The 60948-nt window shown below is 56.3% G+C and overlaps 1 long non-coding RNA gene across 2 annotated transcripts; it reads left to right on the top strand.

The window, feature by feature from the left end:
* The first annotated feature begins 550 nt into the window (after positions 1–550).
* LOC140690140 (uncharacterized) lies at positions 551–42136 on the top strand. 2 transcript variants are annotated; one of them, XR_012065323.1, is made up of 5 exons: positions 551–716; positions 17258–17669; positions 21207–21324; positions 36489–36921; positions 38405–42136. It is a non-coding gene; the product is annotated as an uncharacterized lncRNA (long non-coding RNA). The 2 variants fall into 2 exon arrangements; XR_012065322.1 differs by lacking the exon at positions 38405–42136 and having other exon boundaries at positions 36489–38365.
* Positions 42137–60948: the final 18812 nt, after the last annotated feature.

Genomic DNA, 60948 nt, shown 5'->3' with positions numbered 1-60948 from the left:
TTAAAAAGGCCTCCAACGGCCGTTACTCAGTTAAGAGTTTGCTCAGGACCCACCACCCAGTGAGGGTCTAACGCCCACTGGTTACGTGGGGGATGGACGTGTCCCCGCTCTTTGCTGCTCTCCAAATGCTTACAATCTAACTTTATGGTGCAAACAAAAAAATACCCAGATTTACGGGAGAAAAAATACGGATGAAGAATAGATTGGAAATCGGCAGAGGGACTTTCAGGACAGAGGAACGACGAGTTAAGTCAGAGAATGGGGGTGAGCAGGGACTGTGCAGGGCTGCCAGCATCCTGCGTTGCGGGGGCTCCGGAGTGAAACAAAATACGCTTGGTTTTGAAGAGCCCTGTCGTGGGGCGTGCGCCGTCCGGGCGGCCCGCCTTCCCTCTTCCTCTGTCCTTCCGCTCTTCGTCGGGCGCCGCCCGCCCGGGCGGGAGCCTCGAGGCCCAGCTGGAGCGTGCGCCGCGCGCGCCAGGCCTGCCCGTGGGAGGGAGCGCGGCTCGCTCGGGCCTGCGCCCCGGCGCGCGCTCTCCGAGCTGGTGCGGTGGGGACGCGCGCCCGAGCGCGGGGCCTGCGGCGCACCGGTGCGCTCGCCGAGCCGGGCCCACGCCCGTCCCCGTGGGAGCCCGCAGCCACCCAGGTCCCGGGGCCGAGGCTTCGGCGGGCGCTGCGCAGTCTGCGGGTGCCGTGTCCCGAGGGCCCGAGGCAGGCGGGTAGGAGCGCCAGTCAGAGCGGGGCCCCGGGCGGGAGTGGGGGCCAGAGGCCGGACTGCAGGGCGCGGACTGCGCACGCGCTGCCTCGTGGGTCCAGTCGGCAGGCGCCGCCCGAGTGCCTGCGGTGCTCAGACGACGCGGGCGGCCGGGGCGAGGGGCCCGGGAGCCGCGGCGGGGGGGGGGGGGGTGGCACCGCCGTGGTCAGCGCAGCAGCGGAGTGGGGCCCCAGCCGGGGCTCCGCTCCAGCTGTCGCTCCAGGGGGAGCCGTCAGCGTGGACGTCAGCGGCTTGGGCGGCCCTGGCCGGGAGCGTCATTGGGGTGAAGCTGGTCAGGGTGACTGACCCCACAGGACGTAGACGCTGGCCCAGGGAAGCCGTTTTGGTATCTACTCGGGCTGCCAGCAAGGGCGGACCGAGAGCTGGCCCTGGCCGGGGTCCTCGGGCGCGCGTGACAAGGTTTCCCACCGCTGCCCCGTGTGCTTTTTGTTCGGGTCAGGTTGCCTGCTGAGAAGTTTTGTTTCTTCCAAATAGGGCCGCGCACACAATGAAGCAAATAATTTTGGGTGCGGGAGTAGGAGGACACGTAATTAAATGCAGAAGGAGGACTACTGCATCTGTTAACTTCTGTGGCTTAAGGGGATCTCAAGAAGTAAAAGGGTTTGTTTCATACTATTTTTCCAAGGAAAGAATTTGTAGTAATTTCATGTTCTGAAATGTTCGTTTTAACCCAGTCGTCAGACATCACGCTCATTTTAACAAATCCATTTATTAAACAGTAGTGCGGGTTTCTAAACACCATTCTAGACTTAGAAAATCAAAAGCAAAACATGAGCTCCTTAGAGACCTGGAGAAGTTCCTTTCTCGTGTTTACACACTTCTAAAACCACGTAAGTGTATTTTAAAAACCTAATGCTGTGTGTTACTTGCTTTCCCGTCAGTCCGCATGGGTGGCGTAGGGCCCCCCAGGACGGCGTTGAACCCTCCACACGACTGACACGCAGGCAGCTCGGTTTCTCGTGGTCTCCGTTACTGGCGATGCTGCACAGAGTAACGTGTGTGGCTGTCTGGCTGGGAGAGGCGCTTCTGTGTGAAAGCGCAGGTCCCTTCAGGGTCCGCCTGAGTCCCTGATGACTGAGGGCTTTGGGCCCCCATCGCGGCTGTCACCCCTGTAGGCCTCTCCTGGGGGTTTCCCTGTTTTTTAAATCCTTTGCTGTGTGTCTTTTTTTCATGGTGACTTGTAGGAACTATTAATAAACTCTGGTGTTAATCCGCTGGTTTGACAGCTCTCCTGGGCCATCACTTCCCCCTCCCTCTCTGCTGCTGCTCATTCCCAGCCGCCCAGCATGTTCCCTTCCTTCCGGACCTGACTTGCCCTCCTGTTGCTCAGGCTAGCCCTTCACCCTGAGGATGGGGGCGCAGCAGCAGGGGTCGGGTCCTGTTCGTTCACCACTGGTCATTTGGTCAAAAGTGAAAACTGCGAAAGCAGTTTTGAGATCACAGACAACATGGCCTTTCTGGAAGGAGGAGAGGGCTGTCCTGTGATGGGCAGATAAGGGGTTTTAAATTAATTTTTAGTGACAGGGCCCGTGACACCGAGTCTCCGTCTCTTCAGGTGGTGTCTTTGCCCTTGAATGAAGCCGTGTGCTCCCTCCTGGCAGTCCTCTCTCCGACCCGCTCCGCTGCCCGCCCTGGGCCTCCAGGACCAGGCCCCCTAGTTGGCCTGCTCTCCTTTCTGAGACCTCTGCATCCAGATTCTGATTCTTACTCTCCTGACAAGTGGATGGTCACTGTGACCCGAGGAGTCTAGGAAGACAGCTGTTTTAGGACAGAAGGATGTTAAAAATTGAATTCGCAAAGAGCAAGCACTCTCTCGATGCTGAGTGTCCTGTGAGTGGTCGGTGGGTTTGGACCCCATGGCTGCAGGCCCTGCAGGAAAGTGCCTGCGACCCTAAGGGGTCCTACTTGAGCCCACATCCTCTGTCCTAGATTCAGACTGTGAAGTGGTCTGTAGCCACGCTAGAGAAGTTATGATCCCTCTCTTAATTCCCAGTGTCAGTCTTCAGGACAGCCTTATGACTGGGGCCCATCCTAGACCAAGACCGGGGGTCTGGAAGATGCTGGGGTGTTTGTCTAAATCCGGAAGTATTTTTCACTGTTGTTGGACTGAGACACTCACTGTATCAGAGACTCCCACCCGGGGTCAGTCTTCCTGACATGCTGGCGGCCAGCTGGGGCTTCTGCTGACAACCACGAGCTCCCTGTGTGGCCCTCTCGGGTGCGGGGTTGTGGTTGTGCGGGATTGTGACCCCTTCCTCAATGCCACTGGACATCCCGGCGTTGACCCCCAGGGAGGGGCCGGTGGGAGCTTTAGGCCACCCTCTGGCTGCCTGACCACCTTCCCACCAGCAAATGCTCATTTGCCTGCATTGCTGGGATGACCTTGGCTCTGGCCATCTGGTCTCAACGTGGTGGCTTGGGGAGGTGCTCAGACCTGCCCCTGCGGACGGCGCGCCGGAGGAGAACCAGGAGGTGCCCGCGGCTGGAGTTCCCGGGGGGCTCTGAGCCTCTGACTGTTCTGCTAACGGCTGCAGACAAGCCGGCCTGCGCAGCGACCCCGTGCCGGGAATGTTCTCCCCGCAGCGACGTCAGACCCCGGGGAACACAGGCCCTTCCTGCTTTGGGATGTGCGCTGAGCAAGTTTACATCAAGTCAACACACGTGGAAAGCTCAGGAGTGGTGTCGCTCAGGGAAGTCCTCGTCCTTTTCGGTGTGGCTCTATCGGCCTGCCCTGCTCGGGGAGTCGGCGGCACCGTGACTGGGCGGTCCGCCCTCAGGGACCTGCTTCAGACAAGACCGGGCTCCAAGGGGCTGGGTTTTCTGTCTGTGGGCGCTGGTCTCCTCTTCTCAGCTTTGCCTGTGTTTTCAGAAAGCCTCGAGGTGGTCCTTCAGAGGGAGCTGCCGATGGACGCTCTCACTGGGGAAACTGGGGAGCTCTGCGCTGCTCTGCACAGCGTGCTGCGCTGTTTTTGCCTGGGAGTAGCCGTACGGTTCCAACTCTGCTCCCGTTTGCTGCGGCTCTTAGCCGGGGTGCCCACTGTGGCCGGAGGGCCAGTGACCTCTCGGCCGGTGCCCTGTTCCTGCTGGATGTGGGCAGGGCTGTCAGTCTGGCCGGTGGGGTAGACGGGCCTCTCCCTTGCATGGAGCAGCCCCTCCCGGCCTGGTCTTGGCCCTGCTGTGGTGGGGACTCAGGCCTGGGCTCCATGCGGAGGGCGTGCGTGGCCGGGCTCCGGGGCTGAGGCTCTGCCTGTGGGGCTCTGGTTCCTGCTGAGCAGCCCACGCGTCTGGGCTCAGGTGTCTTCTTTGTGACCCGGAACCTTGCTGGGACCGAGTCCTGTGGGGATGTGCCTGGTCTGGGTGTTCAGGGACCACGGTCTGGCCTGTCACGGGGTGCTGGCCTTGGTGGACAGGCTTGGATGGCCTCAGGCTGGGTGCCACCATCAGCTCGTCCTGCCAGCCGGCCCCACAGGAACGGGCTTGGTCAGGAGGGAGGATGGAGGGGCACGCCTGCTTTCCCGTATCAAGCAGCTGGCCTCCCGGCTTGGAGGGATCAGCAAAGGGGGGTGCCTGCCTCGTTCCAGGAGAGGACGCCCGGTCCAGGCAGACACAGGTGTATGTGGCTGCGGCTGGGGCGTGGCTCTCCTCACTGCTGGAAGACGTGCTCGGGCTCCGCCTGTTACATCTTTGCACACGTGTGAGGACGTCTCCTGCTCTGGGAAGACGTCCTGTGTCTCTGAGCACATGTGTGAATCAGGTACAGACGACTCACACTCACGTGTTTCTGAAGACAGTCTGAAGTGAAGTGGGCTGTGTTTCTGTGAGTGAAGAGCCTTATTTTCTTGGCTGGGGGACGTTCATCATCTACCAGGTGGGTCAGACAAAGCCCTGCACTGACGTCTGACCGCTTCCCGCCAGCCCTGCTGTTGGTCGGGGGTCTGAGACCAGAGTGGGGCTGGGGGTAGGGGGACACCAGCGTGTGCAGCATCCGTCAGTTTCTGCTTCTCATGTGCTTAGGCCCTGACGCTGGGCCTCGGCGGGCTGCCAGCCACGGGAGAGGAGACGACCCTGACCCGCTTGGCTAATGAAGCAGTGAGCGAAGGGGTGGGCCCAGCGGTCAGCCTGACCCCAGGGTCTGAACGTCCCGGGCTGGGTGTGCACTCACCCGGTCCCTTTGCCTGGGCCAGATGACCCCTGGTGTTCACGGGGCCCCCTCGTCCCAGGACGCTCACGGCTGGTGGACCTACTCCTGTCCAGCCCTCCCGCCCTTGTGACCTGACCTGGTTCAGTCATTTGTGCTCTGTCGTCATTTTCCAGTTATTCTTGTGTGAAGCCCCTGTGAGCACTAACGGTCCTCCTTGGTGTATTTCCAGTTTCGACACTCCGCTCTCAGTGTGCAGCGGTATGACACGGTTGGGAGACAGGTGTCTGACCACGTTGTGCAAGTTGGGGCTTTTGCTTTGGGTAAACTGGGGAGGGTTTGTCAGAGGAAAGCCTGTCAATCAATTACGCCTAGTGTGTCTGTTTCATGGCAGTAGCTGGCAGGACTCTGCACCCTGCGCCTTGGGTCAGAGTAAGTTCTCTGCTGTCTGCGACATCCGGAGGGTTGCTCTTTGCACCCAGTTTCCTGATGGGTGGAAACAAGGGCCTCTTCTGTGATCCTGAGGTGCCAGTTTGACCAGGAAGACAAAGAGATGTTTAAATAAAGTCCCTGGACATTTACTTGGCCTCAAAATTGCTTCTCCAAACGTGCACATTGTGCAGCTTTGCAGATCTCCGAGTGTTTCTGTGACCGGCTCCGAGGAGCCTGTGTTGCAACTTCTCTTTTTGTCCTGGGGGGAGGAGGGAAGGAATTAGTTGTCTTTTCCCCCTTCCAGAGAACTGCCAAAAGAATTTCGGCTCTCCCAGATGAAGTCAGTTTTAAATTGTGGTTCTCCCGAGGTTCGTCTGGAAGAAGACACAGCAGTTCTGAGAAGCCAGCAGTGGAGGCTGCCAAGCTGCTCTGTTTCCCTGGCTGCAGCTTCTGCTTCCTCGCGTTGGGGTCAGTGGGAACAAGCCACAGTCTCCCAGGGCTGGGGAGCCCTCCCCACAGTGGTCTTGCCCACCTCTTCGCCTATCCGGTCTTGGCCTCCGTCTTCTGGTTGCAACACGACTCCAGGCTGAGCCTCTGCGGAGCTGGGTTCTCACCGACTCTGTTCTGTCAGGGGCGCAGGTGTCCCTGGGAGTGTAGCGCCCGTCTCTGCTCTGGGGTTTGGGACAGGGGGAGAGGCTGTGGCAGTGCTGTAGGAAGAGTCACCAGGGTCGCGCGCATGGTGGTTCGGGGCCTCGGAGCGGAAGGCGCAGAGGGGGCGGGACAGCCTAAGTGGAGGCCGGCAGTGTGGTCAACGCCCGGACACAGCCGTCGGCCTCACCATGTCCCTCGGGACTGATGGGCGACAGTTGTGGAGAAGTTTCGCTGCTGTTCAGGCAGAAGGCGGAGTGCGGCCCCTGGGGCCTTCCCAGAACCACAGGGTGTGAATATTTCTCCCCAGCATCCGAGGAGCCATCCGGAGAGCCGTCGGACATGGGCTTTTGAAGGCTGTGCCCGCTCTCGTGGGTGCCAGAGTGAGCGCACGGGTCCGCAGCATCTCGTCCAGGCCCTGTGTTGACAGATAAACACACCACAGCCAGGACGGTTAGGTGCTGTGCCCAGCGACATGCAGGGCGGACGGCAGAACCCAGGGCAGACCTGCCTCCTGACCTTCCCGGAGCCCTTCTCCTGTCTCACCCCTGCAGAGCCCATCTCTGGGGAGTCCTCATGAAAGAAATGAAATGTTTGATTAAAAGCTTCTCATGATTGCCTTTTGACATCAAAATAGTTCAAATGTGAGAATGAGCATTCTCTCGCAGGTGAGCCTCTGCGGGCTGGAGGCCACGGGCCATCCCTGTACCCGGGTGGGGGACTGCTGGGAGCAAAGGATGCAGGTCCGGGTCCCCCAGATGCTCCCTGCTTCCTGGGAGGCGGACTGGGCAGCAGATCCTGGAGCCCGGCTTAGATGCTGCGTTATCAAAACGCACTTAAACTGCTTCATTGCCTAACTGTTTAATTTATACTTGCTAATCCGTGTTCTAAATCTCCTTCTTTTTCGTGGGGAGCCTCGAGCAGACAGAAACCATTTGTTCATTTCTGCATCGCTCAACAGAGGGCCCTGTTAGGATCGCAACCTAATTTTTATTCAGATTTGAACGCTCATTTGAGTAAATGCAGTATGTTGATCTCTGAAATGTGCAGTGAAATATCGTGGTCGGTTGGGTAATTTTCTGTGGCTAAAGGGTCTTCTTTTAAGGCTCCACCTAGGTTGCTAATATCGCTATGAAAATGCGTGAGAATTTACTATATAGCTGTTAACTTTTTAATCAGAACACTTTGTTTCTTATTTTGTTATTTAAAATGGAAAAAGCAGTTAGACCCTTTGTGGCATAATTATTTGCCAAATGTAACTTGTTTCCAAACTGCAATGATCTTGGAGCTGAACTACCACAAACAAGAGTTTGGAACCAGTAAGCCATTTGTACTTTTAGCTTTTAAACAGCCGAATAGTTTGCCCTCAGTCTTCCGAGGAGAAAAGTTCCCTCCCGGGCTGAAGCTGTGCACTGAGGCCTTTGTGCACGAGGCTGCCATCCAGGCTCCAGAGCACGGAAACAGAGGTGCCCAGTGATTCAGGCTGAATAACAGTGTCCGTGCCTATGAAATTCCAGCTTCTGAAATTACAACGCAGGAGGTCGTTAGACTAGCCGGGTTCAGTCCCCGCATGAAACCACAGCCCCAGCGCACGGCGGGAAGAGGCCGGCGCGCAGCACCGGGTCAGGGCAGTGCCCGTTAGCTTCGGGTCCAAGCACCCGCTTTTCATGGTGCTGGAGGCCTGGACGTAGACCGACAACGCCGGGGTGGCTTCGGGGCCGCTGGGCAGAGGGGAGCACGTGTCCCGAGCACTGTGGTCGAGACACATCCACGTGTGTCCGTCCTTTGGCCTCTGTGCACTGCGCGGTGCGTGGGGAACGCAGGCTGATGTGTCGGTGACGCGGGAGGCTGAGCTTACGAAAGGGCTGCTGGGACCGAGGAGGGAGCCGGGAACAGCTCGGAGGTCCCACCTCCTCCCTCGCGCTTACTTGTGTAACTTTCCGCTAGTGAAGCCGACAGTCTGTTCAGCTATGTGGGGACACCGGGGCCAGGGCCACCGTGCTGTAGGGATGAAGGGGGGCTGACGTGGGGCGGACGTGGGGGGACGTGGGGGCGACGCGGGGGTGACGTGGGGACGACGTGGGGCGGACGTGGGGGGACGTGGGGGCGACGCGGGGGTGACGTGGGGACGACGTGGGGCGGATGTGGGGGGACGTGGGGGCGACGTGGGGGTGACGTGGGGGCTGATGGGATGATGGGCTGATGTGGGGCTGATGGGGGGTGATGGGATGACGCGGGGATGACGTGGGGTGACGTGGGGGTGACGTGGGGCATGACGTGGGGGCTGATGTGGGGGGTGACGTGGGGGATAACTCAGGGTATAGTGTAGGGGATTAGAACCTGATTTGCATAGTCAAGGGACTGCGTGTGTGCATACATGTGCGTGTGTGCATGCATGTGCGTGTGTGCATGCATGTGCGGGCATGTGGAAATGTGTATGTGTGTGACCACGTGTCTGCGTGTGGACACGAGTGTGCACTTGCACAGGGGCAACATGTGTGTGTGACATAACGTTTGGGCCGTTGCCCAGTCCCTTGCGTGGCTGTGTCCTGAGTAGTAAATGCTCAGCACATTGAAGCTGGAGGGAGGGGAACTCCAGCGCTGAGACACGGCCAATGAGGAGGAAGACGAGGGGTCAGGGATACACACAGACACAAGGGAAGAAAACTCTTGAACTCGTGTGGGAGGAGCCCCGGGCCTCGTCCCAGACCCTCTGGCCCTCACAGCTTCTCTACTCGGCACCGTTACTGGACCCGCGTGTGCAGATCTGTGTGTGTCAAGTGCCTGTGTGCGATTTCCCCAGTGCTTTTCTCTGCCTTGAACTGCTTTAAATCTCACCCTAGTCTAGATTTTTCACAAATGTGTCCACATCTTTCTCTTCAAGTCCTTGAAAACTGGCCATGCGTCTGGAACATCTCTGATGGGCTGTACCCTTTCTGTTCCTTCTTCTGTACAAAGTTATTTCCCGTCACTGTCTGGGAGTTCAGCTTCTGTGAATAAAGGATCTCTCATAGAAAAGCACAAAATTTATCTAAAGAAAAAAATTGGACAAGAGGCGAGGTGGGGGCCTTTTACCGAAGCATCCGTCTTTTATGATGTCTGTGGTCTTATTTTGGAAACGCAAGCTTTGTGCTGTCTTCGAAGCCTCAAAGGAGAGAACAGAATTAGGTTTTGACTTCTGGTTTGTCCCCTGCAAAGCCGGAAACCAAGGCAGACTCCCGAGGACATGGCCGAGGACCTGCGCTCAGAGGCGCGCTCTCCCGGCGCGGCCCCGCTCCCCTCCGGCTGCGCACGGGTTGGTCCCTTGGCTGAGCCCCGGGCCTCAGTCCCCGGTCCCGACCAACCGCGTGCTCTCCTTTCGAAGAACGATGCTGTCACGCTTGGCTCTAAGATCTCGGTGCTGATGTCACAGGCGGTCAGATCCCCGTGCTCAGCACGGAGGGCCGGGGGCATTTCTGCTGCGCTCTTTCCTCTGCCGCAAACTGGACGCGTTCCAAGTCCAGCGTCACCGCCCCTGCCACGCGCTTGAGGTCTGAGGATTTGCCAGAAGTTTTCAACTGCCGCCCTCCTCCCGAGTCAGCGCGTTCCACCGCCTCGTCCCCCTGTTTCTGAGGCTCCCGTCCTGGGCGCCAGCTCTGCGGAGGCACAGAGGAGCCGGCGTGGGTGAGCAGGTGCTCCTGCAGGGCCACCCGCCGACCTTTCCAGGTGACCCCGCAGTGACAGCGAGGTGACACGCCGTACACGACTGTCCACGGCGCTTCAGAGGGTTGTGTGTCTGTTTTTCATTCTCGTCTTAGAAAAAGTCTTGTTTTCCAGGAAGGCCTTGATGTCTCTTACTCTGACTAGATGAGCAAATCAATTTTTGTCTTTTATGCAGAAGACTGTGTGTTTTTAGGTGAAGGCTTTAGCCGGAGCCAGTAGTTTGCCCCTGCTCTGACGTGTGAGCCTTGAGACACATACAGATGGTTTTCAGGGATTCAACCAAGATAAGAAGATGTCAGTTAGGTGCACAATTAATGCTAGGAAATAAATTTTTAAGTTGTTTTTGGTGACATGTATCCAAAGAGCTTTTTTTAGCCTTGACTTATTTTATCACACTTGATTTAATTAAGACTGAAGACTACCCAAAACTTGGGGGGGGGGCACTCTGCAAAGGACATGATGAAGAAAATGAGTTTTTAAAAGTAGGCTTGAAAAAATTGCTTTCATTTTAAGAGAAGTTTTAATGCATAAGAGTTTGGTTTTGCTTTGATCCAAAGATCTACTAACAATTTTTTAAAAATAGAAAGTGGTTATTAAGTCGTATGTCTATAATAAATTCAAAGACTACCAATGAACAGAGAATTAACTAGGCCAAACCAAAGAAGCAGTCACGTGGTTCTGCTGCCGAGATCCAGGAAACCTGAGAGAACCACTTATGACAGCTTTCCATTTTGCGGTCTTTTAACTTGACCTTAAATTACAACTCAGAGTAACATGGAAACTAAGGCTGGAGGCAGGAGGAGGGAGAGGGGAAACCGGGAAGAACAGTGACTGCATTTTTGCATCTTACACTTTTGGAAAGTTTTATCAGCAATCTGGAAATTCAAGATAGAATTTGAAAAGTTCCTTTGAAAAAAACTCTAAAACGTCTATTTACTTTGTAGATGAACGGTTGTGGCGTATTATTTCCTGCTGCTGCTGTGGCAGGTTACCGCTAATGTCGTGGCTTCAGACAGCACAGGTTATCTTGAGTTTCTGTACCTCAGAGTGCGGCAGGGTCTCCCTGGGCTGAAGCAAGATGCAGCCACCCGGCTTTCCTCCCTGCGGGGGTGGGGGGTGGGGTGGGCAGGGTCCTCAGCTTCTGCAGCTCTGGGGCTGCACCCCCAGAGGCTTGTGGCCTCTCCCTCCCTCACCTGAGCCAGCAGCACACGCGCCCTCAGGGCACGTCAGTCCCGCTGGGTCTCCTGCCTCCACCCTCACTCTTGGAACCCCCGTGATTATGGGGCCCCTCAGGTAGCCCAGGGTGCTCTCCCTGCTTTCAGGTCAGCCGACCAGCGGCCTTAGTTGCGCCCGTTCCCTCAGCTCCCCGTTGCCACGTGACAGTCCACACTCGCAGGCTCTGCAGCTCGGGACGCGGACAGCCCCTGGGGCCGCTGTTCCCAGCCCCTCGCGTGGGGTGTTGAGGCTTCTGGCGTGCTCTGGTTGAGAATGGGTCTGCAGAAGGTAAAGCATGTGTACACGCGCACCTTGAGGTGGTTACTCCCTTTCCAGGGTTTTAGATGACGCGGGTATTTCTGACGCTTTGATAGGAACCGAACAGCGGGGCTCGAGGACCCATCCCCCTCCCTCGAGGGTGACAGCTGAGCTTCGCCTCCGCCTGGGGAGGAGCCTGCAGGGAAGCCGCAGGCAGCAAGGGAGGCAGCACAGGGCATGGAGGAGACTCATGCTCCGATGCAGGGCTCTACGAGCAGGCAGCGCAGCCCCTCTCCTGCCGCAGGCGCGTAACCTCTCACGCGAAAGGGCCGTTTACCACACTTCCTTCAACCTGACGCCTCGTCTCTGGCTTTCAACAAAAAACCTCAAGTCTTGCTAAAACACCAAAAATGCGGTGTAAAGAGACGAGGACTAGCTTCAGGACTAGACTCAGGTCCAGCAGGGATTCGGGGTTGAAGCAGCCGTGATTAACGTGTACGGGCTCTGGCAGGAAGAGCGCACAGCCTGCAGAAGCAGGTGGTAACACGAGCAAGAGAAGCAAAACTCTCAGAAAGAAGTAAAATTGCTAGAAATAGAAAAGGCTCATTAGCAAGCTGGACATGGCCAAGGAAACAGTGAATCAGTGTAACTTCCCAAACTGAAAAGCGAAGGGAAAGAAAGACTGAAAAAACGGATTATTCAAGAACTGCAGGACAGTCACAGGAGTGATAATGGATACGTAGTGGAACACTCCTCTGAGATACGAGAAGGAGAAGAAACAGAGAAACTGTGGGGGTGACGACGGCTGAGAATTTCCAAACCATGGATCCCACGGAGCTCAGAGAACACCAAGCAGGGTAAATTACAAAAAAAAAAAAATTACATCTAGGCACGTCCTAGTCAAACTGTAGAAGATCAAAGACAAAAAGGAAGCTGTGAAGGGAGCTAGAAAACACAGACACCTCACCTGTAGAGAAATAAGCGTGAGAGTTTCGTTAGGCGTCTCTCCAGAGACCCTGAAAGAAGAAGACCGTGGAGAGAAATACCTAAAATATCGAAAGGACCAGGTGCACCTCCCCCGACCCACCTGCTTACCTGTGTTTCTGTGTCCAGTGAAGTTGTCCTTCACGAGTGAAGTTGAAACAAAGTCCTTCTCAGACGAGGAGAATGGAAAGAATTTACTTCCAGTAAGCCTGCCTTGCGGGAAATCTTTAAAAAACTCTTCAGAGAGAAGGCAAATGAAAATAAGGTAGAAATTCAAATCTGCCTTTAAAAAGGAAGCGCGTTAGAGAAGGAGTAAATAAAGGTGAAATAAAAAGTTTTACTTTTCTTACTTTTAGTTCCTCTAACCAGTAACAGTCTGCACAAAATACAGATAGTAAGAATGAGCTGGGTGAGCGAAGCGAGTGGCGGCAGTGCGACAGGCCTGGCGGGGAGGGGTTCGGAGCACCTTGTTCTGAGGAACCTGAGCCGCCCCGCCAGGTGTCCTGGTGTTGGCGGACCTAGGCTAACTGTAAGTCGTATTGTAAACTCCAGGCAGCCACTAATCAAGTTTAAAAAAGAAGGGGGCCTGGTGCGCTGAGAGGCAGAGAAAGTCGTCGCACGAAAAGCTGAGTTAAAGGCCGGGAGGCAGGAGCTGCGCCCTGTGGCCGCGCCGCGCCGCGCCGTCCTCCTCCTGCCCTCCCCCCCGGGATGTGCTGCGTGTCTGGGCACGCTCCGACCCCTTTCTCGTGGCCTTTCCTGAATCTCCTCTAGGCTTTTGCTTTTGCTTGGTGGTGATCACGAGGCTTACGTAGAACATGTTGTATCGATAACAGCCTATTTTAAGCTGAAAACAACTTTGAAAGCATGCAGAAGCGCCACGTGTTTACACACCCCCTCCCGTGTTGTTTTTGGTGTCGCAGTTTCTGTCTTTCCACGTTGCATGTTCGTTAACAAATCACTGTAGGCTGCTGCGGGTTGTAGCTGTCTTCAACACCTTGTCTGAGCCTTCTCACTGCAGTTGTGGGTGACTTGCCTTCCGCTACTACATTAGGGCGTTCTGAGTATAACCATGTGCTTACCTTTACTAATGAGCTTTATCTTCAGTACGTTCTCCGGGTACTAGTTAATACCCTTTTACTTTAGCTTGAAGAACTCCTTTTAACATTTCTTGTGTTGATAATCTCGCGACGATAGGCCCCTTCAGCTTTGTGTGTCTGAAAGCTCTTCGGCTCTCGTTTAACGTTAAGGACAGCCTTGGCAGCAGTGGCCTGGGCTGGCGGTTTCCTCCCAGCACTTTGAAGGCATCTTGCCGCGCCCTTCTGGCCTGCAAGGAGTTTGCTGGAAAACCTCTGCTGGTCCTGTGGGGGGTCCCGGGTATGGAGTCAGTTGCTTTTCCCCTGCTGCTTTTAGGGTTCTCTCCTGTCTTTCGCTTTGACAGTTGAGTCGTGCTGTGTCTCCGTGTGGGTCTTTCTGGATTCGTCTCGTTTAGGGCCTCTGCGCTTCCGGGCTCTTTCCCCAAGGCTGTCTCTTTCCCTGTTGCTCCTGTGCGTACGCTGTCTTGTCCTCTTCGAGAGTAACTGCCTTTCCCCCCTTTGTTGCTGTTACATCCTCAGTCCCTAGAAAGTTGCTTAAAGTGCGTGCTCAGCGAGTACGTGGTTAATGCCCAGGTGACGATCTTGCTGCAGTTAACAACAGGTGTTTCAGAAGAGGGGCTGCTGATTGTGCCAGAAAAGGTACCCTGGCTGGAGTCGGGGTTCACGTGAAACCCGTTCTTTGCTAAATGGACCGAAGGGCTCATCCTGACTGGGAGCCGGTGGTTCAGACAAAGCCTTGTGGGAGCCCGGGTTTCGGAGGGTAATGCTGTTTGGGCAACAAGGTTTTTATCTGATGGAGTCTTTGTGCCGCATTTGTTTGCTCCAATTTATGTACTTATTTGTTTGAGTTTTTTGGCTATTTGAGTTTTTACGGACTCATGAACAAATACACGTGTGGAGAGAGTAGACGTGTGATATCATGTTGTACCTTGTCGTTCTCTGGGAATTCTCGGAGTGGCAACTCCCCTGACTGTGATTGACAGCCCTGGAACCTGGAAAATGCAGCTGGGCGTTTTGGAAGGCCCGGGGGGATGGTGTGCAGACTTCAGTTTTCCAGAGAGGAAGGACGACTGATGGCTCGTGGTCAGGTCAGTGACATCGAGCAGCTGTTTCTCTGTGTAAAGACGTCGAGCTGGAGGCCCTTGGGGTGCAGAGACGAGACCCATGTTCTCCGCCCTCAGAGCGCGCAGCTCTGCGATGCTGCACAGAGCTCGGCTGTGGGAAGGGGAGACGTGAAGCCTGTTTGGTGTTTCCACGATGAAGGAGCACGTCTGGGAAAGTGCTTGAGAAAGCTGTGTGGAGAGTTTTTATCGGAGAAGAACTTTGGAGAATGGGTAAAGGCAGCTCCACAGAGGAGGGAGGGGGAGGCGTGCGGATCAGGACAGAGCGAGGCGGCTGTGAGGAGCTGGGCTGTGCGGGGTTGAGGGTCAGGGGTTGGTGGGCAGGAAGGAGGCCATGGGAGGGAATAAGTATGTCAAGTCAGTGACAGTGACCCTTGGCCTGGGTACTTCGTCCGATCTCAGTGGCAACAGGTGATTTCAGCACAGCAAGAAAATGTGAAAACCTCGATAATTCTGTCACCACTCACTAGCCAAGTGACCCGCTTGTCAGAATCCTCGTGCCACAGGCCACACCCCTGGGGAACTCACGTTGTTCTAGAGGCCAGGTGTGTGCTGGATTCCAATGGAGCGGCCGGGCTCAGCAGTTGTGACTGGGGACCCCACGCTGCGTAGGGTTGTGGAGGGGTTGTGTGTGTGTGAGCACCGGGGGACGACCAGACAGTGGGGCGCGCAGGAGCCCCTTTGAGCCCTAGCAGGATGCTAAGGGTGCTCTAGGAAGTGGCATCTCCTAAGGGTTTGACTGGATCTGGTTAGAGAGCTGTCTGAAGGAGTGTGCTGTGCGGGGCCTCGCAGACGACTGGGAGGACAGAGAGACAGAGGTCAGCTCGAGGAGCCGCGCGTCCTCAGGGAGGGTCTCTTGCCCGACTGCGCTGTGAACCGGGCCCCCGCGTCCCCGGGCCCTCCGCGTCCCCCGGGCCCCCGCGTCCCCGGGCCCTCCGCGTCCCCCGGGCCCCCGCGTCCCCGGGCCCCCGCGTCCCCCGGCCCCCCGCGTCCCCCGGGCCCCCGCGTCCCCCGGGCCCCCGCGTCCCCGGGCCCTCCGCGTCCCCCGGGCCCCCGCGTCCCCGGGCCCTCCGCGTCCCCCGGGCCCCCGCGTCCCCGGGCCCCCGCGTCCCCCGGGCCCCCGCGTCCCCGGCCCCCCGCGTCCCCCGGGCCCCCGCGTCCCCAGGCCCCCGCGTCCCCGGGCAGGGTGCACAAAGCGCGGATCAGTCACATCAGCGCGCCAGCTCTGAGTCCTTCCGAACACGTCTCCTACTCTGATTCAGAGACTTCTCTCCCTTGTCGTCAGAAACTGCTCATCCAGCAGGGAAGGTGTGAGAGGTGACTGGGGTGTGGGGGGCCCGCCCCGGGTCAGGGTGGGACCTGGAGGAGGGGCTGTGGGCGCCTTGGTCCTGCGCCTGCTCCAGGCACGGCCCGGGGTGGGGGAGCTGGGCGAGGCAAGTGGAGGCCGTGTGTGTGATGCGCAGCAGGGCCAACGGCCTTAGACCCCCAGGGGTGTCATCAGCACTGCCCAGGTGACGGGCTTCTGGTCTGGCTCCCGGCCCCTCCCCGAGGGCTCCCTCCGTCTCCCACGCCCTCCATTTCTGCGGAACAGCAAGAAAAACCTCTTAGCTCACAATCTTCCTTGAATCCCTCTGAACATACCTTGTGTGTGGTGGTTGCCTCCAGGCTAGGTTAGTTTTCCTTCATTCTCTCTTTTTTTTATTTGTTTGTTTGTTGGTTTTGGTGGGGATAGGAATTTAGGTTTGTTTATTTCCTTCCTTTTCTTTCTAATGAAGGAGAGGTTGGTGCAGCGCCAGAGGACAAGGAACACCGGAGGTTCTGGCGGGCTGGGAGGGCAGACGGTGGGTGTTCAGAATTCAGAAAACTGGTGATCAAATCTGGAGGGCTTACGGTAAATGGCACGTAAATATACAGCTCGACAGAGTTCACACTGGGGACTGAGGGCGCGAGGGAATTCCACGCATGGTGAGAGCTCCTTGGCGGTGGCTGTCGTGTGAATTTCCAAGCCAGCTTCAAGGAGTTGTCTCGCCTTGTGTTCTCCTTCCACAGACAGTAATGACTCCCCATCAGCAGCGCAGTGATAAACGTGCGATCTGTGAATGAGTCATAAACGGTAGACCACGGTCCCTGGCCGAAATGCTCATTTCCTGAAGAAAATACACTGGGAAAAGTTTAAATAAAACACTCAACAGTCTTTTTAATGTTTTAATTGTTGGTTTGGTGCCAGTTCTCTTTTACTAGACAAAAATTCAGTCATTAAAAAAATGGCGCCAGGGCCATGACTGGATGGCGGCCAGTAAATGTTTACGGGCACCGCCGTCGGGGCAGCGCTCCGCCGAGACTGAGCCGCGTCGCTGCCTGGGCTCTGCGTGGTTTGGGGGAGTGTGACGGGATGTCTCAGTTTTAGCTGCTCTCTCCCCTCCTTCCTTCCGCCTGCTCCCTCCCTTCACAGACGAGCAAGACAGGTGGCCTGGGCTTCCTGGAGCTTCTCTTCTGGGGGATGAGAGAAAATCAGGGCAAAAAGACATTCATGGCTCCAGAGGGTGACGGGCGCCTCGTGAGAACCGGCTGCAGCCGGAGTACTGAGTACTGAGGGGCCGCCCTGCGGGAAGTCTTGGACTTGGACTGGAAAGGTTCCGCAGGGCAGCCCCTCGGGGGGCGGGTAGTGCCACACAGTCCTCCCGAGACCCAGCCCCGTCCTTCCCACCTGAGGGCCCGATGGCAGCTTCAGGACTGTGTGTCCTCTCCTGTGTGAGGGGCCCTGCAGGGTCTCAGTTTGGGAGACAGTTTATTGTTGAGACTGAGGCGCAGGGAGGCTGGGTCCCCGAGGCTGACTCCGCGGTGCTCCCGGCCCCGAGCGTCCACAGCTGCCTCTGTCCCTTCACTCCTCTAGGTGCTTCGGCCTGGCACCAGCCCCTGTCTGGACTGTGGAATTCTCTCTGCTAACGGGTGTGACCTTACAGGACTCGTGGTGATGACCAGCAAGTCCCCAGATGAAAAACCACGTCTAAGTGTCTACAGATGTTACTTTTTAAATTCTATTTTGTGTTACAAGTAATAATTCCTGGTCATGCCTGAGGCCCTCGTTTCTGTCTCCGAGCTCCAGATGAGACCCCAGGCCACCGGCTCTGCGTTTGCACCCACAGTCCGCAGGACCTGGTGTCAGCCTGCCGTCACGTTTACAGACCGGAAGGCCCGTCCAGATGCTTGAGGCGCCTGGATCTCTTCCATGCAGAAAGGGTCTTCCACCCGGACACTCCCCTCGGAGCAGGCGCCTCCTGGGTACTGTTAGAGCCCAGTGACTGGTAAGACTTGAGGTTTTGTAGCCAGAAGCTCACCTTACTGACCTCCGCCCTTGGAGTCTTAGAGACTCCAGTCACTCAAGGATCCAGGAAGCTCGTGTGAGCCCAGGTTTCCTCGGAGGTCACGCTCTCTGTAGACTGCTTCGTCATTGTTGGAGTCCATCCTCAAATGCACCCGTCAGCCGTGCCTTCATTGCCCTGGGCGACGGATGGCATGCTGTCCCCTCCAGTCTCTGAGGCGACCTGAGGATGCCTGGCAGGGTTCAAGGCACTTTACGCCTGCAGAAGCTGGAGATGTGTGTGTCTTGCTGCCTGAGTCCCGGCGGGGGCACTGGGATGGGGCCCGGGCAGGCAGCCCTGAGCGTGGCTGGGCGCAGAGTTGCTGCCTGGTTCCTGGCTGGTGCTGCTTCTTCCCGGGGGACATGACCGTCCTGTGAATCCCTGGCCATCACCTGTCACCCCCGCCTGGCCCTGCCGTGTCCCCCAAGGTCTCAGCCCTTGTGTCTGGAAACTCCTGTTTCCAGCTAATGGCCTTTCCTGTTGCCGCCTGGCCCTGGAAGTGTCGCCACTACACAGAGCCGTGCTGCCGTCCCCTCCGATGGCCGCCCCCAGCTCTCCTGCTGCGGCCGCAGCCCTGGCCGGCCCCCACCTGCCCCTCCTCCCCAGGCCGCGGCTGGCTGGGCTGTGCGGCCTCAACAGCGACCTTGGTCCTGCAGCCCCCGGTCCAGATCTGGCCACCACCTGTTTCTGTCTGGCCTGAAGGCTGAGAATTGAGCCTGCATTTTGATGAGTCAGCATCTTTTGATGACGCGTTCTATTTGTGACACGTGGCAGTCACACAAAATGCCGGTTTCAGCGCCGGTGAATCAGCGTCACCTGGGTGTTTCCCGGTGCAGGGCGGTGGCCAGCGGTCAGCGTGTAGGCTGAGGGGCCCGTAAGCCCCATTCACTCACCGTGATGGCGCTTTACAAAAAGCTGGACAAATTCCGGTCTCCACAATCTTAATCTTTCCGAAAATCTTTGTTTTACTCCACTTTTTTGTTGCCAGTGTACTTTTATCTTCTTCAAGTTTCTTTATTATTCCAAAAGGTAAAAAAATCAAAACTGAACATACAAACAAAACCCCTCAGACCCCCCAGATTCTGTCCTCTGTGGCTTTATATGCCAGTTTAATGGAATTTTTATTCTTGTGAAAAGTTTGCTTCATCCCAGATTATGCACTGAACGCCTTCCTCCCTCTACCCGTCCTTACGTATTTCTGCATGTAAGTTCGGCATCCTTTTAAGCCTAAGGTTTGAGCGACTGTCCTATGAAAATGTCCCGTGCGTGGCTTCCATGGCTGCTCAGCTTCAAGAATGTAGTGAGTCAGGGTGTCACAGAGAAGCAGCTTTCTCAGCTCATCACTGAGCACCCAACGTTAAGGTGACGTAATTTTCCGTGAAGTCACAACCACCTGATGGTTCGCAGCTACCCTGGTCCTCAGACCCCAGCGAGACTGAAAACGGGCAGGGCCGGCGGCTGGGGTCCGCGTGGGAATTCCGTCCTGGGGGGGCAGGTGGCTGCGGCCTGTGCCGCGTCGGGTGCGCCTGGGGCTGTTTTCTTGCCTTTTGGGTCAGTCGGGTCTTACTGACCAAAGAGTAGGTTCCTGGAGAACATTCTGTGCTGGAAGGTCATCTGGACACTTCCCCCAAACAAATGAAATCAAATCAGGTAAGTGCGAGCTCGCGGAGAACAGCAGGAGGACCAGGGGCCCTGAGAGACGACGGGTGAGGCCCCGTGGAGGGCCATGGCCAGAGCGCCGCAGAGTCCACCCCAGGCCGCGCGTCCTGTTAGCGTGGGACCTGCTGAGCCCCTGCACGTGGGTGTCTGCCCGACCGCCGCCCACGGGCAGCCTCCTCCAGATGCTGTGGGGCCTCGTCTGGGCTTCCCAAAACGAGCGTGTTGTTACCTGCCACCCGCAGAAGTCGGTTCACCCTGGGCTTGCGTTGTGTTTGTAAGGACTGCTCGCCCACGGGGTCGCCCCGGGAGGAGAGGCCGTGTGTGCGGGAAGACCCCGTGGATCTCAGGAGTGGCCCGCCTCTCCTGCAGCCTCTCCTGGAGCTCCGCTCAGTGGGTTTTCCGTGGGTTTCATACCCAGTTGCTTATCGCAGCAGAATTAAGATATGCCTAAATGTTTGTAAAGCGTATTATTCTGGAAGTTTGGGGAAGGAGAGAGACTCTTCTGCTTCTCTGTGTAGTTTACTGTCTTTCAGGCCACGTGGTCCTGGAGTAGGAATAAAGCCGCAAAGAGAGCAGCTCGGGGATGCTTCCCGTGTATCCTCCACACAGTCAGAGTCTGGGGCCTAGTTCTCGCTTGGTTTCCTGCTGTTTCTGGGAGTCTCCAGGGGCTGCCTCCCGGGCCCGGTTCTCTGAGCCACGTGGCCTGTCAGTTCCCAGTTCCCTGCTCTGGGTTCGGGGTGTTTCCGCCCTGGGTTCCCTGGTGGCCTGAGCCCCCACATCTTGTGGACCCTCCGTCCAGCCTCCCTGATGGCTGGGGTTCGCGGGCCACGCGTGTAACATGTAAAGTTCAAATCGGACTAACAGACGGTTACCGCGTGTACATACTCTGTTCTTCTTTCTGTCACACGCCTTCATAATGACCAAGTAGAAACATGTGGAGCTACAGTTTTTGTGTGACTGAAAGCAAATCGGCAAAGATGAGTTTAGTTCCTATTCCACAAACCTGAGTGTTCTGTAGATGTTTGAATGAATAATAAAGAAAATACACACAATTAATACATACTTATCACATACAGCTTGTTTTTTCTTGCCTTATTTCAGCTAAATCATGACTTACACAGCAGTAATAAAGATTTTTGCATAATGTGTGTTCAGTTAATAATAATGCTGTCAGTTATTAAAATGGAAACATTTTTATAAAAATGTAGATTGAAACAAGTGTAAAATTCTTTAAAATTTTTTTTAGTGTATTTGTGGGAAAGGGTGAACCACAAGCGTCCTTCTGCTCTGCCATCTTACTTCTCTCCCTAAAATTATTTTTTTATGTTTTTGCAAAGGATTTTTCTTTTTTACATCCAAAAGATTTTTTTATTGAAGTGTAAGGTTTGCAATGTTAGTTTCAGCATACAGCAAAGTAGTTCTGCTGTATACATATACATACATATATATTTTTTCATTTCAAATTCTTTTCCATTATATGCTATTATAAGAAATTGAAAATACTTCCCTGTGTGGAAAGTATCTTTCCTTTAAAATATTAAAAATTAAAATACAAAATGCAAATTTCAAAAATGAGTGTCCATTTAAAATAATTATTGACCAAAAGCTGAAAATTTAAATTTAAAAAATCTGATAATCTAATATCATACATATTTTTATTGTGTTTATATTTTTATAAACATAAACCAGTTTGTAGGACAGTGCCTGTCTTGTTGCTGATGTGAAGAACTGGTCGTGTTTCATGCGTGGTATGTCTAGACCCACGAATGCAAATTTAAGAGTGATGTGAACTGAGACTGCAGACTCTGTGTGTTTTCCCAGGGACGGCGGTGCCTATGGCACAGACCTGCGGCTCCCTCAGGACCGGCGAGTGGGCACCCCTGCGGCTCGGTGCTCTGCCACCCAAGAGTCTGCTGTGTTGTGATGGCGGGTTGAAAAGGTAGGTTAACCGTTCTCGCACGCGTGTGACTGTCCGTCCGTCCTCACACCTGAGCGTCCCCCTGTGGGCAGTGGCTCAGCCCCCACACCTGCGCGGCATCCGGTCGCGGCCCCTTTGGGCTGAGATGTTGGGCCGGAGGCAGAGATGCTGTGGCTGGGCCGGCCCTGCACCAGACCCCTTGCGGAAAGCATATCCTTGGCGTTGTGTCCCCTTCTGGCTTGCTGCCTGCTCTTCAGGACCAGCAGAATGGGTCCAGCTCCTAGGCTGTGGGCCTTAGATTGCGCTGAACTGGGGAGGGTTTCTGCCTGTGGCTTGTGCTTCTTCCCTTCGTAACCAGAGTGGACGTGTGCCCTTGACGTCCCGAGGAGGTCAAATGAAGCAGCTTTGATTTCTGCTGGCTGTGTCCAGTCCTCTCTTGCTGGGAGCCAGGCAGGAGCGCAGGGGGCTGGGTGGAGGGGCCGTCCGTGTGCAGAGACCGGACCCGGTGGCTGGTCCTCCCTGGATCCAGGCGCATCTGTGGGTCTGGATGCTCTTCTCGCGTGAAGGAGTCTTCCTAGGACGCCTGACCCTCATGCAGACACCCCCTCCTGGGCTCCTCCATCTGTCCTCCAGACGTCCACCCGCGAAATGCCTGAGCTGTTGCATCATGGTTGTGTGCTTTTGCAGCATATGGAAGCAAGACAGCGTATAAGCCATCGGTTTGCCATCCGCGTAACGTCTCTTTAACAAGATGAGGTAGATTTAATAGCTTTGGGGACGTTTTCATTGTCTTTCATTGCTTGTTTTTCCTAGGGAAGGGGACTCCTGGTTCGGTGTTCAGACATCACACGGTGCCCTTTTTCTTAATTTTCATGTCAGTCCTGCCAGGCTGTGGTGGTTTTCTCCATTTTTTTTTTCAGATGAGGAGCAGAGTTTTATAGAAATTGAGTGATTTGCTGTTAGTAAGTGCCAACATCAATATTTGAATACTGGTTGGTTTGATTTTAAAGCCTTTTTGTGTGTGTGTGATAAACTGTCTCTTGGTTTTCACTGCCACCAGTAAATTCCACTTAGAAACCTTAAATGGGAACCCAGATTACTTCTGCTAATGGAATCTGGGGAATGAACGAGTCTGTGTCACTTAAAAGCTCTCCGTAATTATCCCCTTCGACTCAGTGCTTCCGGGATCCGCGAGACTGCGTGGACTGATTTCCTGGGGCTCTCATACACGGGAACCTCGGTTATGATTCATCGAAAACCAAAATATCTACAATACAGGGTTCTGATTGTGGGATGGGAGCTGGTGAGGACATTTAGAGGACAGCACAGGAGACTGGGAGAACACTGACTGATCGTGCGAGTCTTCAGAATCGTTGGAGACTTGAGAGCAGGGGAGGGTCTGCTTGGTGGACCAGGGCTGACGACGTGTCGGACGAGGTCACCCGGAGGTGCAGAGGTCCAGCAGGCCACAGACACGCGAGTAGGTGTCTGTATTTTGTTTCAGAAGTTCACTCTGCTAGCAGGAGCTGGAGGAGTGTGAAGAAAGTGGTAAAATAAAGGCAAGAGTTGGGAGAGGGGTCTTGTCAGCCAGAGTGACGGTTCTGAGGACTGAGACCTGCCAGGCTGCATGTCACGAGGGTGCCACACGGTCTGGTCTCGGGGCCCTGCAGGTCTTGGGAGTCCTTCGAGCCCTCCGCATGGCACGAGGTCACCTTGGACAGAGCTGGCCTGCGTGGTTCAGGTGAGAGGGGACGTGGCGGTCCCCAGCTGAGGCCAGAAGAGATGGGCTGGGGCAGTCTGGAGCCAGAGGAAACAGACACTATGGCCCGGGCAGGGAGCTGGGTGGATGGGGCAAACCCTGACACCAGTGAGGGGAGCTTTTCGTCTGCGTGGGCTCCTTGGTCCCATGTGTGGACTGCACAGTGCCATCCTCTGCACACACTGAGGGGATCCATATGGGGTCGAGGTGGTCCCTGTTCCAACACAGAGAAACAGGTGACTGCCTGTGACTTTACCGCCAGAAGCTTCTGTGTCGCTGATGAGGACTGATGCCCAGCAGACCCCGAGAGCAGGACTGTGGTCCCCTGATGTGGGAGCAGCAGGGAGCCCACAGTGAGGGGAGCAGTGACCGGCTGGGCAGCGTGAGGTTTGCGCACTGCCAGTCATGCGGGTTGTGGGTAATGGGCCCTCTCCCAGCCATGGGCTGTGTTGGGGGGGGAGAGAATGCATTGGGGGCTCGGTGGTTAGACCTTGTCTCACGCCCCCTGCCCCGTGGAGAGACCTATCTGCTCTCTCTTCTCTGAATCAGAGCTGACACCTCAGCTGGCCATGTGGGCAGTCACAGAGGGCGTCATTGTGGCCCTGGCCCCGGGCCAGTGCTGGGTGCTCCTGGACCAGTGCTGGGTGCTCTCAGGCCAGTGCTGGGTGCTCCCGGGCCAGTGCTGGGTGCTCCTGGGCCAGTGAGGGTGCTCTCAGGCCAGTGCTGGGTGCTCCCGGGCGAGTGCTGGGTGCTCTCAGGCCAGTGCTGGGTGCTCCCGGGCCAGTACTGGGTGCTACCGGGCCAGTGCTGGGTGCTCTCAGGCCAGTGCTGGGTGCTCCCGGGCCAGTGCTGGGTGCTACCGGGCCAGTGCTGGGTGCTCTCAGGCCAGTGCTGGGTGCTCCTGGGCCAGTGCTGGGTGCAGGCTGTGACGCGGAGCTGAGCGCCTGACTCTTGCGGCTGAAGATCTAGGTCTTACAAAGGGTCAGGGTGGGCAGGTGAGGCGTCAGAACAGCTGGGCTGCATTTGGGGGAGTAGCAGACTCTGAGGGTCGTGTTGAAACAGCGTTGGTTCTCTCTCTTCTCCGTTTGTCCAGAGAGAGGCCACCTGGGCTGGTGCAGACACTGTGTCCCGGCTCCTTTGAGCTTCCCGCTCCCCCTGATCGGTTTGCCACTTTTGCCCTGACTCCGAGGGTGCCGGCTCCTCGTCCAGATGTCACTCTGTGTTCAGGCAGGGGGAGGAGCAGGAGGGAGGGTCCGCCGGCTGCGCTCGCTTGTCTGAGGCAGACCGTGGCCTTCCCAGTCGGCCCTGTGTGCAGTTCTGTTGCCTCCCTGCCGGCCCAGCTGTCCGGCCACAGAGCTTGCTGCTGTGAGAAGCAAGCAGAGGAAGGACTGTGGTGCGTTCCAGCAGAGTTCCCGTGACTCTGTCGTTTCGGGTGCCAGTTACACAGGGATGCAAACACGGCAGTTACACATGCGTGCCTTTTCTCGCGAGGGTCGTCCACAACGTGGACCTCAGCGGGCGGCCGGGGGCTCTGCGGGGTGGGCCGGGCCCCAGAGACCTGCGTTGGGAAGGGCCGCCCACGGCGGGGGGGGCGGTGGCACGGCTCCGGAAGCTGGTGAGCTGGCGACTACTCACCAGGCTCTAGAAGTGCCAGATACAGCCAAAGAGTGGTTTGTTTCCCCCTGCAGCCCAGGGAGGAGGGGGCATCACGTGAAGTAGCCATGTTGCATGGCCGATGGGCTTCCCGGTGACAGTGTGTCGTAGGTCAGACGTCGGGGTCCAGGAAGTCCACCTGTCCATCCCTCAGCAGCCAGGCCACACCTGAAGCCGGGTGTCCGGATTCTAAGCTCAGGCCATGTCTGTCCCAGGGCCTCCTGCTCTATCCTGCCCCCTCATCCTCCTTCCCCGTTCCTGCTCTAGGCCTGGGGACTTGGAGCAACTTGAGAGAGGGGACCTCAGGAGGAACTGCATTTCGTATCCCCTAACTCGAGGAGAAGCCCTGGGAGACACCCCCGCACCCCGGCGTGTGCAGCCTGGGCCTGTGAGACTGGCCCTTCCCCCGCCGGTCTCCTCCCCGTGGGGTTCCTCGGAGCCCCCGCCTGCCCCCCCAGCACCACCACCCACCTTTACTGTGGTGTGGCTCCTGTACAGTAAATGGCACATATTTCAGGTGTGCAGCTGGATGAACTCTGGCAGATGTGCACACCCATGAAACCACCACCACAAGCTTCACTCCATCTGAAAGCACGCTCACTGCTCATTGCAGAACTCGTATCTTATGCGTTGTGCGTGTTTTTGTATCTATCTAGAGAGAAGTTCACAGAAGCAAATCAAAGTCAGACAAGACCCCACTGTGTGGAAGGGGTCACTCCGTTCACTTGCTGACTGAATACTATTCCGGAACCTTCCTGTGTGTCTGAGACACGCAGCTGTAGGAGGGTCGTATCGACGTGAATAAAATGATTTTGTGTTAGGCCTGGTAGTCCTTCGATGACAGTCTGTCCTGGGCCTCCATCTGTGCTGTAAACAGCTCGGCACCGCTAGTCTTTGGTGGTTGGAGCAGGCCGCCTGCTGCATGGACGGCTCCTGCACACCCGCTCCTGCTCCCCGGGGCAGGGACCCACCGCCCGGCTTGTTCGGGTGGTCGCTATCAGAACATGTGACAGAGCTGAAACTTGGAACTGGAGCGCTCGGAAACAGCCTCCGGAGAGAGCAATTGGGACAAGGAGTGTGTGCACACTTCCAGCGCACTTCGCGGTCTGGAGTCTCCCCAAGTCAGAGTGGAGCCTGGGGCCGCCAGGCTGGGGCACGGCAGCGCGATGGGACTGGACTCAGCGACCCCGAGGACCCGTTTCGTGCATCTGCTTCCATTCGTGTTTGTGTCAGGCTGACGTCAGATGCCACACGCGGAGCTGTGGGGCCCGGTATTTGCACTCTGCTCCCCTGGTTTTCTTGGGGATGGAAAAGCCACTGTCAACACAGGGCGTGGGCTCAGCTCAGAGAGGCCAGAGCGGGCGTGGGGGTAGGCGGTGCACCAGTCCCGACCGACCGCGTCCTCCACCCCGCTGGCGCGGGGGCGGCTCTGTGGCTCAGGAGCACCCCCTCCTGGGTGGTGGGGATGCGGGAGCCCTGGGCGCAGAGGGGAGGCAGGCAAGCACTGGTACACGAGGGTTTCTGGGGAAAGACTTTCAGAAGAAAGGCTCTGGGTCCCCAGAGCTCACTTACCTTGTTGTGATTTCTTGTTCTGGTAAAATTTCAGCGTAACTTTATATTGTAACTGTGTGTTCCTTTTCCTAACAAAGGGCTCCCACCTGCCTAACATTTTGAGCCTGGAGCCCGCACACGACGTTTGGTCCGAGCCGTCGTGACACGCTGTGCTCCAGGGGGCCGGTTCCGACAGCCTGACCGCGCGTGGCGCCTCCCGGGCCCTCAGGGTCCACACCGTCAGCAGCAGCCTGTGCGTGCTGCTCCAGAGGGTGAACCCCCAGGAAGAGCCCTTTTCCTGAGCCTGCCGGGGGGTGCAGTGCTGCCGAGAGCCCCACCTGCGGGCCCGTGCTGCCCCCACCCGGGTCGGGCCTGTCGCCCGGCTGGCCCGGGCACCCTGATCCTCGGGGCGCCGCAGTGCGGGCCGGGCTCCGTGGGTCTGACGTAGGAGCCTGGGTCCCTGGAAGCTGGAGTCTGTGCTGTGGACGAGGTCGCGGCCGAGGCTGCTGGGCTGGCCCCCAGCCCTGGGCCTCAGACCGGAAGAGGGCAACGCCGAGTCCTCCTCGCAGGACGAAGCCCACGCCCCGCGGGCGCAGAGGTCCTGCACAGACGGCCCTGCCCCTGCGTCGTCCTCCCCGCACGAGGACGCAGCACCGCCCGCAGGGCAGTCGGCACCTCAGCGGTCCGGGGCTCTTCTGAAGCCTTCGCACAGCGTGTGCTTAAAACAAATAGTGAAATAGTCGTCTCCTTTAAGACAGAAGTGACGTTCTCTGCAGGCCCTCTCCTGCTCCCAGAGCGACTCCTATTCTCGGTGAGCTTGGTTCAGTTTGAAAGGGAAAAGAAGCCAGAATTTCAGACCTGTCCCCCATCCCGCCGTGGAGGCCCTTGCTTGCCGAGTGAACGCACCTCTGCCTGAAGACAGCTGCTCTCAGACGCGTGTCCGGGACGGCCGGCTCCTGCGGCGGATGCTTGGCTCTGAGGCACATTGTCAGGCGTGCCTTCCCACGTATGCACTCGGGGCTGCCTGCCAGACAGTCCTAAAGTCCCTCAGGGCTTTGTCCCTCGGGAGAGTAAAGAGCGGGTGAGTGACTGCAGCCTCCATCCGCCTGGCGCCTTGGATGTGCAGGCGGGGAGGAGGTGGCCCCTCTCTGGATGGGGGTTCACGGGCCTGCATTTTTATCAGCCGCAGGCTCGCAGCCCCCTCCTCCGGGATGGTCGTTCCCTGACTTGCCGGAGTCTTCCTGAACTTTCAGCTCCACCCTCGGTGACCCTGCTGCCCGAGCCCAGAGCTCGGCGCCAGACTGACCCACTCCCGCGACGCCAGACCTGGGGCCCCTGAGGGGGGATCTCAGGCTTCCCTCGCCCCCTCCCCGGGAAACCTCAGAGGTCTGCATACTGAGGCCGCTGGCCTTGCAGGGGCTGAGATAGAGACGCCCCCAAGTCCTGGGTGGCCCCCCAGCCTCAGTGCTGGGCTGCGGTTTGGTGGACAGAAGGTTAGGTTCTGTTCAGCTGCGGTGGCGGCCAGCTTTTCTTCCCTCCTGTTTTCAATGTAGCCAAGGCCTCTGTTTTCACAAATTATGGTACATAAATTACTGAGAAAACTAAGTAAAAAACAAGGGCATACCAAGGACAACTTGAGTCGTTTGTCTTCAGAGCCAGCACACGTGTGACAGACTGCTGCGAGGCTTCTCAGTGTTTCCTCTCCGTTTCTGCTGCAGACCACGCACTGCCGTTGTGTGACCGCCTCCTCCTGAGTCGTGCAGGGTCCTGGAGTGTGTATATGTGTGTGTACGTGTGAGTGTGTGTGAGTGTGTGCACGTGAGGGGAGGGGCACTTCGGCTGGGCGGGGAGGAGCCCGTGTGGGACGCGTGGGTCTGTGTAACTGGTGCCTGCAGTGACACACACCCGGGGCAGGTGCACACAGAAAGTCCTGGGAACAGACCAGGCAGCCGGGCCAGGAGACTGAGCAGGGCGCCTGCGCCATGGCTGCACCCAGCGCGACGGGCCGTGTGCAGGCCCAGGCCAGATGGGTGTCCCCAGCCCGTCCTCCCAGCCCTGAGAGGACGGTTCGTCAGCCCTGTTTTATGGCCAGGACACTCAAAACCCTGAGCACGTGCCCAGGAGGCAGGGCCGGAACCGAGCCATTCACTGTGGCCCCAGGAACGCCTGCTCCTTTGAGACGAGTGTCGTGTTGACTCTTGTTGGAAGAGGGTCAACTGGAGGGGTACTTTCCAGGCCCGCCCTGGTGGTGTGATCTAATTATAGGTGAATTATCTGGGTAAACATTTTGTAACTGCTCAGTGTTGTCCAAGCATGTCCTTCTTTGCAGGAATTGGCAGGCAGCGGCCACTAGGATGTTTTTAGTGTTCCTTGTCTATTTAAATGAGATGAAAAATATTTTCTGAAATTTTTTACTTGACCTGGACTGGAGGCTCTGTTTTCCATCTTCTGGAAGCTTCTGGACTGTGCAGCGTCCTCTTAAGACCCTCTTAGAAACCTGCTTTCACTCCAGGTCAGCCAGTGGGTCCCCCGTGAGAAGTCCAGGCTCTCTCTGGTGGGCACTCAGCCCACCCTGGACGGCGGTGCTGGAGGGGCTTCTCCGGACTTGTCTGGTCGCCGTGGCAGCTGGCCGCCCCCCGTCTGGACATCTGGAACTCCTCACTGAAGAGGAGAGAGGGTTAGATGTTTCCAAGATTTTTATCTGCTGAGTAATCCATCCTCTGGACCTTCGGCTAATCTTGATTGTGAAGTGATCACGTTTGATCTCCTGCGTGCTCAGCCTCATCCTGTTGACGATGGTGCTCTGGTTGTGATGATTTATTGGCTGTGATAAATCCCTAGCTATGCCTTGAATCTTCGATTCTTGATGAGTACTTGGTCAGTTGGTGGATGGATGTTCTTATAAAGCTTACTGGTGAGAGAGTCCACGTGTGAGATCATGAGTGTGGGCAGAATTGTCGATTCGAGGTGAAGTGGCTCAGGGGGCACCACTGTGTTTTCCAGTTTGTTAGTGGGAAACTATTTTGTCCGTTTTTTAGTGCTTGGTACAGAAAAGGACTGACGAATGGTGGGTGCTGTTACCACGAGTGTGTTTGGGGTGAAACGGGACTTCTTTATCTCCCCGGTGCCCCAGTGGACAGCGTTTTCCTGAGGGAAAGAGCCTCTGCTCCAGAAGTGTGATGCTGTCCTGGTCTGCCTCCAGACACTGAAGATGTTCTGTGGCCGAAATTTGCTGCAAAGTGTTCCACGCTCTGGGAAGGAGGCGATACTTCTCTTGTAAAACAGACCGTGCTTTCCAGAGCTAGGGGTTTCCTCCTGTCAAAGGAAGCAGTGGCAAACGGTCACCCGCCTCTCTGATCACAGCCCGCGCCCGCGGCCCCTGCTCCCTGCACTGCTGCGGGCGGGGCCTGGGGACCCGGTGCGACACCCTTTTGAGAGTGCTGTGCCCCCAACCTCGGTCGCCGGCCCCCAGGCTGGTCGCCTGCTACAAAGGTAGGTGCTGTCACCTCGGCTGTGTCGGGAGGCGGGTCACGCCCTGCCCACCACCCCCTCCTTTCTGCCATCTGTCAGGCTGGTGCCCGTCCTTCTTCCTTACTTGGATCCCGAGTTCTGGGTTGAAGGCAGGGGCTACGCATGGGAGGAGGATGCGTGAACAGCAGGTGGGTGGAGGCCTGGGGAGGCAGGCAGAGGGGGGAGGGGCGGGGAGGGGCTCTTACTCTGGTGACGTGGAGGGCCGTGTCCCTTGCCGCTGTCCCTCAGGTCCAGAGCCGTGGTCAGTAGTCAGGAAATGCATCCCAGCCCTCGTGCCTGGTGCCTGCGTGGCCAGCGGGGGCCCTGGGGCGTCATGCGGCTGTGTCCCCCGCCCCACCCCCACCCGGCCCCGTCTCCAGAACCTCGGCTGCTCGGGGGCCAGGCCGCCCTCGGGGGAGGGGAGGTGCCTGGCATGCGGCTCAGCCCAGATCTGCAGTATCAGCAGCTCCTCATCGGTCGGGGACCAGAGCCAGCTCTCAAACAAGCATTTCCTGCGCCCGCGTGTGTGCTGAGCTGCCTCTGTTTACGAAGGCCATGTCAGCGGCACCGATTTACATAAACAGTGCTGGCCGGACGCTGCGCCGTCCGCAGAGCGGCTGAGCACAGACGGCATCCCACGGTCTTAAGTCATGCTGTCTAAACACAGCAGACGTTGGTGAAGCGAGCCAACGGGAAGTACAGCAAAGGAGAGCATTGCAGGGGGCTTGGTTCAGATGCACTCCAGATTGACCAAACGCTACGCCATTAGCGGGCTGGACCCTGCAGTGTCACACTGGGCGCCCACAGAGTGAGCTTCCAGGCGGTGGAGGCGCTGGCCGAGTGCAGGTTGCCTGTGGGTGCGGTGGCTCCGGCGTGTGGCCCCGTCACCTGCCGGGCTGTGTACTGGCACGTGCTGCCGAGTGGCGGCCTCAGTCCTGGGCTCACGGAGATGCAGAGCCCGCCCGCTGGGGAGGCCCGTGTCCACTCTTCCTCTGGGCCACGTGGGTCCTCAGGCAGCAGCCGTCCCAGCATGGGACGCGGTCTTGTCCCCGTGGGCCGAGCGACTGATGTGGAACTTCTCATAAGTGTGATTCAGGGAATCAGATGTGACAGCCCAAGGGGTGTGACTGCAGGTGGTGGACGAGGACTTGGTGAGTTCTCACGCTTTATACTGGCCACCAGGAAGAACCTTTCAAAGGGTTTTGGCAAAATCCTGCCAATGAGTCATTCAGATCAGACCGGAATGAGCAGCGGGGGCAACGCCTTCCATCGTGAGGGATGACGCAATCCGCGTGGGTGCGGGAGTGAGCCTTCGTACTGGGGTCCCAGAAAGCGGTGGGGCAGAGTATTGCACCTCTGCCTTTAGACGAACACCTGGGCTCAGGGAAGGAGCCTTTGGCATGAGCTGTGAGTGCCGTGGAGCCCGGGGGGCTCTGGACTGGTGACCCCTGGGGGCACGGGCACACGTAGTGCAGGGAGCCCCAGGGTCCTTCCTGGGATTCTGTGGTCCGAGCGCGGCCGGCGGCTGGAGCAGGCCTGGGCTCAGCCGCCCTCAGTGCTGGGGCGGCCCGTGTGCTTAAGGGGCTTCCCGCTGCCATGTGGTCTTTATGTCCATATGTGAAATGGCGACATCAGCACTCATGGCACTGGGTTGCTTTAAAGACTCAAACTCCACAGAGCTCTTAAACCAGAGCGGATCACACGGTAAATACCCTGGAAATGCAGCTGTCACGGGTGTGGCTGAGACTGTGGCTCTGTTTCTCACCAAGTCACTCGACCAGCCTTGGTCAGGGGGCGGATCAGCGCTGTCAGGAACTCCTGGTGGCCGGCGATCATCTGAAGTCCTTCTAGCTGGCGGAGGGCTGAGTCTGGGGGCAGAGACTACCACCTGGGTGTGGAGCCCTGACCACAGCAGGGACGGGAGACGGGACTCACTCCTTTGGACTCCTGCCCTCAGACAGCGCGTGGAGCACTGCTCCTCTGCAGAGGGGAGGAGGGGCCAGTTCTACAGATGTTGGTGTTTGATGCAACGGCACATTCAGGTCCATGCTGTAGGTGGGGAAAGAAAGACCAGAGAGGCCCAGTGACTTCTCCAAGGTCACAAGGCTGGGCTCGGCTCCCGTCTGCACTGCCTTTTTCAGGTGGACTTCAGTGGTCTCTGAGCCAAGGAGCCGCTCGCTCCGCTGCTGGCAGGAAAGGCCATGGGGTTTCTCCCAAGCAGGTGACGGGTTCAGTAGCTTTCGCAGTGTTGTCAGAAATCAGCTGGATGTGATGTGTGAGTGTACGCCTGGGTTCTTCGGCCTGCCCCCGTGGTCTGTGTGTCTGTCCCTTCGCCACCACCACACGGCCTTGCTCACTGTGTGTGCAAGTCCTAACGTTGGAGCCTGATTCCTCCCACCTCAGTCTGTTCCAAGACTGTAGCTGTTCTAGTTCTTTTGTCATTTCATATACATTTTTGAATGACTTTGTTTATATCTACAAAAATCTTGCTGAAATTATAATGAGGTCTTCAATATTTGAGTCTTCCAGTCCACGAACACCATTTATCTCTGTTTATTTAAATTATCTTTGATTTCTTCATCAGCATTTGTAATTTCTCTCCTACAAGTATGTTCTGTTACAAGTATTCATCTGTTTGTGACCAGTCACAAACGGTATTTATAATCTAAGGATCCAGGTGTTTATTGTTACTGTACAGAAGTACAACTGATTTCTCTGTGCTTCATTCTCTGTCCAGTGGCCTTGCTGAGCTCACATGTCAGCTCCAGGACGCTTTTGCTTTCCTTCGGACTCACTGAGCTTGCCTGTGTAGGCCGTCACGTGCTCCGCAAGCGGGCACAGTCTTACGCTTCCTGCCCTGGTCTGTGCACCCGTCAGTTCCCTTCTCCTGCCGTGTCGCACTGGCTCGAGCTCCCAGCACCGTGCTGAGGAAGAGTGGGCATCTGTGTCTTGCTCGCTGTCTCGGGAGGCAAGAGCTCGTTCACCGCGAGGTGTGGTGTTAGGGTTTTGCGGTTGTTCTGTAACAAGTAGAGGCAGTTTCTATTTTTGTCTTTCTGAGATTAAAACAGATCGTGAATGGGTACTGAATTTTACCAACTGGCTTTTCTGTATACAATCAGGTGATTTTCTTGATTAGTCTGTGAATATGGTGGATCGCAACGATTACATTTAAAAGTACTGAACCAGCTTTGCATCCTTGAATTAAAACCCACTTGTCATTGTGTGTAGTTCTTTTTACGTATTGCAGAATTCTGTTTGCTAGTACTTTTAAAGGATTTTTACGCTTACATTCATAGGGGATGTTAGGCTGTGGTTTTCTTCAGTGGCGTTTGTCTGGTTTTGAACTTAGACGTGTCCCCCTCCCTTCTGGGATGGTTATGTAGAACTGGTAGTAATTCTGCTTTAGGTACTTGGCAGGTTCTGCAGTGGCACCGCGGGGACCTGAGGTTTCTTTTCTGGGAGTTGCTATTTATAAATCAGATTTTCTTAATAGTCACAGAGTATTTAGAGGATTTACTTCGTATTGAGTGAGTTGTGGTAGCTTGTGTTTTTCGAGGAATTGCCCCACTTCATCTCACTTGCCACATGCGTGTCTGCAGGGCTGCAGTCTCCTTGGGTGTCTGTGGGGAGGGGGACCCCCGGTTCCTTCCCGGTAGCGCTGTTGGTGCTTCCTTCCTTTCTTCTTTAAAAGTTTTGCTGGAGGTCTGTTAGTTTTGTTGATCTTGTCAACATACCAGCTCTGTTCACTGATGTCATCTATTATTTAAAAAATTTTCATTGATTTCTGCTTTTATCATTATTCTTTCTTTTCCGCTGCTTGCTTTCAGTTTATTTTGTTCTTTCCTAGGTTCTTGAGGTGAGAGATTAAACTATTGGTTTGGAACGTTCCTTTTTTCAAATGTATGTGTCTAGTTAACATCTGTTTCCTTTCTGGCACTGGTTTGGTTGTGTCCCACAAATTTTGATATGTTGTATTTTCAGTTTCATTGGGTTCAATGTATTTTTAAAATTTCCTTGAAATCCTTTTTGACCCATGGGCTTTTAGAAGTGTTACAGGGCTTTTAGTTTCCAAGTGTTTGGCTCTTTTTGTGTTAATGATCTCTGGTTTGCAAACATTGGGGTCACAAAATGTGTGATTTCAATTCTTTAAAGTTTGTTGAAGTTTTGTAAATGGCACACAGGCTGTGGTCTCTCCTGGTGTGTCTTCTCTGGGTCCTTGGAAGACCTGTGTTCCGTTGTTGTGGGGCGGAGACTTCTGCAAGCAGTGCTTAGAACCTGTGTGTTAGTGGTGACCTTAGTATCTTCCACGTCTTTGCGGATTTTCTAATTGTTTTAACGATTGCTGAGAAACAGGTGTTGAAGCCCCCAACTGTGAGCATGGATTGCTTATGTCTTCTCCCAGCTCTGTCTGTTTTTCTTCACATATTTGTGGCTGTGTTGTTTGGTGCACACACGTTTACAGTTTCCTTGTCTTCCTGGTGGAATGACCCTTTTATCATTATGTAATGTCCTTCTTTGTCTCTGGTGACTTTCTTCGCTCTGAAGCCCACTTTGTTAGAAATCAGTATAGTCACTCCCGCGGTCCTTTGGTTCATGTTTGCCTGATACATTTTTGTACTTCCTTTTACTGTCAATGTGATTGCGCCGTTAGTTTGAAGTGAGTGTCTTGTAGACGGCGTATGGCTGAGTTACGTTTAGACCGTTTGTATTTAATGTACTTATTAGTATCTTAGGGGTTAAGACTGTCGTTATATTTTTGGGTTCCTGTTTGTTTTCCCTGTTCTGGAGTTCTTGGCTTCCTTTCACATTCCTTCCTGTGGCTCCCTGAACATTTGCTGAGACTTGTGTTTTGATCACCAGTAGTGGCTTTGAGTGTGTCTCTTTATGTGGCGTTTTCAGTGTTCTGCTCCGTGGGACACATGTCATGGCTTTTCACAGGCCACTGTGCTGTCATTTTGCCAGTTGGAATGACTTGTAGAAACTGTACTTCCAGCCCCACAGCCTCCCATTTTTATAGTACAGTTACCTTCACTGTTTCCTCCGTATGTGTTTAGAACCATATCAGACTGTTAAAATTTTTGCTTCAACTGTATAATAGAAAAACGCAACATGCTATGACATACTCAACAGGAGAAGAGTTCACTGTCTTTTCCCACATTTGTGCTTTGTTTGTTCTTTCTTCCTTCCTGAGGTCCCAAGATTCCCTCTTTTAACATTTCCTTTCTGTTTAGAGAAATTCCACTACCATTCTTTTAGTGCAGGCCTGCTGATGACGACTGCTCTTAGCTTTCCTTCATCTGAGGACCTTGTGGTCCCCCTTTCATTCCTCAAGGACTTTGTCACTGGGTGTAGAGTTCCCATTCGACTCTTCTTTTCTCTTAGCTCTTGAATCACCTGGTGATTCTTCTGAACTCCTCTCCCCACTGAGAACTCTATGATCACGTGGCTTCCTTCCCACTACAGGTGGGTGTGGACTTTCTCTGAATTCTTTCAAGGATTTTCTTCACCTTAGTTTTCACAAGTTTAATTACAAGAGGTCTTGGTGTTGACTTCTTTGGGTTTATCTTGTTTGGGATTCACTTAGTCTCTTGAATCTGTCAGCTGTGTCTTTTGCTAATGTGAGAAGTTTTTAGCAATTTTTTTTGCGGGGTAGTTTCAGACCCACCCATTTTCTTCTCCTACCAAGACTCTGGTGACACAAATGTTAGAGTCTTTGCTATAGTCTGAGGCTCTGGGTATCACATTTTTTCAGTCTAATTTCTCTGTTATCCAGATTGGCTAAATTCTATCGATCTCTTCTCTGGTCCTGATTCCTTCCTCCGTGCCTTCTGTTTTGCTGTTGAGCATGTTCATTGAGTTTTTTAATTTCAGTTACATTTTTCAGTTCTAAAATTCCCATGTGGTTCTTCTTTCTTCTATTTCTTGCTGAGACGTTCTGTCTCTTTGCTGAGACTCTGTTTTTTATTGTTTCAAGTGCGTTGTTATTGCTCATTGAAGTGTTTTTATGTTGGCTGCTCTACAGTGTGTCAGATCGTTCTGCCAAGTGCCTCCTCAGTGCTGGCATCTGTAGGTTGTCCTTTTCCATCCAGTTTGAGATCCTCCTGGTTTTTGGTATGACGAGTGAATTCAGGTTGGAACCTATACATGGCTTATTACGTTGTGAGACCTCTGCCTTTCGTTTGCTTCCTCTGGTGCTGCCCCAGTGTGGGGAGGAGGGCGCCTCCTTGTGATTCCCTGGGCGGGGTGGGGGTGGGGGTGAAGTCCTGGTTCCCTACTCCCCGGACACCGACAGGGAGCCCCTCATTGCCTGGGGGAGGATTGGGAGTTCTGATCCCACCGGGCCTCCATGACTGTCCCTGGCTGTGAGGGGAGGGACCGCCCCCGCGTGTGCCCTGCACTGACGCCATGGCGGGCGGCCTGGCTACTGCTGGGCTGTGCTGAAAACCCTGACAGCCCCCTGGGCCTCCTCTGGTCCCACCCCTGCTGGCAGAGGGAGGGCCCCCTTACCGCCAGGTGGGGTGCAAGTTCAGGCTTCCCATTGGTCTCCCCTGACACCCATGTGGGGGCTGGGGTCACGGGGCACCTCAGGGCGGGAGAGGGGACAGTGCAGCTCTGCGTCGCCTTTGCTGGCTTGGCGTGGGGGAGGGACGTGGTTTTCCTGCAACGCTGGCTGGAGCACAGTCGTATTTTCTGAAGCTTCTCTGTCTTGCAGGGCCGCCTTTCTCCTGGTCTGTTGCCCAGAGACAGCAGCTCGGTCTGTGCCCGTTGGCGTTTCCAGCCCTGTCTGTGACACACGGGCCGGAGGAGAACCCGGGGACTCACGCGTGTCATCCCTCGGGTCTGAGGTCACGGCCAGTCTGGCCTCTCCTCTCCCTTCCCTGGGTTTTACATCAGTGCCCAGTGGCTCTGCTGTTGTTTGGGGAGTCGTGGAGAAGGACACACCTACTCCGTCTTCCCAGGAGCCCTGTCACTAACTTCAATGTCTTGGCCAAGTACCACAGACAGCCAGCACAAGTGCAAAGTCGGGGACTTTGTGTGCAAACCCACCATCACGTCCAGTAGTATCCCCGCCCTTCGAGAAGAGGACTTTGGATTCCTTCCTGGCTGCTTGCAGTGCTGAGGGCGCTGACGTCCTCTGTGTGCAGGTACTTAACTTCCACGGACTGAATTTATGATGGGTTATTCTGGGACCCTTGCATTAAATTTCAGAGGGAGAGCCAAGGTGGACAAGTGTGAATTTGCTCAGCAGCAGTCATTAAAAGTGACTGTAAATGCTGCTGCAGAAGGGGGCCTTTCTGGGGCGGGGAGCTCAGGCCGCGGGGGCTCCAGGAAGGGCGGGGTCTGGGTGTTGAGCACAGAGACTTCATAGTTCACATCACCCAGCGGGGATGGACTTAAGTGACTGCTGCTGGAGGAGACACGTTAGTGGGTTTCCTGCCGCAGTTCATCACGAGCAGTTAATTTTAGCTCGGAGGGGAAAGCAGTCCTGGCTGGCTTAGCAGCTCAGTTCTCAGGGAGTCACCATAGTGACAGATACTGTTGTAAAGTATACAGAGGAAAGCGATTAATAAGTGCCCACGGATGATGAAGTGCCACCAGATTTCCTGTGAAATGGAGACGTGGTGTGAAGACGAGGGCAACCGCTGACGTCTCTCGTAACCAGCGCTTAACGTGCTCGTGAGCCCGACTTTCCACTTCTGTGCTGTTTCTAACTCGGCATGGAAATGGAAACTGTGTTTGGATCCAAACCCTGAGCACATTTAGGAGTTCAGAATTCATAAAAGGAAGACGAAGACCTTGGAACCCTGGATTATTTTAGAAGTCACCGACCCTTCTGACCCAGGACGGACACTCCACTTCGAGTCACAACTGCCCTAAGACGGGAGCTGGCTCCCACCACCTCCTCCACTGCCACGCTTTACCAACCCAAACACTTACACTCCCGAGCGCCTTTCCCTCGCCAGCTCTGCTCACTGTGACGCGGACACGGTTTTCTGGACTGTGGGCTGCTCTGCTGTTCCAGGACTGTTCCGGGCCTGGCCGGCTTGGGTGCTCAGCCGTGTTTACTAAGTGAGTTGGCTGTGCTGAGTGCCTTTGCCCTAAATCAGTAGGAGGGTTAAAGGCTGTTTATATCTGGCCCTTGAAGTGGGGTTGGCCTTCAGATGAGTAAAGACATTTATTCAAGTTCGAGATTCTGGGTTTACTTTGCAAATAAGGCCTGAGCTTGGAGATGAAATAGCAGGGGACGTTACGGCGGGGTCTTAGGGGAACACTGAGCCGTTAGCAACCCCACATGCATGTCACTGGTGCTGCTCGCCCCACTGCTGGTGTGCCCTGCTCACGTGGCTCCTTAGGGGCCGTTTTTAGTAATACTTCAGCATCTTACACCTCAGCTTGAGATGTGTCTGTGGGGGTCACCCTCTCTGTGCCAGACAGGGGGCCACCAGCCTCACTGATTTAACCACACACTGTTCATAGACAGGGTCACGAGGCTGCGGAAGAGTCTGGGGGCCATGAGTGTTTTCAGCTGCGTCTGTTGCTGCCCCCAGCGAAATGGGATTATGTTGATTAAAGAATTAAAGAAAATGATGTTCGGTTGACAGTCTGCATTTTCTGCCACTCCCACAGTGTCTGCAGGAGCCTCTGACACCCGGAATGCGGCCACCTTCCCAGAGGCAAACCACAGGTGTCTCAGCTCCCGAGGGTCCTGGGTGTGCGACTCTGGTTTTATTGGACAAATATGCTCGGACATTGTCCTGCATGTGGGCATCTGATCATGGGGAAGTCCGTGGTACAGAAGGGATTCACGAGGTTAATTCTGGGGCCCCTGGCGAGGACGCACTCGTGATGTTTGGCAGTGGTGGAGGGGAGCATGGTGGAGCTGCATTCACACAGGTGTCTGGGCCGAGTGGACTCACCCTGCACATCCTGAAGAGAACAGCCACCCGTCCCAGGATGGAGGCTGACGGAGACACCGAGCCCTCCGTACGGGTCTGCGTCACGGTGAGACTGAGGGTGGCCAGGGACCACCAGGTGCCAATGGGCAGTCGAGCTGAGATGTTCCCCACTCTGTGGGCGGAAGCACACGGGTTCACATGGGCCCCTGCCGTGCGCAGGTCAGATGCTGGGGGCACACCCAGCAGCTCGTGGGAGGAGATGATGGAGGTCCCTCTGTCCTGGGTCCCTGCCCAAGGCACTGCACCTGCCCGCACCCGGACACCGCCTTGGACCGAGTGACCCTTTCATACTCTCCTGCCTGAGGTGGAACGACCTCCTCCCAGCCGTGTGCTTTGAAAGGCAAGCAGCCCGAGAACCACCCCGGGCAGCAGATGGCCCAGAAAGGCCGCGACGCTGGTGGTCGAGTCTGTGACCACACGTTCACGGAACCCGAGGCCGTGAGGACAGACTTTGGGCCCGGATGCCCCGGGAGGCTTGGCCGTGGGAGGCGGGAGCCGGGTCATGACACCATCCCGGGGCCACGGGGCCCTCTGCACGCCTTCCCCACCCAGCGGCTCCAGCTGCCTCCAGCCGCGCCCCCCACCCCCCGGAGTGTCTGCAGGCGCGAGGCTGTGTGTGCAGGAAGTAAGCACCCCTGTGCAAGTCCTTAAAAAGTCGGCACCTGAGGCATTTGCTGTTTCTGTTTCCCCAGCACCGTTCCTTCATGCCCAGCACTGCCACCTGGAGAAGGACTAGACCAGGTGACGCACACGGTGGTGCCGCTGACGACAGTGGGTGGGGAGCTGGGCAGGGCTGACGGGCAGGGGGCGGGGACAGACCCCGAAACCCTGAGCTGTGCGGGAGCTTGCAGCCAAAGGGAAGCTGCAGGTGGAAACAAAGGCTCTCCAGAACTGACTCACAGTGTCACCGGGCAGTCACGTGACAAAGCACATCCCTGCAGCAGCCGGCAGCACGGGCAGAGTGTGTGAGCCCAGGGGCCGTTCTCTGGGGGCCTAGACAGCACAGCCCCGCAGCAGCTGGGTTTGAGGGATGTGGGTTAAACAGGCTGAGTGCCTTCCCTGCAGGACCTCTCAGGGTCCTCCTGTCCCAGGTGTGCCTTTCCGGGAGGGTAGGTGGTGGGCGGGGCCCCACGGTCCCCTACGGGAAGGGGCTCTGGGTCACGGGTGAGTATGTGGGCACCGGGCTGGCCTGTCTGCTTAAACCCAGGGCGCCCCTCGGAGCTGGCGGCATCAGACACGTGCTGTCAGCCGAACCCCGGCTTCCGCATCCGTAGAGGGAGGGTCATCCTAGCACCTACCTTCTGGTGGAAGGTTCTGGGGGGCCGGGGGTGTAACTGGTGTGGAGACCGCGTGTCTGCCTCACCTGGAGGTGGTCAGGGGATCGGTGTGAAACAGCCTGAGGAGTGAGTGCTGAGGGGTGACCTTGGGCTACTGCCTGTCGGTGACGCCCGGCCAAGCTGGGTCTCATGGGGAGGGTCTCAGGGACGCTCCTCGGTGGTTGGGGGACGACGGCATGAGGGTGCGGGACAGGGACCGTGCCCCAGAGGACAGCAACACCCAGATGGGGCCTCCATCCAGCCGCGTGAGCTGACCCTCCCCTGGACCTCTTGGCCATAGAGCCTATAAATTCCTCACAGCTTGAGTAAGTCTGAGTGAGGCTTTCCGTTTCTGGCTGCCAGCCCCTCTGTGATGGAGCGCCGGGTCAGCGGGACTGCAGGGACGCTTGGGGTCCGGGGCCGGAAGAGCCCACTGGCTTTCAGGGGGGCCACACGACCTCCATCCATCACTTGACCTCTCTGCTTCTCAGTGTCCTCAAGGTCAAAAGCGAGGGATCAATGTCCTTTCTGCCCCAACCTCATGCTTACGGCGAGGTGTGGAGGCGGGAGGTATGTGGACACTGGACGCAGTCGTGTGTAAAGGCAGGGCCTGCACGTCTATGCAACGGTGGAAAGCCGACCATTCCTTGATTTAAAGCTGCTACGCTGTGACAGTTCATGATTTTTGGCTAATGCTAAAATAGGAACATAAAAGCCAGCTGTCAAAATATTATAATTGGTTTCTGCCTAACCCTAAGGCTTTGAATTCTGTGATGTTGAAGTTCCAGGGCTTATCTGTGGGTTTCTGCCGTTCTGTAATAGCCTGTTCTGTTTAGAATTCTGTAGCCCTGAGTTTTTCAAAAGAGACTCTGGAAGGTGTTCATGTGCAAACAAGGAGCCTCACTGCTGGTAATTTTATTTTATTTTTAAAATTTCCAAACTTTGTCAAATAGGAGTCTTCATTTATAATCAACCAAGTAGACCAGGTGTTATTTGATAAAAGGTAATGAAGTATTTACTTTAGGTTTTAAAGGGAAATACGTAGTTTAACAGTGTGGTGGAAAGTTTAAAAAGAGAAAGGATTTATGAAAAAGAAGAAGAAATTCTGCAATGATTTAATGAAATTGGGACTTTAAGTTACGAGCGGTAACGATGACCTGATGTTACTGGGGAGAGAGTTTTCCATGGGCTTCTGCGGCTGAGGTCTTGCTGGGCACAGTAGGGACGCAGGGCCCGCCTCCTTTCTGGGCTGGTTCTCCGCGTGGTGTTTGCAGAGGGTAACCTTGAGTGTGGGGTGGGACCTCCCTCCGGGATGAGGAGTGGGCTGGCTGTACCCGGCGGTCCCCCACGCGCTGCGAGCCTCAGATGCGACACAGCCCAGTGCGCGTAAGACCTGGGGACTTGGGGTGGGGCACAGAGGGTCAGACATGGTCACTGAGCCCTAGACGGTGTCTCTGACTGGGGGCCTCAGGTCTTCTCAACGTCCGAGGGACACAAACCACTAAGGAGGTGAAAGCAGGTCGCAGACCCTCCACAGGTCCTGACAGTTTTGGAGCTGTTGTGTTTGGTTGATTTCCATGAAAAACTCCCTGTGCAGGATTCATTCTGGCGGCGCCTGTGGGTGCCTGGGGTCCTCATTAACCAGCAGAGGGAGCCCCGCGAAGCACTCAGCTGTCCTGCCGAGGGAGATGCAGGCGTGTAACCGTAACCTCACTTACGTGGGCTGCAGGGCGTCAAAGGTAAGAACGTTGCGTTTTCCAAGGGGACCTCCTGCGAAGCAGGAAGTCATCACAGCCAGGAGCAGGTGGCAGCAGCCTTTTATCAGTAAAGGCTTTTACCCTAAAGCTGGTAGCTCTGGGCTATGAAAGCAGAGGACTGAGTAGGATGAAGTATTTATCTCTGGGGCTCTAGAACTTCCTCTTCCCTTTAACACCACGCGTACTAAGAAATGAGGTCCTAACTTGGAAGTCGCCTGACATTTCCCACGTCTAAAACCATCACAAGGGAGGTACAGGACCAAGCCAGGGCGGGGGTCTGTGCACTTTGCTTTGACACGTGCACGTCTGCGCCGCTGCCCGCCAGCTCTTCACGGGCAAGTCCAGGCTGACTGTCCACCGGGGGCCGGGCTGGTTCCCCAGGAACAGGTCTCAGCTTCACAGCAGGTTGGTCTCAGAACCTTCTGTCTGTTTACAAAGTAAAGCTTCTCTGGGTGGAATCAGGAAAGAAATATGTCATAGAGTAAATGAGAAAAATGTACAATAGTTCAAGATTGCATTTAAAAAATTGTACGAGGGAACCTGAAGGGAATATTACTGAAGAGGAGGGAGGTGATGACGGCGCTGCAGCAGTGGCGGTCACGCGGGTCTTGCTGGGTGCCGGCTCTGCCGGCGGTGCGGGGACCTTCTCAGCCCCAGCCTGGGCTCCTGACATCTCTCCTGAAGCAGCTGCGTGACTTGGTGCTGTGACAGAGTGGCCTCTACCTGCCTGCGCTCCTGTTTTGTCATTGGCTTTGCTTCCCCCTTTGCCCGTGTCCACCACCGTCCTGCCTGGAGGCAGCTCGCAGGGCTCGAGTGGTGGCAAAACGAGGAAAAGAGAGCGGCTGTCTTCGGACACAGCCGGTCCCTGAGGCAGGCCCTGCTCTGGCGGGTTTGTGAGAAGCAGGGACGCAAGTCGAGTCTCGTTTTCCCACGCCAACAAGGTCACGAGTGAAGGGTTATTTCCTAGAAGAGGGCTTGTGCCTGAACCTTAAAGGGATGCTCTCAATGCCCTGAGGACTCAAAAGTCGCAGGGCTCTCTCAGGCGGACCAGTTAGGAGGGTGCGTATTCTGTCCTTTGACTTAACGCAGGTAAGGCTGGAGCCTCCCTGGGAGGGAGCTTGGTATCAATCCAGGGACTTCAGGAAACCCTGGGGGGACAGGTAGGCCAGCCAGGGAGGGGCGCCCTGACCCCGGGCTGCCCAGCGACAGGCGGAAGCAGGAGTGAGTCGTCGGAAGGCCCCAGGCAGCGGGTGCTGGTCTTATAAAGACCACCCAGAGGGGGTCAGGCAGCGCCGGCGTGGAGGGCCAGGGGACGGGGGCACCTCACCCAGAGCTGAGAATCCTCTGGAGAACTCCGGACTGGACAGGGAGGAGGAGGAAGCACCCTGCGAACACGCTAAGTCACTGCCACGTGGCAGTGCTGCGCTGGGGGCTCTTCCAAGGGGAGATGGGCGGGTGTCGAGGCCTCCCTCCGAGCTCACCCCCTCCCTGTGTGCACCTTGAGCCGGAAGCTTCCGCCGGGTGAGCAAGTTCACGGTGTCTGACGTGAGATTTTTCTCCCCTCCCTCGTTGATTCAGAAATTTCTGACTTTTTTCTCTCCTCTGATTTCTGTGACCCAGAAGACACGTGTCCTTGAAAGTAGACGCTGTGTATCAGAAGTTTGGCTTTTGTGTCTCCCACTACGTTCGTGGATGACACATAGCGCGCTGTGACGTCGGGGAGGTGGGGCTGAGGGCCGACTTTGTTTCCAGTCACGTGTCAAGCTGGGGACGGAGACGTCATGTCCAGACTGGCTCTGGGGGTGGTTCCACGACACACGCGTCTGACACGCACTCTGACACCTGGAGGGCTGAGGGGGCCAGCTTGGGCATTGCGCGTGCAGGGGTCTCATGGCCCCACCGTGACATCGGGCACAGAGCCCGGCTCCCGAGCCCGTGTTTGGGAAGAGTCCGGAGACCGCAGTGGGCAGTGAGATGGCAATGCAGTGGGGCTGTATCATGTCGGTGAGGCCCGTGCTACCCTGACCTCAGCCCGGGAGGGTTTCCATGTGAGGGCTCCCCCCTAAAGCTGGGCTCCCAGGAGAGCCAGCAGGTGAAGCGAGGGCGCAGACCTTCCCGTTCCATTTCACTCTTGCCTGCTCCCCTCCCGGGGAGGTGAATGAATGAATTTTCGCGGGGCTCAGACCAGGTCAGCTGCACACTCAGGGCCCCCCCACTGAGAGGTGCGGGTGTGAGGATCACCTCCCACCCCCGCCCCCCATGCCTCCTTTGGGGCCAGAAGTTCCCATTTTACCTAGGCCTTTGGGTTCGAGCTTTCAAGGGCTCTGTTAACACATATTATTGGTTTATTGAGAGATGTGACACATAAAATTATTAACATTTTTAGCAAAGATTAATTGATCACATTAGTTCACCCTAGAAAGGGAGTAGGCCTGGGGAATTCCAGGGCCGGGGTGGGGGGTGGGCGCGGCCTGAGGGAGCGCGTGTGCCAGCTGACAAGCTCGTGTGCACGTGTGCGTGTTGTGTGTACACGTGGGCATGTGCACGTGTGTTCAGTGTGTGTGTGTATGCGTGCATGTGTCTGTGTGTGCACATGGCGTGTGTACAGAGCAGCTGAGGCAGGGGGAGTGGGTGGAAGTGGTTCCAGTTCAAGAGTGGACTGGGTTGGAGTGGCTAGCTCCCCATCCGCCCTGTCTGAAACCCACTCCTCCGCACGGAGCAGCACCACACAGGACAGCATCCACCCTGCCTTCGAAACCCCAGACCTTTGGGCAGCAGGTCCAACAGTCAGAAGACAGTGTGAGAACGTGGGAGGCGCCAAACAGGGCTGTGCAGCCGATGTCACTGGTGGGAGAAGGGCAGGGGCGTCCTGGGCAGCGGGAGCCGCAGGAAGACACAGGCATCCAAGAGCAGGTGGGGTGCGGTCCCCGCTGTTAGACAGATGGTGAGAGGGGCCCCGCCCTGGGCTGTGATCTCATGGGCCAGGCAGGACCAGGCCTGGCCAGCATTTGCAAGGAAGACCTCCCAGGAGCACCCAGCGTGCACAGGGACTGGTGCTGGTGACTCATTGGTGGGAAGCCTGCCTCTGAGTCACTCCTGAGCCAGGGTTCTGGGACCTGGTGTGGGTGTGCGTGTTTGACTGTGTGTGAGAGGGGCCCTCGCTTGGGAACTGAGCCCTCTCGTCCTCAGCGGCCTGGCAGATGACGCCCCCTGAGGTCTAAGCTGTGGGGCTTCCCCCAGTCTCGTCTGGTCCCCAGGAAGATGTCTCAGTTGCCTCTTCCCTTGAAACACTCTCCTGGTTCTGAGGTGACGAAGCTGCCCTCAAATCAAGGGAGAAGCACACACAGCTGCTCCTCTGTCCTGGGGCACCTCTTGGAGGGTCAGGTCACGTGCAGTGGGACCTTCTCTGCAGATAAAACTCTTCTGAGCAAAGCGAGGGCGTCTAGCTGAGGGTGCACTGGACCGGGGGTCCGGGGCTTGCCGGGAGAGGACAGGCCTGTCCCGAGGGGGAGGTCACCTGGAGGAGGGCAGGGGGTGGGCCCTGCTGTGGGGCGTGGCTGTCCCTCTGTCTCCTGTGAACCTGGGATCTGAGCTGAAGCCCACCCCCCAAGGTGAAGGCGTTTCCTGGTCACTTTGGCGGAAGTGGTGGTGGCTGCGCCAGGAAAGCTCTCTGTGCCTGTTAATCAAGCCGGGTCTCCTCCGGGCTGGCTGCTGGGACTTCACTCTGGACAAGCGGCCAGCCGCCTGGTCCCCCGTGTCCTCCTGGCTGGGCAGGCGAGCCTCGTGCGCCCTCCTCTGGCCACCTGGCTGCTGAGTGCTGAGCCTGTTCCCCTGTTCCCAGCAGCGGGGCAGCCGAGTGGGAGTGGGGCAGTGATCTCCGTTTGGAAGGAGCTGGTCAGAGGGTAGCAGGTAACAGGTGTCTCGTCCTGTCGGGGGAGGGACTTAGATGGAAATTTTATCTTGGTCCCAGGTTTTTCTGAGTTATTTTTTGTCTTTTTTCTCCCTCAAATAAGGACATAATCTTGATATCTTATGGTGAAATAGTTTGATGTGCTCATTTCTGGTAGGCATGTAACTTAGACTCAGAGAGCAGTGGTCATTTTTAGAATGATTTGAAAAATGGCCCAGGACGCTGGAGGTAGGGTGCTGCAGATTGTGGGGTGGACTCGGGCACCCAGCAGACTTCTCAGGGTCTCTCTCTTTCCTGCTTTATGAGCAGGGAGACTCAAGGCTGCAGAACGCCTTTCATACTGCAGCCCAAGTCGGTCAGCTCAGAGACGCAGGTGAGAGCTTCCTGTGAGATCACTTAGCTGTGCGCGGACACAGGGGCTCTGTGATCACGGCATGATTTTCACTCTGCTTTTAATACCAAATGTGCATGAGCCACATTAGTGAGTTGGTGGTAAAAAATGAGTTTTCTACGTTTCTTGACTTGTATGTGTGAATTGTAACTATGTGATGAATATTCTGTAACTACGGAGAAACACCAGGAATTCTCCACGTGGTATCTGGGCATCTGTATGTAAACTTCCTGGCACACCAAGAAATAAATCGCTTTGCAAACTTAATCCGCATGAAGCTTATACTTAAGGCTCTGGTTTTCTTTCTGCATTTTTATCCACTGTTGTGACTGTCCCGGCGGCAGGTTCGCAGTCCTCTGTGCCCTTCCCTGGTCGTTGCCACTGCACCTGGAAATGCTGGTCAGTGCGGGGAGGAGTCCCCTGCAGCACCTGTCTGGTGGGGAGAATGAAACGTCCAGAGGGAGGACTGACGTCCTGCCACGCCCCTCCCTGCCCGTGCTCGGCCCACACCCCGCGCCCTACCACCTGCTCTGGGGCCGACGCCCACCCACTCCAGCCAGGCTCGCTGCCTGCGGGGAGCTATTTTGCAAACAGGAGTTGGAGGAAAAGCCGAACCACCCAGGGCCTGTGGTGCAAGTCACAGAACACCCTTTCTCGGTGCCCGGGGGCTGCCGAGGCTGCACAGAGCGTTTGCCCAACATCTTCCCTGCTCCCAGAACATAAACCCGTGTGGATCTGGGTGGGTACCGCCTGCGACCGGCAGATGTCACTGCCTCCAACCTGCTGTGCTTCGGCCGCCTTTGGGGGACAAGAGCAGAAAGGGGGCGCCAGGGCGGGGCTGGAGCGCTTCCGGCGCGGCTTCGCGGGTGGACGCTCTGCAGATGGAGCGGCGGGGGTGCACCTGCCCTGCGCTCCCCCCCACCTGGCACCTGCCCTGTGAATTTGAGACTTAGCACCTGTTTCCACTTCAGGGAAGGAAGCTCAGTGAGGGAGTCGGCAAGAGGACAGGACCTGTTCGGCCGCCAGAGCGGGAGGCCAAGCCCTCTGTGCCCAGCGCGGGGTTGTGGGCATGTCCAGGGTGGCTGGAGTGCAGCAGGGGCTTAGAAGCCACAGCTGGTGTCACACAGCTGCTGGAGGCACATGGCCTGCGGGGAAAGCCTTAGAAGGAGTGACCTGTGGACGGACCACAGGTTCGGGGTGAAGTCGGCAGCTCCCGGGGAGCGCTGGTTCCCTGAGTGGCAGGCAAGGGTGATGTGGGTCCCGGCTTGAATTAGTTTTCCTGATAATTCCATTTCTTCACTGAATTGTTCATTTTCTTGTTGCAGTGTTGCTGTCTTACTATCCACTCCTGTTGTGTGCAGGCCACACGGCTCTCTCTGACGCAGACAGTGACAGCTGGGCGGGGCGCTCCCCGTAGGGAGCCGGTGCATCTCTGGGGACACGCCCCCGCGGGCACACGCTCATCTGCATCCTGCTCTGTCCTCCTGGGCACACAGCGAGTCAGACGCGCTGCTCCCAGCTTTGGGGAAAATACTGTCCGAGGCGGAGAGGTTTTGGACAGTCTGTGAGTGACTTCCATACGTTTGGTTTTGCCAGTCTCCCCTCTTCGTTCTTGGGACACCCAAGGTTAAATTCTCAAGAGAACCGACCCTGACCGGGTGGCACCCGGGGCCCTCAATGGCGTCCCAACGGCTGCCACCCTGTGGCACGGGCAGAGCTGGAGCGGCTCAGAGCACACAGCCTCGCTTTCGGGGCTAACAGAACCACACGGGAAATTTCACAGGGACTGGCTTTTCTGTGAAGCGTCCAGAACTTTCACCTACTCCGCGGTCTGGCGCTGACAGCCCGTGTCTGCCAGCCGGAGCAGGAGCTCAGAGGAGCAGATCTGCAGTGCGGTGGGGAGGCGGCCAGGCAGCCAGGCCCTGGAGCCACGAAGTCCAGGCACCGTCCTCGCCTGGCCTTGACTCACTCTTTTGGATGGAAATCCTGTCTTAGGGTTTTGTGGGCATCTGCTGCTGTGGGGCCGGGTGCTGCCTTTTCGGGGGCCTTGCCGCTTGGCCGCCTCCCACCAGGAGTGTTGGGAACGTGTGGGGCACACACGTGGTTTTCCTGAAACAGGGGCGGGGAGTGCAACTGCCGTTCGGGGGTGGGGCCGGGAAGAAAGCTGGCCCCACACGCAGGGCCAGTGTGCCTGACAGGGGCACGAGGTCCTGCTGCCACAGGAGTTGGGGCCCGTGGGGAGGCTCAGAAGTGGGCCCCCCGTGCACCCGCGTGGCGAGAACCACAGCTCCCGCGCTTGCCTGCAGTGATTCCCAGCTCATCGGAGTGGGGGTTTGGACCCGGGAAGGAAGTCTCTGGTGGGCCTCGAAGACCTGGGCTCTGTTGTGGCTGCTGGATCCTCCGAAGGTTCCTGGGATGATGGAGAGCACTGGACTCCGAGTCCCCCTCTGTGCTGCTCTGGGCAGCACACCGGCGTGACAGTTCATTGTACGTCGTCCTGATGGCCTCGGGGGCCCGGCTGCCTGGTCCAGGGTTGTCCTGGGTGTTCCTCTGAGGGTGGTTTTGGGCGAGGTTATCATTTGGGTCCTTTGAGTGAGTGAAGCAGATGGCTCCCCTGCTGTGCGCTGGCCTCATCCAGGCAGTGGAAGGCCTGCAGAGAACAGAGGGCTGGCCATCCAGGTGAGAGAGGGTTCTCCTGCCTGGCTGGCCCTTCCAGGTTCCCCATCAGTTTCTGGCCTTTGGAGCTGAGCTGGGACATCAGCTGTCGGCTCTGCAGATTTGCCAGCGTCTCCGGTCACCTGAGCCCATTCCTTATGCTCCGTCGCTCTCTCTCCTTGTTGACGTAAGTCAGCATCAGCAGTGGTGTCGACACGTGTGGGTACGCAGAGCAGGTGTGGGTGCATACATCCTCCTGGCCCTGCGTCCCGGATTCCCTGACCAGTAGTGTTGGATTACCGCTCACAGGGGGCCGCGCTGGGGGAGGGAGGCTGATCGGCGCCGTGAAGCCAAGAGTCTGGAAAGTCAGCTGCTTTCAGGCTTCCACGGAGGGAACGAGCTGCCAGAAGGAGTGTGTGGCTGTGGGGGCTGGAGTGGCCCCCAAGGAAACGCAGTGAGATGCTGCAGGTGCTGCGGGCCCCCCCCCCGAGGGCGCGGACGTGGGCCACACCCCTCAGCTCTCCGTCCTGCCCCCCACAGGGGGCCGCCAGGGGACACAGGCTAGCCTGTGTGTGTACTCAGGGCCTTTGAAGGAAAGATTCTGGAAAAGCATTCTGTGTTATTGTGTGATTATTTCTGGGTTCATTCTACCTTTATTTAAAGAAAGTGGGGAATAGGTTTCAGTGATCCACGTGTTTTTGGCAAAAGCATTTAAAACTTTCCCACTTCGAGTTGAAAAACTCTTTCCAAATTCTCAGGTCAGACACATAAATCGTACGAACAAAACCTCACTGGTTCTGCACACTCCGCTGTCTGCTGTACTGGGCCCGGCTCAGCCAGAGGTCGGTTCGGCAAAAGGAAGGGGCATTTGGAACTGCTAACCCTGCGCCGACACAGAGCGTTCGTGCTGCAGGCTGCATGGCAGACGGCCCTCTGGACCCAGGGCAGCCCCCACAGACACCCCGGGACCCAGCGCCGCTCCTCAGTCCTTTGGTTGAGAGAGGAGGCTGGAGACCGTTTTCTCAATTTCAAACTGAGAGGGTTTTCCTCAGACCAGTCAACTGACCCCGACTGAATTGACCCTGACTCCCGGTTTGGAGCAGACCCCACGGGCGGAGGGCCCCTGCCCACCCGACCGGCCACGTCAGACTCTGGCTTCAGAGGTGGTGCCCAGGCTCCTCCCGCCTGCAGGGCTGACTGCAGACTTGGTCTCTCTGGCCAGCTCTCGCCCAGGGCCTCAGGAGAGCCGCTCCATCGGCACAGATTCAGGTTCACCTGAAGGCCTTGTTCGGAAAAACTAAAGACGCTCCCACCGCTCAGGAAGTCCCAGGGGCTTCGGAGCTCTGTGCCCGGAGCCTGGAGGAGACCGGGTGTCCTTCCCCACCAGACACCAAGGACCCCTGCACTGGTCACGCTGGAGCGAGGCCAGAGCCCCTGGGCGAGCAGGTCGCTGCCCGGGGGAGGGCCCCTGGGGGTCTTCAGTGGTTTCCTCACGCTTCTCGTCCCACAGAACGTAACTGCCTTATCTGCACCAACCAAAGAGGCTTCTGCGAGGACGAGGCTCCGGCGTGGTGGCCACTGAGCACAGACGTGTGGCGGGCGTGCTTCAGTGTTACTTTTGTTAGGATGACCACTTCATTTTATTTTATTTTATTTTATTTTTAAAATTTATTTGTTTTATTTATTTTTGAAGGAGGGAAGTAATTAGCTTTATTAATTTGTTTACTTATTTCTTTTAGTGGAGGCACTGGGGATTGAACCCAGGACCTTGTGCATGTTAGGCACGTGCTCTGCCCCTGAACTGTGCCCTCCCCCGATGACCACTTGATTTAATCCCACCAGTTCAAGTCTTCTGAGCCCCTGTGGCTCGTGGCTGCGTTGTGAAGCTCCACACACAGACCCTGTGGAGATGACCAGCGTCCTCACGGGGAGGGGCGGCTCTGCTGGGTCAGGGCAGCCCCACGCCCCTCGCCACTTACCTCGCTCCTGGAGCTGCAACCAGAGTGAAGAGACGCTGGCCTCCCTCAAGTGCTAAGTGTTGGACCTGTCCATCCACCCATCCATCCATCCGTCCATCCATCCAACAGTCCATCTTTGAACACGCATTTCTTGAGCATACGCTCACAGTCGGTCACATTCAGTGCTTTTCCATGTAAGTGCAAGTTTTGAATTTAGAGTCACCAGCAATGCTTAGTGTAGAATCAGAAGCGGTTTTAGCAGAAGAGCAGAGTCAGTTACTAAAATTGTGTTTGAAAGCTCTCTTCCCCCTAGTGATGCTAATGTTGGGGGGTTTCCAAGTGGGAGGAGGTGGGTGTGAAGCAAGGGGAAGTGACGACTGCAGGCGGTAAACGTGTGGGGGGCCCTCCCTGGGGCGGGTCTGTGCACCTGCAGCCTGTGAGGGAGGTGCTCCTGCAGCAGAGGGGCTGGTGACCCTCACCAGAGAGGGTGTTGGTGATGGAGGGCAGATGTAAGGAGCGATGTTCCTTCCCCCACGTGAAGAGACAGGAGGCGCTGGTGTGGCGCTCAGGAGGTGGCCTGAAGGGAAGTCTCAGACTAGTGAAAACGGAGTCAAAGAGGCCATCAGAGCTGGGGCCACAGCAGCATGTGGGGCGGCCAGCAGCCCAGCCCTATGTCCCCCCTACAGAGGCTGGTCGTTTCTCCAGGGAGGAGGGGCCCAGAGGCCAGGGGAGGCTGGACCTGGTTGGGGAGGGCTGGGAGGGGACCTGCGCAGGGGGTGCTCCAGGGACTGCCTGGAAGAGGCGCTCGCTCTGAGCCTGGGCCCAGTGCCCTCCTGACTGATGAGACTGGACCTTGCTGGGGGTGGGACAGCTTGTTCCCAGAGGAGGGGAGCCAGATGGAGGGGCTGGTGCACATTTTGTTCTGCGTGCGTGGTCAGTGCGGCAAGTCGGTGCTGCCCTCGGGCCGTGTGCGTGTGTTTCAGGAGAGGGTGCGTGGCTGGGACCCTTTGTGGTGACTTAGTCTGCTCCAGGCGCCGTATGAACAGCAGAACCGTAGCCTCCTGGTCTGGAGGCTGGACGACTGGAGTCTGGGGCTGCGTCCTCCCCGGTGGACGGGGCGGAGGAACTCTGGGTCTCTCTCACAAGAGCACTGGTCTCGTTCGTCAGGGACCGTCTGTACGTGACATACTGTTACACGTAATGCACACTAAGTATAGTGCACTAACCATGTGTGCGTGGTGTGCATAGGTGCACGTAAAATATATACAGTGTTTGGAAGGGAATGTGCGTGTCTCCAAGCAAAATGCATTTCTTTCTGTATAAATGAATGAAGGAGCTGTAACCCTGTGTGAGTAGGTGATGCTTACACAGAGCCCTGCAGGACAGACCCTGTGTGGGTGACTCGCACTCTGCTCTGTGCCTGGAAAGGATTTGTTTGGAGTGGAATTCATGAGTTCTTGTATTTGCATGAATTGCCAATGACTTAGTCTAATTTTTCTCAACCTTTACGAGTTTACATAAGTGCTTCAGTCTGATTACCTAATTCCTGCAGCTCCTCATTCCGGGGCCCGAGGCCACTCTGTACGGAGCACGTGAAGGACAGACCCTCAGACTGGGAGCCTGCCTCGTCCCACGACTGGGTGTGGACAGAGCTCAGGGGGCAGAAGCGGATCCCACCTCGGGGCTGCGACCCACCCAGAGGGCCCGGCTGAAGGGCCGAGATCTGGGCCAGACGGGGGGCAGGAGGGGGACCGTGCATGGGAGGCTGGCGGAGCAGAGCCCCCAGCAGATGGGTGGCAGGTGTGCTGGGGCCCGGCTCCCGAGGGGACAGACAGACCACAGGGATGGGTTCTCCAGAGGAGGGGTCTGCAGGGACAGATGCACAATCTGTCCTGGGCGGCCAGCTTTCCAGCAGGTCAGACTCCTGACTGTTAGGAAATCGTGTTTCTTTCCTCTCACAGAGCCCTTTCGAGTTGATTTCCATCCGAGAGGGAATGAAGGCAGTTAACGGTGATTCGGTGAAACGTTTAACTTCACCTGTGGCAGCGGGGTCCTCCCTCCAGGGCTTCGTGCTGGTTGGGGTGTTTGACTCCTGTCCCTCTGCACACACGCAGTTCTGACCAGCCCATAGGTGTTTCCAGAACGAGACGTCTGCCTCTTTAATGTTAACTGGATGACAGAAGCCTGGCTCTCCAGGGAATGTCACGTGGGGCCGGCTCGACCCTTTTCCGGCAGACAGGGAAGTGGGGGTGTGGAGTGGCCAGGAGGCGGAGGTCAGGTGGGCTCTCTGGGCTGCGGTCGGCCCTCTGACGGTGCTGGGCGGGGCTGCATCGTGTGCTGGCTTTGTCACCGGCTGTGCAGGAGACGACGTGTGTGGCCCCCCCACGGGAAGCCTGTCCCGCCCCGGCCAGAGCCAGAGTGAGTAGAAGACTCCGCGTGGATGAAGAAAGCCCAGCTGCAGGGAAAAGCGTGAGCCCAGCGCTGCCACGGCTGACGGGGACCCGCCCTCCCGGGTGCGCGGGGAAGGGCCTCACCCTGTGCCTGGCCTGGGCCGCTGCCCTGGAGAGGGACCGAGCTTTGGCCGTCTGGGAGGGACAAGAGTGGGGGCTGCAGGGCGCAGGGCCGCTCTGGGCTCTGCAGGGTGGATGGGCTTCATTCACTTCGGCCCCCTCCCTCCTGCCTGCTCACCGTGGCTGGCAATTCCTTTGACTGGGGAAGAATTCTTCCAGAGGAGTCAGGTCCTGAGTCCTGGTGCTGCTTCTGGTGATTTATGAGGAACCTGCATTAGGATCTGACCTCCCCAGGGTTTTAAGTGTTAATGGAAAGATTTTATTCTCAACCTTCAAATGGTAAAACAGTCGCGAATTCTGCTTTGGGAAGCTTCTGGTTGTTAAGGATGAAGAGGAGATGTATTCAGCCCTGTTCTTTGTGAACCTCAGCTCTCACTCCTGTGGAGGAGGCAGCTGCACCCATGACCCGACGCACCCGGCTCAGGCGTCGGGGCGCCCTCCGCGTGGCCAGGGATCTCAGGCGTCGGGGCGCCCTCCGCGTGGCCAGGGATCTCAGGCGTCGGGGCGCCCTCCGCGTGGTCAGGGATCGGTTCCAGGTCTGGGAGGTGAGACAGTGCAGGCAGGAGGGGGAGTCTAGTTGAGTTTGCAGTCGGTGGAGTGAGGACACGGCCCCACCCTGGGGAGTGTCAGTCCAGGGAGAAACCTGTGACTGTGTAACACTGTGAAAAGCTACCCACTTCTTTTCTCTTGGCTCTGAAATCTGTGTGGATTATGGAAAAAAGCACCAAATTTACAAAAAAAAAGATACTATGCATTTTTAGGGCTTTAATGATCTATGCTTTTTTTACGGATAAAAGAGTAAAAAACGTTCTGTTTTAGGGTGATCTCAGTTGGTTTCATAGTCTTAAATGAATTAAATTAGTCTGAATGCAATTTGAAAGCATAGAGTTGTCTGTAAAGTCTTCCGGCCTCGCTCCTGAGGAGGTGACGTGGAACCGAGCGTGGTCCTGTCGACCGTGAAGCTCCCCGGGTCTCCTGTACATGAGGGGCTGCCTGGGACACTGCAGATGGGGGGTGAAGACAGAGGAGTGGAGGGAAGTCATGGACTTGGGTTGAGTGGGTGTGGACTGGGTGGGGAGGGAGCTGTGCAGATGACACCCTAGAGCTGGGGTGCGGCGTGGAACTCCAGGGGGCGTTTGTAGGTGACGGCTTGGGTGGGAGAGTTACGCGGGGAGCCTGTGTGCCTTCATCGGTGTACTTAGGCCCTTTACGTTTAAAGTAATTACTAACGTGGTAGGACTTAGGTCTGTTATTTCTTCTCCCTGCTTCTCATTTCTTTTTATTTATTGCTTTCCTGTGTCTAATTTGAACATCTGTTGGAATTCCGTTTTGATTTCTTTATGGCATTTTTGAGCATGTAACTCTGTACACAGTTTTTTCCGACTGTGGTGCTTGTTGCCATGTACGTGCGTGACTCCACGGCTTATGGTGCTGGCAGTTTATCGCTTTTAATGAAGCACAGACCAACGTCAGTTCGGGTCCCCTTTCTCTCTCTGGTTTTTAATTCAGTTGTCTTAAATATTTCCTCCACATACATTAGCGCCATATCAGAGTGTGTTACAAACTTTGCTTCAATCACAAAATATGATTGAAGTAACTCATCAGAGATTAGTCTACCATGTTCACTTTTATTTTCTCTCTCTCCGTGGTTCCTCTTTTCCCTGAAATTTCCAACCTTCTTTTATTATCACTGTCTTTACGTTTGGAGAGAGCTTCATTTGGCCAGTCTCTCAGGACAGGTCTCCTGGTAAGAAATTATCTTCCTTTTCCTTTGTCTAAGAATTTCTTATTTCCTCTTCATGCTTCACGGATGGTTTACTCTTGTAAGATGCACGGTTGACAGTTTTTGCTCTCGGCCCTCGAAATTTCTTGGGCTACTTCTCCTGGCCGCCTGGGTTTCAGGTGAGAGAGCTGCTGTCATAAATTCTTGTTTCTTTGTAAGTCATGTGTCATTTCTCTCCGGCTGTTTTAAAGATATATTTCTTTGTCTTTAGTTGTCAGAAATTCTGTTTTGATGTGTTTGTGTGTATCCTTTGGGTTTATTATATTTAGGTTTCTCTCACTGTCTCAAATCTATAGTTTTATGTACTTTATCAAATTTGGGAAGTTTTTTGTTCCACACTCCTTTCTCCTCTCCTTTGTGACCTAATAATATGAATGCTGGATCTTTTATTATCCCACAGATTCCTGAGTGTTTGTGCATTTTTGAAGCCTATTTTCCGTCTTTGTTCAGACTGAGGGAGTTCCATTGAGTGAGTGTCTCTGAGTTCACTGAGTGCATTGTCTCCAATTCTCACCACTCAACTACTGAGCCCACCAAGTAGTTTAAAATTTTGGATTCCTGTGTTTTTCTTTTCTGTAATTTCCATTTTATTCTTTTTTTGAAACTTCGTTTCTTTGTTGAGACGTTCTATTTTTGCATTTGTTTCAAGAGATCGTTTAGTGGGTTGTTCTGGCTCAGTGTAGCACGTGGCACTGACCTGCTAGTCCAGCATCAGGTCCGTCCTCGGAGCCTCTGCCGTGCTCCTCTGGTCTGGCTCTCCCTCCTGGCACCGCTGGAGCTCCCTGGCTGTCCCGCTGGTGCTGCCCTCGGGGGAGGACAGTGCTTGTCTGGGCTGCCTTGTGTGGCTGGGGCAGGAGCTGAGAGGCTGCGGCGTGGGGTCTCCTCGTGCAGTTGATGGAGAAGGGGGCGGCCCTGCAGGTGGCCTGCCCTACCTGCCAGGGACCCGGCTGGGGAGAGGAAGTTGGGTCCCAGGCCTCTAGCCGGAGAGAGATGTGAGAAATGGTTTTCATCCATGCCTTTTGCTGGTTCTGAGTTGCAGGCTTCTCCGGGGCCCTTCATCCGAGATGTGCAGCAGATGACAAGATGCCTGGGGAGCCACGTTGCTTTTCCTCGAGCCCCCCATTCTCCAGTCCACCTCTTCCTGCTTTCCAGGCTTCTGAGTCCTCTTGTCACATTGTCTGTTTATAATTTCCAGGTTTATCTAGTTGCACTTAGAGGACACAGCAGAGAAAAATGGGCTTACACTATCTTGTTCCAGACCCAGAAAGCTTAAGTGGATTTTGAAATGTGGAAATATCCTCTGCGTTTGCAACGAGGGGCCAGAATTTCTGCTGTAAGTATAGTTTGAGCTGAAAAAATGCGTCTCCCCAGCCATTTGTGTGGGAACGGAGATCAGACACCCAGAACAACACAGAGAGGGTGTAAAGCATCTCGGCACCACTTGTGGTTCCGACAGTGTCAGCTGTTGACGAAATGAATGACTTTACCATGTTAGAAGTGTCACACGGAAGCACAATTTTGTCTTGTAATTGTAAGTTGAATTTATTAAGAAGCGTTATCAAATCCAGCAAGAGCTAATTTCCAAAGTCATTCAGGTTGGATAATGGTGTTTGAGGGTAGTACTTCCAAACATGAAGAACACAAGAACCTTTCTTAGCTTGAGCCCCACAGAATCAGGCAGAGGGGGGCTTGAGTGTCAAAAGAAGGGTCGGCTTTCGAGGACTGTCCCCCCACCTTACTTCCAGCGCCTCCGTGGCTTCTCTCATGTTGTTGTGTTCAGCGATTTCTCATTCAGAGCCGTCCGAGGCCCTCCCTGGTCCTAGTTTAGCTCAGGGAGGTGAAATCATGCCCACGGCTGCGCTGAGAAGGGCTTCCTCACAGAAGGGGCTCTGTGGTGGGAGCTGAGTTCTCGCGGAGTCGCCCTCCCCCACCCCACGGTCATGTGACCACGGATGGGCCCTCAAACTGCAGACTCCCGCTGCTCAGGTCGGAGGCCAGAGCCCAGATCAAGGTCCGGGCCGAGCAGGTTCTTGGGGACCCTCACAAGGCCCCCAACCCTATCGGGTTAGGGCCCCACTCTCGTGCTCCGTCTACAGTCTCCCTGGGGTCAGGGCTTCAACACGTGGGTTTGCGGGACACTGTTCAGGTCATAATGGTCACCTCAACTCCAGGTTGAGTGTGTTTAGAGTAACAGAATCTTCCCAGAAGAGCAAACGGGGGTCACAGGGGTGATGTAGGCACCAAGGAGCCGCTCGTGGGCGTCTGATCCGCCACAGGTTAGCAAGCCACAGTGAGCCGTCGGCTGCCCAGCTCCTCTGGGCCCCACCCCCTTCCCTCTCCTGTCAAGGCTCCTTCATGCCCATCCTGAGCTCAGTGCTGGAGGAGAGCCTGGGATTGTCAGAGGAGCCCCTGTGTGGTCTCCTGGGAGGGGAGTCTGGCTTGGGGAGGCCGGGAGCCGAGGCAGAGGCCGCGGTGCAGGGAGGTGCAGACCCAGGCACATGGGACTGGGTGTGATTTGAGGCGTAGGAGGGTTTATCCAGAAATCCTCCCCTCAGACCAGGCATTCCTTTAACAAGACACAAACCTTCATTTAATGATAGGAGATAAAAATCTGAAAATGCAAATGCTTGGAAAATTACTGCACTGGCTTGAAGAGGTCTTGAGTTCCAGGTAAATGTGTTGCTTTACCTGAGAGAGAAGTCAGGAGGTGGGAAGCCTGTGGAGGTAGAAGGGCAGGAGATGCCTCCCAGGAGGGGAGGAGGGGAGGAGGGGCCTGGGCCCCGGGCCCCAGCTGAGTCCTTTTCTGCCCGGCCCCCGCTCTTCTGGATCTGCCTGGGACTTTGGTCATGGGATCTGGGGCCCCCGTGACCCGGGTCACAGCCAGTTTGGCCTCTGCCGGAGGAGGCTCTGGGAAGAGTGACTGGACAGGAAAAGAGGAGCTGTGTTAAGAAGTGGGTTTGGGCGACACCCGGGCATCGTGTGCAGAGCGATTACTGGAAGCTCTGGGTGGAGTCTGAGGCTTGAGGCCAAAGGTGGAGCGAGCAACTTTGCCACCCAAGTGGAGCGATGCTTGCTGAGAAATGGTGGTTTCCGGGCCTGTCGGGGAGACAGTGGGGCTGGGGAACGCCTGCCCTCGCCCTGAGCACCTGCCCCCGCCCTGGACACCCTGCGCCGGACACACCGGGGATGTGGAGGGCAGGGGCCAGATTGTAAGTTTCTAGGAAACTTCTAGGAAGCCCAAGAAACAGACAGAGCAGCTCCCCGTCCACACTGCACTAAACAGGCCCCCTCTGGACAACACAGTCACTGGCTTCAGGGTTAGGCTGATTACCGGGGGGCAGCTCACCCAGAAAGAAACTGGAGGCAGGTGGTTCATGCTGAGTCATGCTTTTTTCTCAGACAATATGTAACGTCAAAGGAAGGAGAGGGAAAACAGGCCCAGATTCGTCTGATGTAGCGCTGTCTCTCGTTGTGATTGCTTCGTTTCCTGGTCTCACGTGGGAGGTGGTTCTCTTCTGGGACAGGATGCGGAGTGCTGCCCGTGAGGGCACTTTCAGGGCGGAACGCTGGTCGCCCTGGACAGCTGCACTCCTCTCAGCGTGCAGAGAAACGGGCGTTTCCCATAAGGTGTAGATTAACAAGTAAACACCATACCCACGTGTGTATGATGCAAAGTGCATTGAGTATCTCATGTCTGACAGAGGACTTTGCGCGTCAGAGAGCGGTGGAGGGAGGTGCCCACAGCAAACTGTCGTTCGGAGTGGGGGCCTCCATCCTGGCCCAGGCCTGGGCGGCCCTCCTCCTCTTGGCCCTGTTCTCAGTGGGCGGACAGGGCGGAGGTCACTCAGTCACAGGAAACTGGTGGCTCCATCCACGCAGACCTCGAGTAGTTAGGCTGTGCGTGGATGTGGGACAACAGGCCCTGGAGGGGCGGGTGTGTGATCTCCGAGGAGGCCCTCATCCCCCAGGTCTCCCACTCCTGCCACTTGTTGCTGTCCCCAGCAGTGTCCTGTTGGAGCTGAGGTGGCACGCGGGGTGGGTTCCCACGGAGCAGGGCTGTGACTGGGCCGTGGCTGGTTCCTGAGGAAACGCACAAGTAACCGCTTCCACCTGCTTGCTGTTGCTGGATTTCCGCCCCACGGGTGCCGCCCGCCCCACAGGACGCGCTCAGACTCCTCAGGGAACCTCCCCGCCCCTCTGCACGCGTGGGTTTTCGTGGCTACTGCTGTCGAGGCCAGATCATCCAACTCCCACGTCAGAGAGAGACAGTGGCAGACCCCTACCCTGCACTCACCACAAGCCACTTTCTGTTCCAAACGCTTTCCAACCGTTCACGCGTTTCACATGCACAAAACTACGAGCCACTGTCACCCTCTTTTTACAGTTACGGCAGATGAAGCGTGGAGAGGCCCCACCGTGGGTGGGAGCCAAGGAGGAGCAGCCAGGTGCAGGGCAGCCCCTCTCCTGGGCTCACGTCGGGGTGAGCTGCTCCAGGAGGCCAGAGTGATCCGGGGAACTCTGCAAATCCACTTGGGCTTCCCACTTGGAGCCTGACTTAGCTGGTCATGGACTCTCTCCACCTGCATGTTTCCCGCAGCACGATCTGGGCGCACTGTGGGTTTCTGTGAACGTGTGTGTGGACAGCCTGGTGGAGGCCTGGACACCAGAGGCTCAGACGAACCCGAGTCTGCATGTGGGTGACAAGTCACAGGCGGGTGAGAGCAGCCAGCAATTTTACCAGATACGGAGAGTTTTGACGGTGGTAGGTGACTAATTTTAGGGAAATTCATTGTAATTTAACAGGATAACTTCTGACTGGAAGACAGATTTCTTCCGAAGCTCACGGTTCCACGTGTGTCACTCGCCTGGTTGCTGAGTCCCCGTGGTCACAGGCCATCCTGGTGGGAGACACCCTCACTTCAGTGCGCTCCCTCCTGGTGGGGCTGTGGCCTCGGAACCTCGTAGATCAGGTCCCTCACCGAGGGTCAGAGTCGGATTCACACACTTTGTGCAAAGGGCAGCCCCTCGTCACTTTGCGGACAACGTTCCGACCGGTCCGAGGTGGCCTAGTGTCCCTGGCGGGCGAGGGTCCTTGCTCCCCTGGGCCAGAGCTCCAGAGGGCATTTAGTATAAATCCCTGCACGTTCCCAAAGCTCACATTTTTCTAACATCAGAGCTGAACCAAAAGGCAGAGTCCCGGGGTAGCCACTCCCCAGATGACTCTCCCCTTCTGGGCGTCCTCTCGAGCTAAGGGTTAAGCACACAGGGAGGGGCTGCTAGACTTGGCGTCTGTGCTTGGTGGGAACTATTAAATTACCGCTGGATGTCTTTGATTACCGGGCTCATCGGGGCCTCTGCGCTGGCCTGGGAGCCACATGTGCCCCGCCCGCCGCGCCTGCCGGTGGGCCCCTCCGAGGCACCGGGACGCCGGGACGGAGCTGGTCCTGGCACGGGGAGAGGAAACAGCAGTAAAACCCCAAGCCGAGCGGCTTCCTGGAGCCAGGACGCTGGGGTTGGCTTAACTGCTCCAAAATGAAAAAGATTCGGGGGTTTTCAAGGAGTCCCAGGGGTGCGTTTGCCAGGCCTCAAATATGAGGTTGAATTACAGCCTCTAGCACCGCCCTCCCCGCCTCCCATTTCTTCTGGCGATTCGTCTGCTTCCTCCAGGCCGGGCGGAGGGAGGTCAGTGTGAGCCCGCGGCCCCGGCCTCACCGCCACATGAGGGCGCTCGCGGGGCCCCTTGCCGGGCAGCGGGCAGCGGGCAGCGGGCAGCGGGCACCTCCTGGCCTGGGCTGGGAGCAGAGTGCATCAGGGGCCGGGGCTCCGAGGCCGCCCCGGGGGACGTGTCTGTTCTCTGGGGCAGAGGCCACGTCTT

This window comes from Vicugna pacos, chromosome 29 (assembly GCF_048564905.1).
Source record: "Vicugna pacos chromosome 29, VicPac4, whole genome shotgun sequence".
NCBI lineage: Eukaryota > Metazoa > Chordata > Mammalia > Artiodactyla > Camelidae > Vicugna > Vicugna pacos.
Note: the sequence above shows the minus strand (reverse complement) of the source record. Positions and strands in the feature narration are given on the sequence as shown.